Source organism: Perna viridis, chromosome 11 (genome assembly GCF_037379345.1).
Source record: "Perna viridis isolate PV_CMFRI_1.1 ecotype Kerala chromosome 11, ASM3737934v1, whole genome shotgun sequence".
Classification (NCBI taxonomy): domain Eukaryota; kingdom Metazoa; phylum Mollusca; class Bivalvia; order Mytilida; family Mytilidae; genus Perna; species Perna viridis.
The window spans coordinates 12,300,593-12,365,872 of NC_142455.1; the positions used below are offsets into that span (position 1 = coordinate 12,300,593).

The following is a 65,280-nucleotide window of genomic DNA, read 5'->3' on the forward strand; positions in this document are numbered from 1 at the left end:
TACAACAAGGCTTCCTGTTGTAGACTTCAACACGTCTGACTTTATAGGTCCCTTCAAGATCTACATACCACCATGGGGACCGCTCAGATTGTGTGTGTTGAAACGAAACGAAATCGCCATCAAGTGCCGTTTCTGCTTGTAGGTTAAAAGCCGTCGAACTCTGTACTGCTATCTTCTGATTAGCAACTTCTATGAATTGCCCAGGTAATTCGCCTGTTGATAAATTAAATATCCCATTAAAACAACATTTGTTAACATGCATAACATACACGTGTAAGTTATTTCGTTTACACATAACAAACGAGCAGCCCCATGTGGATCCAGGTGTCAAAAGAACAAGCCAAGCCCGCAGCAGCAACAAGCTGCCCGTAAAAGGACTCTCTACCCACACAGCGCCTGGGTTGTGTGCCCCAGATGATGGAATGGGATAACCCTGGCAAGCTACATGCTGGAGTCGGAATTAAATCCTCACCGAAAACCATGGTGGTGCACTGTGTTTGAACAAAATGCCATGTTCCACTCAAGTTGGAGAACATTGCTGTGGTATCTGAAAGACCTTACCCACTTTTCCCAATTTTCTCGACCCCATTATCCTTGTGTCCCATCCCATATTTCATTTCATTATCATTACATGTTCATTTTATCATCCACTTCATGTTCATTGCCTGAATATAGCTGAAATATTGCTGCTCGGGCGTTAAACCACAACAAAAAAACAAACAAACCTATTGGTACCAGTATCGTATTGCATATCCCTGAGCAGGTGTACGTCAAAACATGGATGCTATAAAAATATAGTGCATTTTCTTTTTGCCTCTCTACAAACTAATATTTTGTCAAAAGATATGAACAATGACTTATAAAATAGAGCAAACATCACACTGTAAGATGAAGAACTTTTTTAACAGAAAATCTAACATAATGTCATAAAAATGTTCCACTGAAAAGGTTGGTTTGGTGAGTGCAAAACGAAAGTGAAAGTAGGGAAAATGGCTATTTATAGTTCGAGACTACTTTTCTGTCCGATCTTCGTGGACTCACCTTATTTTCTTTGCGGGAAATTATTTTTTCACATGTCCTTACAAATGCTACATAAGTGAAAGTATTATTGAATCAATTTACATATTTTTTAAAAAATCCTAAAAATATGCACTTCACTATAGAAGTCTATGGGAAAATTAATACGATACTGAGACCTATTATCAAAGGGTCTCATCACATTTTTCATTTCATTTTATGTTCAATTTATCATCTATTTTATGTTCATCCCCCGGGTATATAGCTGTAATATTGCATCTATGGCATTAAACACCAACAATCAATCAACAATCAAGAAACACATATTTTGCTAGCTTGCTATCAGATCTATATACAGATCATTGCTTTAAATAGATCAGATAGGGAAAATCCTAATTGATATTATGTTTATCTGATTATATAAAGAAAATAATATCTGAAGTCTTAACTTTATAAAACAGGGTTTCTGCTGTCGTGCTATCGGGCTTCATTTTTGCCGCACAAATGTGGCACAATATAAACTCTACCAAATAATGGATCGGATTAGTGTTGTCACCCTTATTTATCCCATTCATATATCATTATCAGTTATTTGCATTTGAACTATGTATTTATGATGCAGACATAATATATTGCTTGTTTGTTTGTTTGTTGGGGTTTAACGTCCGAGCAGCAATATTTCAGCTATATTCAGACAATGAACATGAAATGGATGATAAAATGAACATGAAATGAAAAAAGGATTGGTCACAAGGATAATAGGGTCGACAAATTTTGATTGCCACTGGAAAAAGGGGGGATGGGTAAGGTCGGGCAATTTAGCCTCCTGTGGCTGAGCGCAAAGGTTCCTACTCCTATCGAATACCACAGCAGGGTTCTGTAACGTGCGAGGAACGTGGCATCTTTCCCAACACGGTGCACCACTATGGTTTGCGGTCAGGTTTTCCGTATTATAGCGTGACAACCCCAGCATGCAACACGCCAGGGGTACCCCATTCCACCACCTGTGGCACACATCTCAGTTGCTCTGTGGGCAGAGCGCCTAGCCCCCGGCTAGGTTTCTGAGCACTATTTAGTCGCCTTATACGACAAGCTTAGCGCTGCTGCAGGCCTATTCTTTTAACACCCGGACCTGCACGGGGCCATACTATATTGCAGTTAAGAAAGTTAAGAAACTTTTCGTCATACTTTTGTAATTCATGCTGACCTGCTGACTTACTATCGTAAACAAAATATCGCATGATGGTGTTTTTAATAATACTGATTCGAGGTTTTCCTCCAACAACTTAACTATCTTTCTGTGTAAAAAAAATTCAGGCAATGGGTCACACATCATTTTTCCTAATTTAGTAAGTGTTGCCAGCAAGTATATTCAGTTCATCTAGAAAAAAACGAAAAAAAAAATAAATCTATGCTGAAGCATCTGTGTCATAGATATTCAGTTTTCTTTTTTTAATGACGGTATAACGATATATAATATAGAAAATCTTACTTGTCTACTTGCTTTGTTCTAATGGTAAAATGGTCAATGACATTTCAGAGAGTAATCAAGGGAACCAAGATTCTAGCGGAAATGAATAGAATGTAATCCAACGTAAAATATTTGAGCAACTCGGACTCCATTAACAAACTAGGAGCATAGACCATGTTCACCAGAAGGATAAGCGTTTTCTGCCTCCTTAGAGACACCCGTCGAGTTGCTCATAAAAATTGAAGTCCGGGCTGGACGAAAGAGAAAAGGAAAATTATGACACGTAGACAAATCGGTTCTCATGGTGCAGACGGATACGCCGAAACGATTGACGAATTCATAATGACGACCATAAAACTTAATGTAGAGGGGATCTCAGTCTTGTAGCAACATTAACCTGTTCCAGGAGTCTCGTTGTAGGAAATCTAGCGCGGTAACAAAAAGTCTGCGTATTTACGTTAAGTTCTTGCATAACGTATAAGTTATGATATGAAAACTCCAAACGCGGGTGCTGAAGGGGTGCGTCACACATTGGAAAGTTGACATGTTGTTTATCTATACCATGTTTCACTCACTATCTGATTCCTACCAGGACTGACACTTAATATATTTTATATATTATTCTTAAGTAGATTTGTCCTATTAGTGAAAAAAATATTCTTTATGATTTGGTGATTTTATCTGTATCCTGGATGTTTGTTTTTGTTGATTTTTTTGGCAAAAATACATCTTATTTTATTTCCTGAGCAGGATAAGTGTCTGAATAAAGGTCAAATGAAGGGGTGTGATTAATTACAGTGGCAGTTTACAGTTTAAACAAAAATACAAACGTGAAAGAAAAGAAACAAAAATGCAAAAACTAATTATTGGGATTTAGTTTGAAAAAAAAATGATAATGGAACATTCAGTATAATATAATAAATAACATATACCTTAGGAGGTGATAGAGAGTTCGCTACCCCTTGAAAATACATTGTCATCCTCGGCTCTGCCTCGGGATGACAAACATTTCTCGGGGTAACAAACCCCGAAACTTCTCCATCTCCACATTAGCTTAATGTTATTATATATTATCATATCATGGGCAATGTGTCAACAATAACATGACATTGTGATTGTGACGCAAAGTCAATTAAATCTTATTGGTTGTAAGCGACACTGTGACGTTTCTTACTTAATTCGTCCGTAAACAGGTGACGTTATAGGCGGGCGATCGCTTCAATTTCCGCCAAGGCAGATACCGAATGTCGGCAATCAATTATTCTCGAGGAATCATAGAGAAAAAGAATTTATAACTCTTCAAAATAATATCTTTTATCATCATAACAAACGGGCCTCGGCGAGTTTATTATGATGTAAAAATTAAATAACACAAATTTATATTTTGCAATATTCAAATCTGTAGAAAATCATTGGCCACAAGACGTACCATACCATTTAGCAATCTTTTACGATTAATGAAATTGCTTCATCGAAGATATTTTAAAAATGCAATTAAAGCAGGTTAAAGTCGTTTGATGTCTGCATATGTAGCACCACTGTCAGGGAGGGACAGATCAAGGGATTTTGAAAGAGGTCCAGACTATTATTTCACAATTTTCCAAATGTCCAAACAAAAACGACAGTTTGACCCTCCTTTTCTGTTGCTTATGATTTGCAATAATGGAAAGTGGGATGTGCTGTTGCTGTTCAACGAGTCTTTCCTAAAAATGAAATAATTGTTAAGAACTGAATTGTAAACATATTTATGAGACGCCAACCAACTTGGAATATTAGAATAACCTTATCTGTCCGTCCATCTAAATATCTTCGTGATTATCTGGATTAATACAGAACCTAAAATGATGACTGAAATAGATGGGCAAGAGAGATTGTTGGTTTTTGTCCGAAATCACAGAAACACACAGAAACGCGTGTGTCCTCATGTTTTTTAATTGTTATGCACATTGATTACTTGACAAGTCTCTCGGTGTATCTAATAAAACCATAGTGTTTACTGTCAGTGAATGCAATGTTCTTAAATGTCAGTCTCTGTAAGAACCAGACAGTAGATGAAACATGGTATGAAAAAAACGCAAGTTTAATTTGACTATTTGGACCATTAGAATCAAGGAAAAAGATTTTCCATATTACTTTGGTGAATTGAGTTATAAATTCGTTGAAATGCAATGAAAATGAACATATCAAGGGCACATAACTCTGTCAATAATCTCATTTTTCTTACATTGGATTGAAAAAAATCTTAGCAAATTAATGATGGAGATATCAAACAACGTTTTTTTTTCAATTACAGAAAGCATCTTTGAAGTAGTTGATATTGTCAGATCGGTTGGCTTTTGACCTGTTCCCATTTCGCTTGATTCTTACAAAAAACTGACATTTAAATTATGCACGCTTCTTTGCCATAAGCCATTGTTATTGGTCAGTGAAGGCATTAGCTTGGCGATCTACTCTCTTTATAATTTTCAAATAGTGTATTTTAAGTACCAGTCCATATAAAATTCAAACTATAACAGCGGTGATTCCTGATGTTGAAAACCAAACCAAACCAAACTTTTATTGGCCTATTTATGCTAAAACCACACATTCATTTCCCAGTAAAATCAATCAAATCAATTCAAGTAATCAAAATTATGCCACTTATAGCGCAAATATCAGGTAAATTTCCCATATAAATGTGTTAGTGGTAATGATGAAATGGGGTGTATCGCAACGGGGTCGAAGTCGAAAGACGGGTTGTCTATATAACTAAGGGCAATATCAAGCCAAAAAAAAAAAGAAAAAAAAAAGATTGGACCATCGTTTATTGGTTATCTGGTAAAAGTACCCTTTCAATATAGACACGTTCGTTCAAGAACTAAAAATAAAGTAATGTTTTTTTATACAAAACAGCAGCATCATTAAAGGGAAAAAACATCATTTTGTAAAAAAAAACTCTTGAATACCGAGAATGTTGTAAGGAATGATTAATTTTCGACAAATTTTGGCAAAAACCGTATGTTCTTTGTTAATGCCTAAAAGAACTTTCTTGGACAAAGTCGGGACGAAAGTTGAATGGTCTTTTACATACCTTCTTTAATTGTGAAAAACTTCCATCCTACTCTGTTCTGTGTTGTCGAACGCATGAATACGTCGGAATGAAGGTAAATATTGCCGTTGATAGTATTACGGAAAAAAGATCGACAGGACTGACTCTGGGCACATAGAAAAGTGCTTTCGATTAAAGTCTTAGCCAAGTGGAATTCAATGTTGCCGTCATCTTCGAAGGTATTATCTTTACCACTTTCATTGGTAACATCGTATGTTAGAATACTTTTTGATACCACGACTTCGGAGATGACCCAAACGTAGATGTGGAAGTTATTGTACATGTCTTAGTTCTAAATTAAAAGTGTGCCTAAAACCTGTAATAACTTCCATAAAAGCCACTTCTGCTTTTTCAATTTTAATGGACCACTCAGGAGTTAAACCAATGAAACACTTCATAAATTGTTTCTATTTGCATCTCCTTTTTATTTCAAATGTAAATGTCTCTAATATCCGTATCAAACTATAACCTTTTAACATCGTCTGGTGAATATTTTATGAGAACAAATGTCGTTTTCAAAACAGAATTTTCATATACTATTTTTCCAAACACATATACAATACTGATACGAACTTAATTTAATATATATAATGGTTTTAGCTAAATGATTTCCAAAAATCAATTCGTCTTGTATGATGTTGAGTCTGTGTTTCAGAGTAAAATCTATTCTTATAAATATTAAGGTAAAGCAATAGAGAGTAAAATGCTTTTCTCAATTACTTGTTCAGCAATACACCTTTTTCTGCTGCATATGGTGTATACATTCCATAACTGATTCGCGTCGTTTGAACAAGTCCTAACTACTCTGATTTCCTTGAACGTCATGAATATCTGCGTAACAGACTCCTGAATCAGGGATATGACAAAATGCGTCTCAAAGATCAGTCCAGTTTCTTCTAAAACAATGAGTAATTTTTTTTTTTTTTTTTTTTTTTTTTTTTTTTTTTTTTTTTTTTTTGTAAATTACCCCTTATACTGACATAACCAAGGATTGACCGATTACTCTAGCATACAAATGCTGTTTAATCATCACAGGTGTGTTCACACAGCAACGGAAGAGGGAGGTGTTTAGATCGCTGTTAAACCTAGATTTAGCTCACCATTTCGTTTACAATGCAAGTCCAAGCTAGCTAGTGCTGTGATGTTATATCGATTTTGTCAGATTTATCTTTGACTCCACTTGGTTATTTATCGAATTAGTTTTCGGTAATTTTATTGTTATGTAGAAATTAGCTGGTCTATATATTCGATTAATTATGCCTTGCCTTACCCAACCCGCCAGCAAATGTTTAGAACGCCATACCTAACATAAATAATTTCTACTATCACATTTATACTCTTTTGGCAATTGAATCGCCCATGGTAGATATATTGAGTAATTGAGCGGTTGACGTTTATAGGACGTTATATTTACGATATATTAAACACGCCTGCTATTTAGATGTATTGTTGGATAGGTACGAAAAACAATATTTTATTTATAAGCACAAATGATTGTTTGAAGACGTTGATAATTACCATCAATTAACATTCCACTTTCATTTTCTGATCCAGAACATTTTTAAACCGGTAGATCGATTTGCATTTAGCATAACTCATTTTGGTTTGAGCACATCGGCATGTTATTTGAAATATTCCTAATCTTTTCTTAAGCCAATAAGACCATTTAATTAGAGTTACTATTGTGTACTATTTATTTTAAGAAAACAAGTACTATCTTAAAAGATAGCCGACGCAGTAAAATTTTGTTCATTTTACTAATTTTTTCTACATTTCATTCAAGAAAATAACACGTGGCACGCAATTTCGATACATTTTTTCAAACTCCACTAAGGTATCAGTATTTTACCAATCGAGAAACAGAATTGCGATCAGGTGATTTGTGTTTCCATAGAAGAGCGTCTTTGAGGTCAAAGGTTAAAAAGCGAGTCTATACCGACTGCGTCGGAAAAAATACAGATATAAAGTATATAATACAGTCTTAAACAGCTTCTTGTTCAAAGCATATAAAATATCGACTGCAAAAGCAACTACTAAATGAAAACAACTTCATATTTTCCTTTCCTCTTTCGACTACCCCGGACTTGACTTTTTATGAGCAACTCTGTGGGTGTTTCTAGAAAAGCAGAGGACGCTTACCCTACCGGAGCACCTGCTCCATGCTCCCAGTTTTCAGTTGAGTCCGAGTTGCCAATTTGTTTTTTGTTACTTTGTATGTATCATTTTAGTTACTTCATGTTCTTTGTTGTGTATGGCTGTTTTCCATGTCTGGTCTTTGTCCCTGGATTTTATTCTTTTGATTACCGTTATAACCTTGGTTCCCTTTTGTACTATTGGCAGAAAAATTAACGCATTTGGGGGGAATATCTGCAGTATTTCATTTATTTTAATTTTGTTTTTGAATGCTCGTTGTTTATCATTTATTGTTCTATTAATTAAACGATACATAATAGTTTTATTTCTTTTAATGCTGTCTGTATTTAGTTCAAAGAAACAAATTAATGTGTATGACACTGTTCAATGTTTTGTCACTAGTTGTTTCTTGAAATCCTTTAAATGTTTTGAAAATATGGTTTCTTTCCAACATGTAACCAAATATGTTTTCAATATATGATTAGAAACTGTTAAGAAAAATCAAGAAGTGGGATTAAATTTTGAGTACAAAAGTAAAAAAAAAGTGTATATATTGTATGATTAAAATTAATTGAATTAGGAAAACATCATCCGAAACATTAATTTATGTGTATCAGAATAATGTAGAATGTAGAATGTTTCTATTGTTTTAATGTTTCTAATTAAGTAGCACTCCAGATAAGAATCATGTAAAATGTGATTCAGGGTTCAAAAGCCTGCATATTTTATTTTTGATATTTTGGTTAAAATGTCATAGTAAACAGAAAGTTACATGTATTCCTTGTTCTTAGGAGATCCAATAATGTAGAATATACTGTAGAATTCAAAATTTTTGGAGATAACTTTGTAAGTAATACTGATTTTTTTTTTAGAACTGTTGGATTTTCAAAACAAAAATAAAATTTATGCAGCCTTTTTGAGGTGTATCACATTTTACAGAATTTTACATGATTCTTAGAAAGACTGCTACTTAAATAAGTTATATAAGATACATATTGATAGGGTATCAATACAAAAAATTTGGGAGTGAGTGACATTTTATAATCTTTATAAAAAATGATTTTTTATGCATTCTCAAAGCTGAATGTTGGTTTTGAGTTTTTGCAATGATAAACATGAAATACATCAAAAGAGAAAGCTTTGAAATTCATTAAAAGGGGAGATAACTATTCTATGGATCTTTAAATTCATTTTTGAGCCATCTATTTTACTTTTGTTCTTTTTTTGTCTGTTAAACATGGACAAAGTTTAGACATAGAAACCGACGAACACAAGAAAAAACATAAAATAACCAAAATAATACATACAAAATACAGAAGAAAATGAGCACCACGGCCTCCACAAAAACATTTCACAACTGGTCCATTTTGCTTTGTATCAAAGTATTTGAATGAATGCAATAAATTCACCACAAAAATATGTCGTTCATTAGGGCACATATTGCACAAGCTTCTAAAATATTGATTAAGTGTTTTCATCGTTTCAAAAGTTTGATACAACAAATATCAGCATACGCAGGTTCTTTCCTAAAACAGGTGTTCTTCACCCTATTCTTTTATGGGAATAGTCCATTAAGAACATTCTGAAGCAAAATCCATTGGATTTATCAACCGCCCTTAATAGATTAATTCGTAAATGATACAATTTTCAAATTATTGTCTATTCTTCTTTTCACAAATACAGAAAATGAACTGGAACAACAAACAAACACACCAAGATTCACTCATTATATACCCAATTCTCCTCCATGGCTTCATGAAATGCCTTAACATACAAGATATAGTCAAAATGCGATATCCAATAAAAGAACGCTCAAATGTACGGAAAGCTAGTTAAAAACAAATTAAAGAATGAAAATACAGTCAAAATTTCAAGCATTAAAAATAACTGGTCACTACAATTCCAGTGGACTGGATTTAGAGTAGTAACGACAAGCGCTAAATCGGTACGATTTGATGTAGTGCAGTACGTTTACTACAAAATGACTTAGTTTTTGCGTAGAGTTGCAAATAGGGGACTAATATCTGCATTTGTAAAAACAAGGTTCAAAGAATTCGAAAACCTTGTTATTTGGCTGTGACGTCATCAACCTTTTTCGCTGATTTCCTCCTTAAATGTTGATACTGAAATTACATCATGAAGAGTAACTGCTTTATTTTTTCTTTTTGGTGAATTTAAAATTACTTCAATGCACATGATGTTCACTTAAAACTGAATTACTTTGCAGGTAATTTAATGTGCACCACGTGATTGAGGTTATTTCCCCATAGACTGAAAAAAATACGACAGTCTTTTTTAAATGACACTTTATTACAAATACAATTAAAAACGGACTATTGGAACCGTAGAAGGAATATCACCATATAGGAATGGAAAATCAAGAATAAGGAAATCGAAATCACTTGAGCAATATCGTTGGATTCGGACGTTGAGGAATACATATTGGAGAACACACACGCATGTTTATCTTTTTGTACCAACCTGGTTGAATAGGGAAAACATATAAAGGAATAAGTCAAATAAAACAACAAAAATATCACTTTTGGCTAAAAACATCATCATTTAGTACTTATCATACCTCAATAAATACAAAGGATAGGATCAAATGACCGAAGTTATATACCGATTCATTAAGAATAGTAAATCAGCATCCAGGCACAAGTGAAGTATCTGCAACCTATAATTTATATTTCATTGACTTTGTTTAATCGTGGATCGTTATGGTGTATCAGCACCATGAAAACTGATGTATTCAAGGGGTCATAGTTTTCCTTTCCTCGTTTGTCTACCTCGGACTTGACTTTTTATGAGCAACTTGGCGGGTGTTTCTAGAAAAGCAGAGGACGCTTACCCTGCCGGTGCACCTGGTCCATACTCCCAGTTTTTAGTGGAGTCCGAGTTGCTCATTTACTTTTGTTACTTTGTATGTATGATTTTAGTTACTTTATGTTCTTTGTTGTGAATGTCTGTTTTCCATGTCTGGACTTTGTCCCTGAATTACATTCTTTCGATTACCGCTATAACCTTGGTTCCCTTGATTACTCTTTAAGTTTACTTCAGACCTCATGTATTGGCAATAATAACTAGAAGAATCCTGTATATTAAAAATTAGTTCACGTTTGCTATACACATGTGTTTTAATTGACTCTTGTGCAAATACGAGATGAAATTGTAGATTTTCAATGTTAGGTTCATTCATAGATTTTAAAATGTTAGGTTCATTCATATATTTTAAAATGTTAGGTTCATTCATAGATTTTCAATGTTAGGTTCATTCATAGATTTTAAAATGTTAGGTTCATTCATAGATTTTAAAATGTTAGGTTCATTCATAGATTTTAAAATGTTAAACTTTATAGATGTTTTGATTTATCAAATCATGTAGAGTTAGTCACAATATGGTGATATTATATTTGAACAACTAAATTTGAAAGCATAAACAAGTATCTGTATGTACATGATTAATAAGACATATTGACTAAAATATAATATGAATTCGTAAAATGGAAATAAGAAAAGAAAACCAATATAAGAAATATATCTCTTAAGGACTACTTGAATTTTTCAATATAAAACAAAATTTAATTTTTATATCGAGTCACATTATTGTCCTCATTATCCTTAAGCCAAAACTTTCCCACCTTGGTTAATGACGCTCTACCTTAACGTGATTTATCCACATACAAAATATCAGATATCTTAGTAAAAAGACAAAAAATGTCCCAGACAAAATTTAAGTGGTATTTGGCCAACATTTCATTTGCTATTGATCTTGAAATCAAAGTTCAAGGTCAAAAGTAATCAACTCTTAAAAAATACACATTGAATTTATGTGACATACCCACATACCATGCCAATTATCAGATATCTCGGTAAAAATTTATAATGTTTGTTTGTTTGTTTGTTGGGGTTTAACGTCCGAGCAGCAATATTTCAGCTATATTCAGACAATGAACATGAAACGGATGATAAAATGAACATGAAATGAAAAAAAAAAGAATTGGTCACAAGGATAATAGGGTCGACAAATTGTGATTGCCACTGGAAAAAGGGGGGATGGGTAAGGTCGGGCAATTTAGCCTCCTGTGGCGGAGCGCAAAGGTTCCTACTCCGGGAGAATATCACAGCAGGGTTCTTTAACGTGCGAGGAACGTGGCATCTTTCCCAACACGGTGCACCACTATGGTTTGCGGTCAGGTTTTCCGTATTATAGCCTGACAACCCCAGCATGTAACACGCCAGGGGTACCCCATTCCACCACCTGGGGCACACATCTCAGTTGCTCTGTGGGCAGAGCGCCTAGCCCCCGGCTAGGTTTCTGAGCACTATTTAGTCGCCTTATACGACAAGCTTAGCGCTGCTGCAGGCCTATTCTTTTAACACCCGGACCTCCACGGGGCTAAAAAAATATAAAAGGTTACAACCCAAATAAAAATATATATAGTATTTTGGCAAAAGTCGTATGTTATTTCACCTTGCAGTTGAAGGTCAAGGTCAAATGTCACAATTTTTGAAACACAGCACTTATCTCTGTGAGGGTATAACAAAATACCAAATATTGGCAGTCTAGGTCAAAAGACAAAAAAAAGTTATTGCCCGGACAAATTTTGTATGAAAAGCGTGACGTAAAAGAAAGAGTTTACATAGAGGGTTATTTCGGGTCCAGATGAATAAAAAAAGCAGGTCTGATACTTCAATTTTTGATAAGTTTCCCTGGAGAGTTCCTGCCTCACAAACATGCATATTCAGACGATGAACATGAAACTGATAATAAAATGAACATGAAATGACGATGAAATGAAAAAAGGATGGGACACAAGGACAATGGGGTCGACAAATTGTGATTGCCACTGGAAATAGCGAGAGATGGGTAGGGTCGGGCAATTTAGCCTCCTGTGGCGGAGCCCTAAGTTTCCTACTCCGGAAGAATACCACAGTAGGGTTCTTTAACGTGCGAGGAACGTGACATCTTTCCCAACACGGTGCACCATTATGGTTTGGGGTCAGGTTTTCCGTATTATAGCCTGCCAACCCCAGCATGTAACACGCCAGGGGTACCCCATTCCACCACCTGGGGCACACATCCCAGTTGCTCTGTGGACAGAGCGCCCTAGCCCCCGGCTAGGGTTCTGAGCACTATTTAGTCGCCTTTTACGACAAGCTTAGCGCTGCTGCAGGCTTATTCTTTTAACACCCGGACCAGCACGGGAGAATACTGCACCTGTATAATCAACTCCTTTGACGGAAAACGGCAACGATTTCTCTTCTCGGACTTTCGGTAATGGTGGTGAGTCGGGTACGTTGTACGGGTTCCCAATTACTTTTCTACATGTCATGCACTTCCGATGTATCTTATTTACGTATTGCCGAATAGATGGTATCCAATACGATTGTCTTGGGTGTGTAATGGTAGCGTTGAGTCCAGAATTAAGTAAACGTTCATGTGCGTGTTTCACGGTAAGCTCACTGAGCGGATTATTAGTTCGTACAAGGTACGAAATTTCGTGTTATCTGATACTTGGGCATTTTGAATTCTTCCGTTACATCGGATAAGTCCGTCATCTTCGACAAATAGTTAAGTTGTTTAACCCTCCGTAGAACTTTTCCCTTTCTCGTTCCTCGGTTCTTTAGCATCGCCATCTCCGTTGAGTATGTTGATTCCTGGCAGTCAAAAATCCACGCACGTATAGCACTATTTAACTCGCTAGTCGTTAATGGTCCAGTTCTTTGCTGTGACTTTGTAGGCAATTAAACAAGAATCTCTGTACGTACATAGTCACACGCATTAGTTTACTGAATGATTCGTATTTCGAAATGTCTATTATTCTCTCAATACTCCTTGCCCCGTGCTGTTCCGGGTGTCAAAAGAATAGGCCTGCAGCAGCGCTAAGCTTGTCGTAAAAGGCGACTAAATAGTGCTCAGAAACCTAGCCGGGGGCTAGGGCGCTCTGCCCACAGAGCAACTGGGATGTGTGCCCCAGGTGGTGGAATGGGGTACCCCTGGCGTGTTACATGCTGGGGTTGTCAGGCTATAATACGGAAAACCTGACCCCAAACCATAGTGGTGCACCGTGTTGGGAAAAATTCCACGTTCCTCGCACGTTAAAGAACCCTACTGTGGTATTCTCCCGGAGTAGGAACCATAGGGCTCCGCCACAGGAGGCTAAATTGCCCGACCCTACCCACCTCTCCCTATTTCCAGTGACAATCAAAATTTATCGACCCCATTGTCCTTGCGTCCCATCCTTTTTTTCATTTCATCATCATTTCATGTTCATTTTATCATCAATTTCATGTTCATCGTCTGAATATAGCTGAAATATTGCTGCTCGGACGTTAAACCCCAACAAAGAAACAAAACAAACTCAATACTCCTTAGTTTATCGATTTGTGCCTCATCACTTTCGTAATGTTCGTCGTCCTCTCCCACAACGGTCATTACGGTATTATTTCTCGGTATCGTTTCTGGGAATTCCGTACGATTCCTTATCCATTTCGGTCCTTTTCTTCATGTGTCACTGTCTACAAATTGTTCGGCGGTGAGTCCTCGGGTGATCCGATCAGCAGGATTATCATCTGTAGGACAGTATAGCCATTTGTGTGATTCTGTGATTTCTCTTATTTCTCTGATTGTGTTTGATTTTAGCCAATTCAATACTATGCTGCTATCAGACCAGAAAATATACTTGCTTGCAACTCATTGTTGCTTTAATGTGTGTTGATAGCCTCAATCCGATTACTGCAGCCATAAATTCTAATTGTGGGATGGTTAGTTTCTTCACTGGTGCTGCTCTTGTTTTAGCTATTACTAAGGTGCTCATCTCTCCATAGCATAGGTATGCGATGGCTCCGTAGGCCATGAGGCTTGCATCGTTTTTAGTGTTGTCGACAAGGTAATATCTCGGCAACTTAATCTGTGCAGCCTTATTCAAGTCTGATGCTAAATTGATCCAGGCGTTTCTAAACTTTTCTGGTACTAGTTCATTCCATGTAAGATTTTCTTTCCAAAGCTCCGGAATAAGCGATCATGCTCGTATTGTTACCGAACTTAATATTCCGAGCGGGTCATAAATTCTGGACGAAACTTTCAAAATCTCTCTCTTCGTTACTTTTTTAATGTGTTGTGTTCCAACATCTCTTTTCTGATACATTAGAGTATCTGACTTGCTGTTCCATTAATTCCGAGAATCTTCGTGTTTTTATCAAGTGTAGGACCTCTGTTCCTTCTGTGCGAAGGTTTAGTTTGTTAGCCAATTCTTCAATTGTAAATGATCTCTAGGCTCTCTCATCAAAAAGTATATTCGTATCGAGATATTGCTGGTTGGTCCCGACTGGTGCTACGGCGGTTTTAAGGAGTACGTTTGCTCGTGATTCGGTTGACTGTGTGTAAAGAACGGCGGCATCGTGTTCCGGTTTCTGTTGGTTATCATTCACTAGCTTAACTGATGTCTGTTTGTTGCCATGGTTACCTCGGTGTTGTAAGTATGCATTCGCTGTGTTACTGCCATTTCTGTTGTTTATCTCATTCATGGGTCTAGATTGGTGTACTGCATAAAGACTAGTATGATGTTTCTTGTCGCAGGTTGTACATGTATGCCTGGACTTACATTCATTGATGCGATGATTTCCGAGACCGTTAAAACATAACTTCTCACGTTTTACTATGTTCATGCGGGCTGCTTGCTCTATAACTCTGGTACAACACGTAGGCGAGTGTATCTCTTTGCAAAATATACATGGTTTGGTTTCAATGCTAGTATTCTGATACGATTTGTTTCCACGACGTTGTGATTTTGACTTCGGTTACCTACTTCCAGCATAGAAAGATGATGTACTTGGTAAGCTTGATGTGGATTCGGTCTCTTGTCCTTCGTCCATGATATCTATCTCATCTAATATACTCCGACGTAAATCGCTTAGTACCCACGTTTTTGACCTGTGCTCCGTACGAGATTCTTTCTGATTCCTCCCGGTAATTTGTTGAGTATAATTGGAACTTTCCCGTATGTGCCTTGTGTTTGCCCCAGCGTTTCCAATCCGCGTACATATGCTTCCATTTGATCGTAAAAATTACGTAGGATCAAAGATCAATCGCCCCTAATACACTTTGATAAGTGATTTAAGTGAAATCGTTCATTGTAGGTAACGGAAAACAAGCAACATATTAAGATCATATGTATACAATTTGAAAAATGTAAAAAAAAATATCCCTACAAAAGTTGAATATTAAATCACAGAGCAAAAATGCCCCTAAAATTTATTGCATTTTAGTGCATTTTGAATGCCTAAGAGATAATAAGACACCGTAGAATATTACAATGAATATTTAAGTATTCTTTACTATATAACGAATGAAATAAACACAAAGTTCTCGATTCGATCTGCAACATGGGCTTTGCAAAATGAGTTTGAAGTTGCAAATTTTCACATATTTAAACCATAAATTGCACTAAAATTGTATAACACGGAATCGTTTACGGACAATTTGTCTAGTTTCCGGACTGTTTTATGAAGAGAGACACATGTAAAGTATCTAGTCTACCTTACGTTCTGATGAAAAGATTTACTGTTTCGAGATTTATTTTTGTACGTACAAAAAATAACATATATTTTTGTTGTTGCATTTGTCTTTATATGCTTGGACTTCATATAAAACGTTAAAGGTTAACCACGAATCAGGATTCTCAAACAAACAATGCGACGCGGGGGTTCATGATAAGGCTGGATTTCGTAATAAATTTGACAATACATAAACTGTGAACTTTGAACTTTTCATGGAAGCAGGTGCAAACATGTATATGCATGTTGTCACAACATTAATGTTATGCTGTTTATCTGTGCGTCAGGCTGATGCTTGTAAGGCAATGTCCTCTGCAATGGCGGATTCACACTGTAAAAAGTAGGGTGCCAGCCGGGGTTCCTCAGAAAAAGATGTGTTTGCTAGGATAGTTTTTACTATTTTTGCACATGAAAATGACAAATTTTCCAATAAAAAGGGGGAAGCCAATCCCATCCACCTCCTCTGGATCCGCCGCTGCTCTGAACGGATTATACTAAACTAGATAAAAAAAACAGATTCCTTGTAAAAATTCCAAAGGCAGAAATAGGTAAGAAGTTCAGACGCAATCAAACTTTTAAGATTTTTTTGCCTCTCAACAAGACTCTAGTTTCAGTAGCCGTATGAATAGGACACAATAGTATCATAGTTGTAATAGAATATAAGTTCCAAGAAAACATCATTGTACAGGCCAGGGACGAATCAAGAATATTAAAAAAGAGAGGGGCTCTGATCAAGACGTTTAAAAACAGGGGATACAATCTATCGTTTGCTATATTTACTTTCTATAAGTTGTTATAAACGTCTTTTTTGCGGCGGAAAAATACATGTACATAGCAGTCGTAGTAAGTAGTTTGTGCATTGAATTGTGCGTTACCTATGTTGTCATATTTTGACAAGGTAGAAAAGTTGTATTGAATATTCACAATGTCATAGTTTTAATTTTCGGGCAGCTAATCCTATCTATCTGCTTCGCTACCCAAGAGTTATGGCCTTGCGTAATCGGAATCGTAAATCAGCCACTTATAATTTGGAAACTTTTTATCGGTCTATATGATAGTAAAGGCCGATTTTATTTAAACTAATCCATTGACAAAAAATCTTTGTAGAGTTATCTTTTTCACCGTCACATACTAGATGACTTTTAAGCAATGCCAGAGTTTCCCTCCATCGTTTAAACCTGAATGACATCATTCATATAAGAACAGATCGACGGGCGCTTAAGTAAAAACAGGGGAAAGACGTTAAAATCAATATCCTAGCAATGAACTTAGTCAAAACCCCCAGGTTTTTTTTTATCAAGATTGGCTTGGAAGTTAATTCTTTAAGTTTATATATGTTATTCTTATGACTTTTTTGGTATTTTTTTGTGCTTTGTCTTGACTATATGGTTATCCTATTCTACATTCCAATTTCCTGAAAACGAAAATCGTTGAGCGCTCGATTATTGAATAACAGAACAAATATGTCAAAGTTTTATCAATCTGCTTCAAAAGCACTTAAAATCTTGATCATGTTAAAAAATAAATTACTCCTAAACCGCGAATTCAAGAAACCACGAACTTGTGTTCCTTCCCTGATCAACCGAAATTGGTATCCACGAATTAAAGTACTTTCACAGTATATATGTCATATGATATTTTAGACCTTTTTCCACCGTCGATATGTTATGTATGGACTTTAAATAGTTATCTGACAGGTCCATATAAAACATATTGTCATCGCACATAATAAAAATACCAGAATTGATAAAGATAATTACATCTTCATTATCTAGAAAAGCTATCAGTCAAGTCCATAGATAAAAAATGTCATTTGAATTATTTTTTTTTTAAATTTCCAACCTTTCCGAAATGTTCCGTTTAATCGGAGTGTGCAAATGTTGTAGTGATATTACAATCTTGGATACTAGATTGGTTTTAATCCACTTAATTTTGTTGTTTATATATAATGTATCATTGAGCATTACTATCTTGTTTTGAGATAGTATGCCCACTTTCATGACGTCAACTTTTGTAGTCTTAATATACAATTATAAATCCTTATTAGTCCTTAACATTCAGTTTCACTGGTCCTTCAAATAAACAAATTGTACCAAGATTATATTCTGACAAATGATATAGCCTGAGTAATTGATGAACTTCCATGAAATAATTGATGTTATAAATAATAAAATTATTTTTTTATTCAATTCAAGTGGAATTGTCGGAAACTCTTCTACACAAAAACTAAACTTACTCGCGTTTTTTTTTCCAAATCGTTAAGGGATTGAATAGTTTTTTTAGCAAATATGTTTATGGGTATAATTGTCATTATTCATTCTAAAGTATTATACTCAGGAATCGTTTTAGGTCCAGACAGTAATCAAAGTGTATCGTTTAAACGTTGTTAATAGAAAATTCCAGGACTCTCAAGAATATCATGAATATTTTTAAGAACATTTCTATCAAAGAACAACCACATTTTGACATTACTCGATGATGTAGACATCAGGTGACTGGTTTTTATTCAATAATAATATCATGGCGTTTGGTGAATCGAATTTCAGGACTTATGCAGAAATTTTATTTCTTTATTTGACTAACATTATAAACCTTTTCTCATAGAACGGTTTAATGTGCAAAATTTGGCCGCTTCATCGATAGGTCGGAGTACGTGCTTGCAAATAGTTACCAGGGTTACTGTTCTTGATTAAATGCCTGTATTTGTTTTCTCTTATATATTTTATGGTGATATTTGGAGAGCGTATCAATAAAATATAAAGTAAAAGTAGTTTGATAGTTTGATACAAAAATAAAAATTTACAGTTCTTGTATGGTACAAAATTCTTATTTGCACCATATAATATCCTCCATTTTCCCATCCGCATTCCCCATAGAAAAATCGAAATCACCCCATTGAAGCCCAATTGCCTATTTCTCATCAAAGATTTACATTATCAAAATGAAGTATATATTCAAATTTTTTTTCAACATTTAAACTGTTATTTCAAATTTCATTTAGTACATTTTTATGTCAATAATATTTAAAAACAAATTTCCCCATCCTCCCCATACCCAACAATATCCCCATCCCCATCTCCATTTCCCACCCCCTAATATACAGTAGAATGAGAAGTTTTCCCCATACAATAATGTATGTACATTGAAATATTTTTTTTTTGGTTATACTTCCACGTTATACCAGGATCTTGCCGAAACTACGCAGACTTATTGTATCACGCTAGAATTCTTACAAATAGGCTTCTGGAACAGGGTTATGTTGCTACAAGAAGTCATCACTACAGAAAGTGTGGATCGTTACGGTGTATCCATCTGCGCCGTGAAAACTGATTTGTTCAACGTATCATAGTTTTCGTTTCCTCCTTCGTCTACCCCGGACATGACTTTTATGAGCAACTCGGTGGGTGTCTCTAGAAAAGCAGAGGACGCTTACCCTACCTGGGCACCTGATCCCAGTTTTTAGTGGAGTCCGAGTTGCTCATTTACTTTTGTTACTTTGTATGTATGATTTTAGTTACTTTCTGTTCTTTGTTGTGTATGTCTGTTTTCCATGTCTGGTCTTTGTCCCTTGATTACATTCTTTTGATTACCCCTATAACCTTGGTTCCCTTGATTACTCTTTCAAAAATTTGAAGTGATTACTTTATATAAATGTTTTTTTCTAACTAAGTGAAATGCGACAGACATGATTGAATTTGTCAACAATGCTTAGTCGATGTTTAACATTTTTTATCAGTTTGCTTGTTTTTTTTTTTTTTTTTTTTGGTTTTATTTTGCGAAAAAAAAAACATTGAAAAAAACAGAAAATCAGTCTAAGTCTTACTGTGTTTCGCTTTCAATGACGGAAAACAAGATACACTTCAATAATAACTGTTACATGTAGACAAATAAAATGAATAAGTAGCAGTCCAGCTAAGAAACGTGCTAAAGGCGATTCTTGAATAAAAACGCTACATGTGCTTTATCTTTGCAATCTGTTTAATTTGGTATAAAAAAAAACAACAAATAATTCATTAAATAGGGGCACTTTTGATGGGAAAATTTTCCCATACTTTTTTCCTTTATAAACAGGTAAATTGAATTTTCCATGGCCGGGACAGTTGTATACAGGCTTGCAGTGGCAGTCATGAGTTTATTCTCTTACACAGCTAAATGTGCCACATATGATAATCATATGTTGCTCGATTCATATGATAATCATATGGTAATCATATTAAAATAATATGATATTGAACATATGATTTTGAACAAATGATAGTCTTATGATAATTATATGATTCCCATATAGTAATTTTGGTTTAAAACCATATGACAATCATATGTTTGTTAAAAACATATGATTATCATATTATCATGCGATAATCATATGTATACCGAAACATATGATTATTATATGGTGCTCGATTTATATGATAATCATATGATGCAAACCATATGATTCTCATGTGCGGCACATTTACCTGTGTACTAACCGCTGCAGACGAGCCATTCAAAATTTTCGAAAGTTACTAAAATCATACGTCGTTTGAAAATCGGACAATGTTGCGTGAAATCATTCATTTTTTACCGATTTTGCATTTTTCTGAGAAGGCTGGCTGCAGCGTCTAGAAGTGAGTTTCAGACAGTATTTCAGAGATTGGGTCAATTAAAGCTTTTATCACTGTAATATATGATTAAGGACAAAAAATAAACAAGTTAAGAAGAAAAACACCATCGTACCATTTTTATGTATGAATCACTTACTTTACATGATTCTTACATGAACTGCTACCTAACAAAATAAAAAAGAAATATATATAGAAATATTTATAGATCGAAGAAGCAGTGATAATAAGCATGGAAATGAGAGGCCAATAAAGAAACTTATAAACGTTGTGACAAAAAAAATGCGCAGTAAAAATGTGATGAACGTTAAGGACGTTAAGGATTGGGGATATTGAAAGTGAATGATACATTTCCTGGACCTATCTTTGATGGGAAAAAGCCGAAATTGATTGCGTTTTAATGGCTACACAATGCAGAAATAAGGAAAACTCTAACGATTTGTACTCCAACTCGGAAATATTGCATTCTAGGTTGCGGGTGTAGATAGAGACAGACTCTGGATAGAAAATAAGTTATTTTTAAGAATGACATAAAAACTGCTTTCATTTTTATAGACGACCAAAAGAACTTTGGAAAAAGTAAACTAGCATCGATGTTTTGGGATACGTTGTGCTTCACGGAATTTGCAGATTTCAAGAAATGCAGGAAAATATTAAATCACGAAATATTGCAGATACACAAGTATGGCCTGGTTAAGCAAGAACAATTATTTGTTCTAAAAAGATAGCGCTCCTGCACACATTTCACGACAGAAGATAAGCTGGATAACTGAAAACAAAATTAAAAGTTTAAAGTTATCTCATCAAATTTCAGACTTATCGACACAGAGACGTGCATGAGATATATATTTGATAAAATCTAGTGATGAAAGTTATAAACATCTAGAAATCATTTTGCCTTTATTATATTCAGTTTATATGTCTCCATCACTAAGAAAATACTGCAGATCTTTTTTTTCTCGAAGGGCGACGCAATTAATTGTTTAGAGTTTAAGGTATGCCTGTTTGTTTTTATTGTTCAGTTTTGTTTTTGTTTATTTATTTTTCGGTTGACTCTAAGCTGTCATTCTCCATTTTGATGACTTAATTTTAGCCATGCACTATAGAAATGTTGATAACAAGAAATTGCGTATCAAATGATAATACTAAAACAATGTTGTACACAGATGTAACATCATCATAAATGTGAAATAACTTCATTTTGTAGACATACTCTTATAAAAAGACTGAGCAATTCTTAATTTCACTATTAAAATGTTCAAACTGATAGACAGACTCTAGGCCAGAGTGAAAAGATGGAAACATGAAGGCAAAAAACCGGAAGGTCCTTTGACGAATTTGCATAAACCAATTAAAGGTGGATATTGAATGACTTCTTACCAACCTTCTTTAATTGTGTAAAACTTCCATCCTACTCCATTCTTTGTTGACGTGCGCATGAATACGTCCGAATGAAGAAAAATATTTCCGTTCGCGGTAAAACGGAAAAAAGACCGACAAAGCTGGCTCTGAGCACATAAAACAGTGCTTTCGATCAAAGTCTTGTCTGAGTGGAATCCAATATTCCCGACGTCTTGGTATTTACTTTCCATTTTACTTTGAATGGAAACGTCATATGTTCGAAAAGTTTTTGATACCACTATTCTGTAGATAAACCAAAGGTAGATAGGGTATTTGTTGTACATGTCTTTTAAAGTTCTAATTCAAAGTTGTTGTAAGAGTACATCTAAAACCTAACAAAACCTTTAAAACAAGTTTGGTTTGTTCTGTGAATTTGACGTGTATAATGCAGGAACACCCGTGAATATAAATAATACCTACATTTTTAATGAACTGGTTTTGTTTATTTGTTATCTGATTTTAAAATATAAAAGTCTCGATTATACATATCAAGTATTTTATATTATCAAGTTGCATTTCATAATGCACATTTTTCATTGTATTGAAATTTAGAAAATGTCAAGGCTGAATATATAAATACAATTACGCAACCATATATACAACAATGGTTAAAACTAAAGCGAAAATTACATTTTTCTCTTTAGTTGAATTACATTTCACAATCAATTATTTTGTACTTCTTGATATTGAGAGGTTGTCTTATATTTGTTTAGGGTAAATTTAGCACTGATAAATATTTAAGAATAATTTGAGGTTGTTATGAAGTTGTACTCATTTGCTTGATCATTTTATTCGATTATTTCTACACAGCGTCAGCAGAGTGAAATTAATGGTCTAAAAGGTAAAAGGCAAAATTCATTAAAATATGAAAAACCTTGTCCGGAAAATTAATTACGTGTATAGCTTTCTCGGTTAGATTAAAATAATGAACAAGTCAACGAGTGCATGATATATTAGACAAATTGTCCCTCCGCCCGTATTTTTATATAGAGCAAACCTATTATTCTGAACGTCAATTTTTTTTTATTTGTGCTTTAGTTCATTCATTTAATTGGTATTTCAATTTTAGTTTAATAAAAAAAGTATAAATATCTGTAAATTGTCCATATAACTTCATGGGGATATTCACAGGGTAAAGGTTAGTTCATTAAGGAAAGACCAACTTAATCTACTGTATTTAACCATATTCCTCAGTGAAAAAATGTTGAGGACTTAAATCGACATTAACACTAATCCATAATGTTCTATTACACTATCACCATCCCTCATGCATAATCAAACCTAGCCATTTAAACTAAAACAACACCTTTTAAAATAAAGGTTTTGTTCGGTTTATGCAGGTGTTTCGTTACACAGGTTTAACATGTATTGAAAATGATATGAACAAATTTAATAAGATGTCTGTCCAGTTTACAGAGGTTTAGAGATTTTCTAGAGTTTGGTTCAGAAAGATTTTATTGTACCTTCCTTCTCCTCATCTCACAGAAATAAGTTTAAATCAAAGCATTCCTCATCTACAATAAAAAAAATTCCAAAACAAATATCACTTTCATAAATTTTTAACAATATCATTTAAAAATATTCAAATTATCGCTTTTAAGTGCGTTACATAACTGACCGAGAGATACTAATTATCACAAGAGAATGATGGATTGCTGATTGCTGATCGTGGATCAACATTTCATAGCAGCCTGGCGATAATAGTTATTCAATTAAACAAATATTAGGTTTTCAGATATAATTTTGCATTATAATATAGTTGGTACAATGTGAAAGAGTAATCAATGGAAACAAAATTCTAGCGGAAATCAAAAGAATGTAATCCAGGGACAAAGACCAGACATTGAAAACAGGCATACACAACAAAGAACATAAAGTAACTTAAATAATACATACAAAGTAACAAAAGTAAAATAAAAACTGGTAGCATGGAAGCAATAGGACGTTTCATTTATAAGATAAAATATCAAAATAAATCTTATCTATTTGATTTGTTTCTTTGTTTGCTTGTTGGGGTTTAACGTCCCAGCAGCAATATTTCAGCTATATTCAGACGGTGAACATGAAATAGATGATAAAATGAACATGAAATGATGATGAAATGAGAAAGGGATGGGACACAAGGACAATGGGGTCGAAAACTTTTGATTGCCACTTGAAATAGGGGAGGTGGGTAGGGTCGGGCAATTTAGTCTTCTGTGGCGGAGCCCTGTGGTTCCTACTCCGGGAGAATACCACAGTAGGGTTCTTTAACGTGCGAGGAACGTGGCATCTTTCCCAACACGGTGCACCACTATGGTTTGCGGTCAGGTTTTCCGTATTATAGCCTGACAACCCCAGCATGTAACACGCCTGGAGTACCCCATTCAACCACCTGGGACACACATCCCAGTTGCTCTGTGGGCAGAGCGCCCTAGCTCCCGCCTAGGGTTCTGAGGACTATTTAGTCGCCTTTTACGACAAGCTTAGCGCTGCTACAGGCCTATTCGTTTAACACCCGGACTTGCACGGGGCTTATCTATTTGATCTCTCGTTCACAGAAGCTAATGAAAAATAATTGAAATTGCTAAATGAACATTGTCTGTACAATATAAGTCAGCAAATAGTTTATTAATGCGACGACTTTAACCTTTGAACATTTTACAACCACGACGACTAACAATGAAACTTGTAAACTTTTTTTTTATTTTATTGGGGAAAGTATGTTTTAGAAGGGACCTTCAATCCGACAAGAAGAGCATCTTGTCAATGCTTTGATATCAGCTGAGTTTGTGTTGCTTAAGTAGCACTTCAGCTAAGAATCATGCAAAATGTGATATATAGATCGAAAACCTACATATTTTTATTTTTGATATTTCGTTTAAATTTATTTAGTAAACAGAAATTAACATTTGGTTTTCCATATTACCCGTGCTCTAAGGAGATAAAAATTATATAGAAAGCACTGTAGATTTCAATATTAAGGGAGATAACTCTGTAAATGGCACTCAAATATAATAGAATCTACTGGATTTCCAATGTTGATTATCTCCTAAGAGTAGGCAGATTTGAATGAATAATTACACATTTCATTGTATAGACCCATAAAACAACTTAATTACAAAAATAAAAATTTGTAACCTTTTTTGGGTGTATCACATTTTTCAGATTTTGCATGATTCTTACAAAGACAGCTACTTAATTACTTTGTTTTCTATGTTCGTATTACCATTTTGTTTTGTAGTTTGTTGAATGATTTTTCTTGGTATTATCGTTGTCCTGGGATTGTATTATTTGTACTGTTTTTTAATGGTTTAATCTTGGATTCTTTGCCTTCCTTTTTCTTTTTTAAAATTATAATCCACTCATTGATAATCTAAAATACAAGTTCTAGGAATACTGATACGTCAACTGAATTCATGATAGGGAAATATCAGACAAGATAAAATAGATACATCTTGTAAAGCAATTAAAAATTATAAACTCAGCTGTCATAGATTTCCGATAAATCTTGCTTTGACGCAAATATTAAATTCATTTTATCTCTTGAAACATTTGCAATACGATATTCTTATCAAAATAGGATAGAAATATTGCCTGATTTAAATACAAAGAATTCCACGAAGGCAGACAAATACAAAATTATAATCATTTGCTGTGTTGTAACAGTTACTAAAAGTAGACAACGAATTTAATCATTTTGAATTTCTTTGCATTTTATTGAAGAATCTGGTATTGGCTTGTTACAGTCAAAGTATGTCTTTCAAATTCATGGATTGATTGTTTGCATTTCATAGATATGTTTTTACATATTAGGTATAGTGCTTTTTTTCCACAATTACGCAAGGATCAAATAACTTCAGATTGTTAGCTTTCAAATATCCATGTGCTTATGGGTGTTTGATTGGTATGGTTTTACGTCCATGACATTTCATTACGACAATGCTTGAAAAAAAATACCCTACTTTGTAGAATTCCGGCATGCCAAGTCGGATCTTTATTTTGTTAGCTCATAGAATCAATAACCTGCAGAAAAGCATGCCTACGCGAATTGATTTTTCTGTCTCCAAGTCATTCAGTTGTCATTCTTTCTCCAAGAAGACCATGGCAAAGATGCAATAAATATTGATTTAAAGTCTGATGTGACGCGTCCAGGATTTGAACCCATGGCCATAACTCACGCCCTCGAGCGAGCTTGCTACCCTGATATAATCGAGGCGTTCTGTGTTAATGTAGTTTCATATAATGGCTGAGTTATTGTCTGAAGAGAATATGACACTTAAAAATAAAGTATATTAAATTTATTGATGATCAAATATTGAAAATGATACAGAGTTTTTACGTAAATGTTTCTATGTAAAATAAATGTTAATACACAATTCTATATCATTTACGTAAAATAAACTTTGTTAAATGCGTGTTGAACATTGTCTTCATTATACTTCATTAATAAATTTAAGCTCTATACGTTAAAATTTTAGTGCACATTAACGTCAAGATGTCGACCTTCTATTGATTATTTCGTCGATATTCCACAAATGATACCTGCATGCCCGTATCTCTTTTCAACAAATCAATGAAAATTTTGGACAGTTGCAAAAACAAATATTTCAAAAGTTTTAAAAGCAAAGATATTTGACTTGGGGTATAAAGACATTCTATATTTATAATTCTAGTGCATTATCGAATGATTCCCAGATCACAAATTTTAATAATTCACATGTGAAATACAAATACAAAATGTCACATTGTTTTGAAAAAAAAATATGTAAACTTTACATTACAATATCTAAAATGTGTATTAATTCAAATTTGAATTTTAATATAAACAGACAAACAACAAAGACTTTTTATGATATATTACTTTTATTGTACTGTAAATGTTGGCAAAACTGTTTAAGGTTAAATGTAATAAGTCTGAAACATTCATTTAAGAAACCTAAAGATTTAGCAACATTGTTTCACTCAAGGATGCTTCCTCTACTGGGGAAGACAATTGTTTGATTGCTGCATATCCGATTTGCTCAGAACCTTTTCAATGACATATTGGACGAGTAATCAACGGAACCAAGATTCTAGCGGAAATCAAAAGAATGTAATCCAGGGACAAAGACCGGTACATTGTACATGTATTTATTACTGACGTTCGGATATGTCGACAAAGTATGAAAAATGTAATAAAGTAGAAACTATTGAGGACAAGTACTTTGAATGTGTAAAATTAAAACCTATTGTCGAACATTTTAGAAAAATGGTGGAAAAATGACCATACACTAAAGCTATCATTAGATAAAATGATATTTGTATTATTGTGCAAAACAACATGGAAGTTGTTATTTTATGTATTTTCTTAGCAAAATACTTCATCAGTTGTATGTCTTTGAATAACCCTTCTCAAAACATTTGTTTTCCTTCCTTTTTAAGTTTTCTAAAGAGAATATTGATACCATTTGAATATGTGATGAGGATAAATTGAACCTTATTAGAAAGAAACGAATAATCTATCTAATTATTTTAAATTACTTCTGTATTGCCATCTGTACAATATATTTTATAGCTTAAGAGAAAGATAGACAACAAAAAGTTGTGAACTGCCCTATTTAATGGTCTATCTTTAAAGTCACCAATAGTGTCAGGTGAACCATGTTATAATCATCACAACAAAATCACTTTGTAGAAAATGATACACAACGACTATAAATGTCTATAAAAAGGCGAGTTTTGTATATCATATCGTCAATGGTGTGATATAGCAATTTCTAGCCTTAAACAATTCGATAACACAACAAAATCATGGAGAAAAATTTTACCATCATACTGTAATTCCCTCCTCAAAGAGAAAAATATGAATGTACTTACACACTAGATACAGCATACAAAGTAAAGTAGAAGAATGAACAAAATTAAAAACAACAATAAAAGAGTTTAAACATTTGAGGTTAAACCCACTACTTATGTAACATAAACAGTGGCAAATGGATATATAAGGATTTGGAAACAAAAAAGCTGATTAATGTTATATTCAATTTTAAATGTCGATTTCATGTTTTGTTCATCTCTGGACAATTCAGAAATTTTTCAATAAAATGTTTAAAAAATGAAGTTTTTGTCAGATTTGTCTGTGGTATGGTATGGACAATCTTGTTATTTTCCTGGGTTTTGATGATGTGAACAGTCAAAATTCAACTATCATAAAAGTTTGTTTCATCCACTGCTGATGATTATAAAGGCCGACACTATTCAGTAACCCATAAAAATATATATGTCGTGGACAATTTGCTTTAATCAATATAAAATGCAGTAAACTACAGTATTGTAAAAGTTACCCGATTTATAAGCATTTGGCTATTACCTGAAGGTTTACTATTGTTGGGGCCAGCGGTTGATCACTGATTTTTCCGGTATTAATAGCATAGCAGTCGTCCGTGATCCTTATTTAAACTGTCTTATTATTAAATAGGTGTTCAACTACTGCTTATTCTTTAAAATGTAGACCTTTTGCCTAACATCATTTTCCGCTTGATGTTGAAGAAGGCATGTTACTTCCGGTGTTTAGTTTAAACGGATGTGCACTCAACTACATATGCAAGTTTTTTTTTTTTTTTTTTACTTTTATTACCTGACATAACCTTGTTCTGGAAATGTCATAGAGTATGAATATACCGGAGTTCTAACGAGTTTTAGTTGATATTTTTACATAAAACTACTGTTAAGTTTTATTGAAATAATTTATAGAACATTTATATGTACCATGAAAACATTATTTACAAGAAATAGAGTCATAATTTTAGGTATCAGGGATTTTTTTCGCCTGACGTAGATCCTGGTGTGAAATCCTGCATACCGATAGTTGCCAGATGTTACTCTGATAGTTTTTAGAGGTATAAAAACCTATCCCCGAAGATTTACTTGGTCTGCTAATTTTGATTCTTCGGTGAACAAAATGGTTTAATTTTTCCAGAGCTGAATTTTGAGTTTGCCTGAAGTAGTTATGATTTAATGAAACGTCATTCTCAAAATGCATTGATAGTGCATATTTTGAAGTTACTTCTTCATAGTTTTATTACTTACCAAAGCTTGTTGCTAAATATTGTAGATATTTTGGCACAAAATGCCTTACAATTTTAACAATGTATACCTGGTTCTATGTCAAGTTTAAACTCCTTTATATTTATTTATTTATCTGAATTGTTAAGACGTCACCCTTCTCCTTACCGGATTATTTATTTATTTGTGTTTAGAACCACAGAGATTCTGAATAAGATTTACATTTGCCTATCCAAATTATTTTAAAGGAGACCATTGTTGAGTTGGACTAGGGATATTTCTGAAATCAGAGACAGTTTTAAAACTATAAAACTCTTTCGAAGAATATCTCACACTATTTATGGCCTGTCTATGACATTGGGAAGTAATAAAACACCTTCATCTTTGCTAGATAGTGATAAGTTAGGGGATTAGGAGTTACAATTTATTTTTAGTTTAAAATTTAGTCTAGCTTCTTGAAGCATCTCAGAAATCTGGGATTTGTAGAAATCCTATGATTTATTCAATTTATAATTTGATTTGTTGTACATGTAAATGTTCATTTTTTCTATAATACATTACTTTCTCACTACAAACTATCATTTTTTCTTCTTCCTTATCAGTGCATTAGTATGGGGTAGGCATTGCCGAAATAAGCGAGCACCGTGAGCTTTACCATACATGTACCGTCTGTGCGAGTCTCGTAAAAATAATAAAGAACATTACAAAGTGGAGGGGTCGGGGTTTTTTGTTTATATTTTAGCAGCAAGCAAAATCAATACTTCTATTCAAAAATCTGTCTTGTTAATTAATGGGGGTTGTTTTCAATAAACTTTGCAATACTTTTTTTTATTCCTTAAGGGTATCTCTAGCAACATCCATTTCAGTTTTGGCCTGTCAGATCAATCTACGGATACCGGAAATATTACAGTTCTCCACGGATGGTGGTAATATTTTACACTTTACACATACCAAAATTCAAACGACAACTGCAAATTCCAAACAAAGATTGCCTTTCCTATTTTAGAAAAGCTATACTTCGATTTTGATAATATAATTGGAGATAATTTTTTTTCGAGACGGGTTAGGTTCTTGACAACAGCAACAATGGAACAGCGGAGATACACGTACGCACATCCACGTGTCTCCCAAAGTTTTTAAACATTACATTCACTTCTTAAAATAAGTAAAACAAATTAGAAAAAGACTTGAAAACTATCAGAAAAGATGAATTTATTTTTACTGAAACGTAATCTAAACCTATAGTTTTTTATTTGTTTGATTGGAGGAAATGATGAATTTTCTCCGTAAGGACAGTCACTTTTTATTACTTCCTGGACATAGCTGTCTCGTGAGATTCTAGACCATCTTGTGCAGCCAACACAAAAGACTAGTAGATTGCTAGAAATAGACGGTCTGTTTGCATCCTTCCAATCTTGGATTTGGTTTTTGTCTAATTCTACCTTTTAATGGAGATTTCACGCACCAATGGTTTTGTTTGTTTGTTTGTTGGGGTTTAACACCCGAGCAGCAATATTTCAGCTATATTCAGGCGATGAACATGAAGTGGATGATAAAATGAAAATGAAATGATGATAAAATGAAAAATGGGATTGGACACAAGGACAATTGGGTCGAGAAATTTTGATAGCCACTGGAAATAGGGAGAAGTGGGTAGGGTCGGGCAATTTAGCCTCCTGTGGCGGAGCCCTATGGTTCCTACTCCGGGAGAATACCACAGTAGGGTTTTTTAACGTGCGAGGAACGTGGCATCTTTCCAAACATGGTGCACCACTATGCTTTGTGGTCAGGTTTTCCGCATTATAGCCCGGAGTAGGAACCTTAGGGCTCCGCCACAGGAGGCTAAATTGCCCGACCCTACCCACCTCTCCCTATTTCCACTGGCAATCAAAATTTCTCGACCCCATTGTTCTTGTGTCCCATCCCTTTTTCATTTCATCATCATTTCATGTTTATTTTATCATCAATTTCATGTTTCATCATCTGAATATAGCTGAAATATTGCTGCTCGGACGTTAAACCCCAACAAACAAACTAACAAACAAAAGTATTAATAAATCAAATACCACGCTATTGGAAATATTCATTTATATTAATTTCATCATGGTTTATCGAGGTTCAGAATGGTGCACACTCATAATAAGACTGCTGATTGTTCCATTCATTCACTACACATAGAATCCAAAAGTGCTTCATTCTACTTTCTGTACAGATAATCTTAATTTTCGGGTATTTCCCTTTTGAATAATGAAATTTAAAATCAGATTGTTTACTGACGAAGATCATTTTGAACAGAAATTAGTATTATATGTTGTCATACACTACATAAGGGAACTACATGAATGAGAAGAAATTCTTTTATTTTGATTAGGCCAAAAATACCTAAAATATGCCCAACCATGAAGATAATGTGAAATGTATAAAATTCTGAAAGAGTACTAAACTACCGACCATATCGATATCAACTGGGGCTAATTATCTGTGCATCATTTTAAAAAAAAATATGTTTGTTGCCTATGTCTATGATGGACTGAGCTCATTAAAGTTGCTAGGATGGGTAGAAATAAAGTCAAAAAATACTTTAAAACGTGCATTTTTCCCTATTTTGTCTTCTGGTCTTTATTTCCACCCACCGCATATGGCTATGGGCGAAGTCCTACCCGGTAAGGAGAATTTGAGAATTTTTTTACTGGGAAAGCATAATACATTTCTTCTACACAGCCAGTAATGTTTAAATTATTATTGAATGAATAAATATATAGATAGAAATCTTATCAGTCGACGTATTAAAGGATAAAATAGCGCCTCCACACTTGCGCAGGCAGCTACATGTACATCCGTGTCGACAAATTTCAGCTTCCGCCGGAATATTTTTAGCCATTCATAGTTCTGGTCTCTCATTCTACATATATATGACGTCACAGAAGATCTGTTCATAATACATTCCTGACAGACACATTGTTACATGATGACACACATTAACAATTATTGTAAAGAATAACCACTATTGCTATCTTAAAGTAAAAAAAATATTACGAATTAGTGATATTTCACTTTTCAACGATTTGAGTTTTATACGCAATGGACTAAGTCCAGATTAATTGTGTCCGACCATTTACAACGAAATGAGAAAAATAGTTCTGGTCGCCATCTGTTTGAGGATTGTTAATAAAAGCTGTTGAAGTAAATAATGGAGACTGTATTAATCATAACAAATATCAATAAATCAAATACCACTTGTAGAAATATAAAATCAATATTTTTGTTGTGAAATAAATTATGTATTTTCCCATGAGTGTAGTAAATCGTTGTTTAGCATAAATTCAAAATCCATGTCTAAATACTAACATCAGACCCGGTTTGGTTTATCGAATTTCTCAACATCTTTTTTAAATATATTGTTTAAGTTCATCCCTTTCTTATTAAACAGCAGATTTGAACATCCGTTAATATTTACACTCCCTACGTCATGATTTTATGTCACGGTTATACCTGTTTCTACCTATATAGTGTTATATTCTGATACTTTGATTAGTATCTTCCGTTTTATTTCTTTTGGACATATATCGAGAGCAACTAGCTTATTTCAATTGTGTATCTGTAGTTGTTCCTTGCTTTAAAATAGTTTAAGATTTCAGAATACAAGTATGGAATTGGTTTAGACTTATGAAGTTGACATAGTCCAACGACTTCATATATTACACTTTTACTTACTTCAAAAACGATAATGTTATTATGCGGCAAAGGTGCGAGTATACATTATAAGGCATGTCCTACTAGAAAGAAAAAATAATTATCTATTACAAAAATTTGAACTATTGTTCCGTTTCATAGATAGAGCAAACAAATATGCGGCGAATATAATTGAAAGTAGGCATTTTATTTTGAGCAGAGGAAATGATTTTATGTTACTTAAACTTTTCTAGTACTCAATTTATCAAAAAAATGATTTATCCCACAATATCGTGAGATTTGAATATAAATGAGAATATGGCCCCGTGAGGCATTAATATATATAACAAAATATTAGATAAGGAAAATAAAGCAACATTCATTAAGAAAACAAAACCACATTCAATAAAACCAAAACATTCCAAATTCAAACCAAATGCCATAAAACCTTCACAGAGTGATGTGCATGCTGTAACGGAACCGTTTCCTTTCACACAAACAAATAATTTTGTAGACTATACTTTGTTTAAATGAAAGTTTAACTTATTGTCTCGTTCAAACTAGATGACTGAATGATTTTTTTATAAAACAATACGATTAAGCCATGGTCATGAGTTACGTACACTGTAGAAATCGTTCATTGGTTGGTTTATTTTCAACGGGTAATTTTATCATATCTTCGTAAGCCAAAATGGCAATGGAATTCATTTGATTTGTAACTCGATTTTGTCAATGGAATGAATTTCAACAGCTTATTTTCATCAGCAAGCATATGTCACCGTAATCAATATCCCTATTACGGTCAAATTAGCGTTTTCAATGGCCGGTCCCAATGTCGCTGATAAGGTGCGTTGTGTAAACAACCTCATGCTTAATGCAGCGTGTCCCTATTATCTCTTTGGTTATGTTTGTTATTTATTCTGATTTGTCATACCTTAACTTTTATCACTGCACTTCATTTGAACTACTTTTGACTCTGACTGCTACGGTGGAGGATTGAACATTACAAAATGATCCAGAAAACTACAATGAATTTAGTTTGTATCGTTCTGATTGTTTTGCATGGCAGTTCAAAATTAGTGAACGGATTCGGTTCGTATTCTGTGTTCTTTGAAAAAATTAGTATCATGTTTACTGTCCGATAAATATTGTCTCATAATTTTTGTTTTATTGTTATATACTTGAAAGTGAAAACGAAGTGTTTTTTCATAAAGGATTAAGCATTCATTTAATGTTTTCAATTATTTTTGTAGGGCATAATAAATTCTTTTGTATGACTAATTTATGGTGGACTATGTGGTAAATTGTATATGATCATGATAATGGTAATATTTTATGTCTTATTTACACAAACCATTGCTCCGCCATGTTATACTTTTATTGCATTATTTTCCTCACTGGATACTTATAAAAAATGGTCATCATCTCAATTCTTTTTGTGTTAATAAGTTAAGGATATTGCCTGTTTGTTTTTCGTTGTGTATGTTTGTTTGTTTGCTTGTTTGTTTTGTTTGGTATTTTAGTAATTATTGTTGTTACAAAAAATTCGTTAGCGTCTTTAATAACAAAACATTTTAAATCTAGTTTTGTAGCTCTTAACTTAATGATAAGACTTTCAGATAATCAAAAGTGCGTATATACATTTCAGGTCTGTGTCGTAAAAAAAGTCTTTATGAATAGCTATGTTTCTTCTAAGGAAAATAGATGCCCAATACTAAATTTGAATGGCAATGAATCATTCGTACATATTTTAGACATACACAGAGTACGTGCTAAATATTTGGAAGGATCTTTGTCAGATACAATTTACAAGTTAGAAGAAATAATTCATCGTTCAGAAAGGGCAGAGTTAGTACAGTGTCCAGATCCACTTGTTTGGGACGGATCAAAGTGTGTTAATCCCACTCCAGGTAAATAAATACATGATGATACAATACAAACTCAACATTATCTATCTCAGAACACTACTGATCCCTTTGGTAATGGGGTAGAGATATTGTGGGAATTTATCTGATGATTGTAAACATTTTTTTCTTTTTAGACTGTATATGCAAATATACTTCAGAGGTCCGTCAACTGTATATTAGCAAGTAAATCCAAAATGTAAAGTCAAACGCTTTCTGTGTGCACTAAACATTGATTTTAAATACGTGATGCACGATGATAAAAATGTGTAAATACAGTCAATATATTGGATGTCTGGTTACATTATTAATATGACCTGGAAAACCAGCGCGTACTGTTAGAGAATAATGTAAAAAACGTGTTTACAATTTAATTTTGTACGTCGAATTGTTGTTTAAAAATGCAATTGAAATGTCTCAGATATTTATTAAATCTTGAACAAAAAATGCAGTTCTATTTCTAATTTATATTTCAGATGGTACAGATGAATCAAGTATCGGATGTTGCATTCCTGGCGCACCTGGGAAATGAACAAGACGTTTGAAATATATTCAGAAGTTTATATCAAATTACAATTATTTTGCTCTATGCTATTTATTGGGTTTTCGTTTCAACAAAATTGTAAAAACATATCATATTTGGAAAAAAATTAATACTCTTTTAATGTCTGAAAATCCAAAATATTTCTTTTTAGTCTGCAAAAATGTCAATTTTTACTGCATACACAACATTGCGAACAGTATTTTCTGATTGAAAGATATTAATACATCGAAATTTCTCCATTTTTTTGTACAAACATACCATATTTGGAAAAATGTATTTTAAAACACTATACATGTAATACATGTATCTTTAAAAATCAAAAAATATGTTTTCAGTCTGATTAATTTCAATTTAGACTACATACAGTACATCACTAACTGTTTTTTTTTCAATTGAAAGTAATGAAAACAAAAAAAATTCGCAAAATTTGTGTAAAAAGTTAACTTATCATATTTGAAAAAAAATAGTACTTCAGGTGGATGTGATAACTCTCAATATGTCTGAAAATAAAAAAGTATACGTTTTAGTTAGAAAAATGTCAATTTTCACTATTAACGGGAAAACACATACCGCTTTTTTGTTTAACGTTATCAAAACAACAAAATTTCTCAAAATTTTTGTAAAATCATTTCATATATGGAAAATACAGTATTTTAGGTGGATGCGATAAATCTTAATATGTCTGAAAATCCATAATATATAATCTAAACAATGTCAATTTTCACTTCACACTCGATATTGCAAACAGTTTTTCTCAATTGAAAGTTACCAAAACAACAAAATTTCTCAAAGCTTTTGTAAAATATGTCATATTTGGTAATACCTAGTATTCAGGTGGATGTCATAACACCTTGGATATATCTATAATTGGTGATTAAAATATCTAGTAAACAAATGGTCATTTTCAATATATGTAGGACACTGCAAATTATATTGATCTATTAGAAGTCAGCAAGACAACAAATTTTCTTAAAATTTAGGTAAAATAGAACCATTTCCCTTAATTATAATTTTGCATTTGGATGCATCTTGATTTCTCTCAAATCAAGTATTTAAAATAAATAGTGAGGAGTCAATATATATGATATTTGGATGTACTGAAAAGTTTTATTTTTTCAGTATTGAGGCAGACGAAATAAGATTGTACATGAATTAATTGTGGTTAAATTGGACTTATGATAATGAAACAAAATTCATGCGACGTAAACTGTCCATTTCGGCCCGTTGAACGTTTCGGTACATGCATATACATAATTGCGAAGACATTTCTATATATATATACAATGTTTAGATGTTGTACAGGAGGTATAGACAATTATATTAAAACTACAACCATATTTGAGTTTCACTAGTAGTAATTATCAATTTAAAATATAAACAATCTGAAAATAAACTTACCGGTACGAAATTATTTATTGACCAATCAAAAACGTTCGTTATTTTTAGCATTTTCTGTGTAAAATTTTCGATAGTGGATACACGGTTTACGTTATACAATGTGTGACACACAATGTGAGAGATATGATACACGATCAAACATAGAACGGCAAGTTTATACGTTTCGAGTACTGTAGGCGGGAAGTTGACATTTGAAGGTATACAAAGTTTAACAAAAATATGACATTATCATACCTGTTGTAAATGCTGTATACCAAATTTTAGTCAGCTCCAGCATAGGACTAGGGAGTTTAATTTTTAAAAAACATGTGTGGAACAGTCGGTAAAGAGTAATCAAGGAAACGAAACCAAGATTGGAGCGAAAATCTAAATGAAACATTCTAAGGATAGAGACTAGCAAGAAAAAAAAGACACACAAAACAAAGAATATAAAAAAAGCAACCTTGACTCCAAAACAAACTGGAAATATGGACCAGAAAAACTTGAAGAGAAGGCGGGCTCGGCTTTTCTAGAAACACCAACTGAGTTGCTCGCAAAAAGAAAAAGAAAACAATGACATGGCGAACAAGACGTTTTACATGGTACTGATTGATACAGCATAACGATCCAGTAGTTCATTATAACAACCATGTATAGCTACTGTGGTGGTGACTTTTTATCTTGAATCAACATTACCCTGTTCCAGAAGCAATATTGTGAAAAGTCTAGCACGATATAAAAAGTCCGCGTATTTTGGCAAGCTCTGGTATAACGTATGAGTTGTGATATGAAAACTCCATACGCAGGTGCTGAGGGGATGTCGTCACATATGAGTTATTGCGTTTTTAATATGGTTTGGTCATGAATTTTTCCTTTCCATCAAACGATGAGCGAACGTAAAGATATGAAGCTGATTTTAAAGTGTCTGTAGTGCCCTTCTCAGGTTTTTTGGTAGATGCTGTGTATAAAATCTGCTTGTATAAAAGTTTTAAGGCCAATACTCCAATTATATAGCGGATACTGAGATCAAATGAGATAGCTGAAAACGATGTTACGAAGACAGTCTCATGATAATAAAGGAATTAGCCTATTACATTTCAATAATAATGTAACATTAAGTGTTTCCCAATCTTTCCAGTATTTCAGAATCCATATCCAGAATAGATACCGCTTCGTGAATAACAAATGTTGTGGTAGGACTGAGGACTCTCTTTGACAGCTGAAAGTAAAGAAGTAAAAGAAGTTACGAAAGAGGCTTTGTCGTACATTTTGCAGATCCAAGTATGGATTTTTGTGGAGTTTTGCAATCCAATACTTGGACGGAAATCAGAATCATCGTCTTCAGTAGAAGATCGAACTGATTTATGTTTTTTTACTATTTCGTCTTTGGAGAGAGTAATCATGGTAACCAAAGTTATAGCGGTAATCAAAATAATGTAATCCAGGGACAAAGACCAGACATGGAAAACAGATATACACAACAAAGAACATAAAGTAACTAAAATAATACATACAAAGTAACAAAAGCAAATGAGCAACTCGGAATCCACTAAAAAGTGGGACCATGGACCAGGTGCACCGGTAGGGTAAGCGTCCTCTGTTTTTCTAGAAACACCAGCCAAGTTGCTCATAAAAAGTCAAGTTTGGGGTAGATAAACGAGGAAAGGAAAACTATGACCCGTTGAATAAATCAGTTTTCATGGTGCAGATGGATACACCATAACGATCCACGAGTTCATGATGACGACCATAAAACTTCTGTAGTGATGACTTCAATCTTGTAGCAACATTACCCTGTTCCAAAAGCCTATTTGTTAGAGTTCTAGCGCGATACAAAGTCTGCGTTGTTTCGGCAAGCTCTGGCATAACGTATGAGTTTTGATATGAACACTCCCTACGCAGGTGCCGAAGGGATGTTGCCACAGATGAAAGGAAAGTTGACAATTCTGAATGAAAAGTCATCACGTTCGTCGTAAAGTTTGGTCAATAGTTTTCCTTTACCATCGATTTCTAAGTGTAGGTCAAAATATGAGGCTGCCTTCACAGTGTGTGTAGTATCCTTTATCTCAAGTTCTTTTGGATAGATGCGATGTATCAAATCCCCGAAATTAGGATTGTTTAAAGATAATACGTCATCTTTATAGAGTGTGGTAGCAGTATAGGTCTTGCTACTGCTATTATTTTCAACCTCTACCCCTGATAATAAACATTGGATGTAATGTGTCTTGCAGACAAAAAACATACTGTTTGGGCTTTGACTACTGGTATAATAACAAACTTGTCATGTATAGAGGACAATGTTTTGGCTACATCGAGATCTTAAAAAACTGATGTAGCTCTGACACTTGTCATGTATAGTAGCCAGTGTTTGGCTACATCGAGATCTTTAAAACTGATGTAGCACTAACACTCATTGATCTCCTTGTAACTCTCATACGTCCCAAGATTTAAATATTCATTTTCAGTTCATTCCAATGAAGTTATAATTTAATTTATCAAAGTGATATGGGAAATCTAGTCAAATTTCACTTAAAATTTTTTTTTATGCAATGTTTCTCCCACTACCTGATTTTTACAGAGACTGACACTTAATATCAATCGTTTGCTCTTTATATATTTGTATCATTCAGAACCAACAAACAAAGAATAAGTAATGCATTTTTAAAAACAAAAATATTTTGCAATGTCTGTATAATAAATATATTAGTTCTTAAAGATGATTCTAATAATAGATGTTTAAAGTTATTTTGTACACAGCCGTAGTAAAATGATGATAATGATATGACCAACGTCACAGGTAAGTTTTATTGACGTCAAAGTTGCGAAAGGTCGACATTTCATGAAACACATAAACTGCGTTTTTAATGACATACAGAAACCTGTGCAAAACAATTGCACATTACACTGACATTAAGTTATTTATCTATTTTAGTGTAGTTTAATTTATAATAACAAGATCCCTCTTCCTTAACAAACAACCAGGTACCAATCAAGATATGTCATACACGTAACCTAGGTCATATATTTTGACCTGCTGTGATATCATTTTAGAATGATATGAATGACAATTCGCACAGAATACAACATGTGCAGTAAAGTAAAAATAGGGACCTAACTATACTACAAACGTATTAACTTTCGAGGTTGCTAGTTTTCGCGGATTCTGTCAAGTAAACATATACACGGGTGTCCGAGTTGCTCATTTACGTTTGTTACTTTGTATGTATTATTTAAGTTACTTTGTGTTCTTTGTTGGGTGTATCTCTTTTCTCTGTCTGGTCTTCGCCCTGGATTACATTTTTTTTTATTTCTGCTAGAATCTTGATTCTCTTGAATACTTTTCCAAAAACATGATTAGCGTTGTATAGTGTTAAAAAATTAATTCGCGGGAACTGTTGTTCGAGGTTTTCTGCCCACCGCAAAAAAAACCCGAATATTAGTACATCAATTTTCAGCAAGCAGCATTTGTAGGTGTTTACGTGTGTTTTCTAAGACACCAAATCGCCTTTTATTTTTTTAAATTATTAATAAGTTTTTTTGGTAACAAGAAGATGTTTTGCCTAAGTAAGTATAATCCGTGGTAAAATCATGGTATTTTGATAATTTTGTTGTATATAATATATCAAGATATTGCAAAAATTATGCAAATGAAAATCAGTACAGTTCATAATTGCACCCTGTATGTTGATATTATATATATATGAAAGTATGTAGACGCCTTTTAATTTTTCGACTCTTTGCAGTTGTAAAAACTAAGATAAAATAAGTCGAACATAAAGTCAGAAATGTTTTGCCTGTGGTCCATAAGTTTACGCGTGTTAACATTCTTTGAAGCACTTAGTTATCATTACAAAGCAAGTTTGTTCGGGTTTAATAGAAGGGGGTTTGTTTGTTTGTTTGTATGTTTTTCTTTTTGTCATTTTTTGTCCACCCGTGCAGGTCCGGGTGTTAAAAGAATAGTCCTGCAGCAGCGCTAAGCTTGTCGTAAAAGGCGACTAAATAGTGCTCAGAACCCTAGCCGGGGGCTAGGGCGCTCTGCCAACAGAGTAACTGGGATGTGTTACATGCTGGGGTTGTCAGGCTATAATACGGAAAACCTGACCGCAAACCATAGTGGTGCACCGTGTTGGGAAAGATGCCACGTTCCTCGCACGTTAAAGAACCCTGCTGTGGTATTCGATAGGAGTAGGAACCTTTGCGCTCCGCCACAGGAGGCTAAATTGCCCTACCTTACCCATCCCCCTTTTTCCAGTGGCAATCAAAATTTGTCGACCCTATTGTCCTTGTGAACCATCCTTTTGTTTTCATTTCATATTCCTTTTATCATCCATTTCATGTTCATTGTCTGAATATAGCTCAAATATTGCTGCTCGGACGTTAAACCCCAACAAACAAACATCAAAAGAAAATGATTAAATAAAAACCTTCAGCTTGTCTCTATGGACAGATGATATATGTAGGTATTCTGATATTCACAGCGTTTTAAAACCTAAAAGACAACGCTTTTTCTCAAGCTTGTTTTATGGATCTGATATGCCACTGGTTACTTAAGCAATATTGTTTTCTTTTAGGTCTCTAGTACGATTGCTCTATAATTCTGTTTATCTATGTTAAACGTGTTTCTTTTTGTTTGTTTGTTTGTTTGTTTGTTTTTGGTTATTTTTATTTTGTTTTGTTTTGTTTTTTTGAATTTTTCTATTCACTCTTTTACCTTTTCAAGTAGCCATTACTTTCTTTAAAAGATATTGTCGGAAGAAATATTCTTACCTCTGAGGACTGGCATGACACTTGACTTTTCGACTTGAGGTCGATGAACTGTGGTTTCACCTTCAAATACTTCCTTGGAAGGTGGCAATCACAAATCAAAAAACAGATTTAGTACACATGAGAATAGATTTCAGAAATGATAACTCTTTCACTTGAATGACTTGACTTTTTCGGACCGTATCGACACCAGATTTGAAGTATTCGATTTCAATTTGCTGGTTGAACAAAATTTGATTCAAGTTACCGATTTCATCGTTTTGAAAAGATATAATATTTTTAAAACATACGATAGATTCTTCTAATAGGTCAATCCGGTTGGCATTTGTTTCGATCTTTGAATCAGCAAAAGACAAGTTCAACAAGCCGAAAAAGAAGCAAACCGACTCGAGCCACATTGTGTTATTAATTTGTGAAACAATTAATGCCACTGTTTTTATACCAAATTTCAATTATAAATATTGACCTAACCTTCCGGGTATGGTGCATCTGTGATTATGAATGTCATGCGTGCTATGATTTAACATAACATTTCTTATCAGACAACTATGCACCAGTCAAGATAGGACATGCATGTACAGTGTCCCTTACTACGAAATATCTATTATTCTCCGTGACAAACCTGCATAGTAGATTTTACGTAGACCACGTGGTGACCTGTAGAAGTTTAATTGTTCGCTGCTTTTCATTTAGTGGATGATTATCTCATTCGCAATCATACCACATTTCCTTTTTTTATATGAATAGGACAATCTAAAACATTGACGTCATAACTAAAGCATTGTTGAACACTTGTCCATCGTAAGTGATGTTCTCTGCTTTTTATATTATGATTAAACTTTCTTTTTTTTTCTAAATAAATTTGCATTATAATTCATCTATACAGGAAGTCAAGATTAAACACGATGAAAAGTAAGAAAAAATAAAATACATTTTTCTTCCTTTCTAATCCTGTTTTTTGTTTTTTTTGTTTCAAGGACAACCCTACCTTTAAACCAGGCAGAAGCTTATGAGTAATTATGCATGTATTTCTTAATCCCAAATATATTTTGATGTTTAATTGATATTCCCTCATGGGGCCATTCCCGCTAGAAATATAAGCAGTTAATAGTATTTCACAATATATAGCAGATCCATGACATGAAAAAGGGAAATGTTGTACTTGAACGTAACAAATGTATTTGAACAATTGCATTGATTATATTGAGATATGACGAATGACCCCTGCCTGTTTTAAAGACATAACTATACATAAATATGTATTTGGCTTTTAGCCACTATTCAAAAATTTAATTTTAACATAAGGTTTAAATCGTTTTACATTTTACAAATTTTCTAAATATTCCATTAGGGAAACAAACTCTCCATCAGGCTTTTACTCCAACCTTTATGCATAGTAACACTGATGGTAGGTTGAATACTTATATGTTATATTATATTACATATAAATATTAAAATTTTATCATCTCGATTGGGGAAATAATTCAAACCACTCAATAATGAAATGGGAAAAATCAAGGAAGAAGGTGAGTCCACTTTGTCTTTCTTTTTTTCAATGACTAAATTAAAAAAGTATTTTCATGGGGCATTATAACTTTAGCATTTAGAACATGGGTGGGTTATCATAAGTAGCAACCTTGTTGATAACTTCTACTCCCATAGTTAAATACAATACTTGATTAAAGAATTAAATATCTTAGGATTTCTACCTATTTATTGTTACACTGACTGTATATAGTCAAATATTTAAGTATATGGATATAATTATATTCAACGTGTTGCTAAAAATCACGAAACCGTTTTTCGACTCTTAGTGTAAAACACCGCTCATGTTGAAAAAGGTGACCTAATTTAATGTTATCTTGCCAATAACAGAAAATATGTCAACATAGTACACCTTAAACATAACCTAAGAATTGTAACTTTCTGCTATGAGATTGAATGATATCTTAATCAATTATTCCAATGTTATGCTACTCATCGTATTAATTCAAAATACAATTCCTATCTATCAAAATGGCATTGCCAGGTACATCGGGTAATCATATTATTTTGGAAAGTTTTGGTATGATATACCGGTCCACATATTTTATCTGAATAATTATTATCAGCAGTACTGGGAAAAATACTATAAAAAAAAGCATTCAGAACCATAAAGTATCGAATGAGGGACAAAATACTGCACAGTTAAAGAGGACAGATATACAAATGCCGTTTAAACTATTAATTATCAAGAACGTAGCTGATGGAATGGACACCACCTCTTTCAAATGACATTTAATGTAGTAGCATTTGCCTGAGCTGAGCCGGGAAAACAAAACGTTTTATTATACCGTCCATTTCAGTTGCAAATAAGTACCTCTCATAAACTTTTTTTTATCATAAGGGGCTGTCTTTGAGAAAACCATGCAAAAACTCATTTTTTGTCCAAAAGTCATTTTCGCATGGACTGAAAATTTATGTTTGGTTTGGAAGGTAGTAAGTTAAGATTCCCAAAAATGCTAATTATTCTTGTCATACATTGTTTAATCTATGGTAACAGTCATTTTTAAATATTAACATATATTGTTTTTTTTTTATTTTACTCGATTTTTCATCATTAAATTTGGACTATTTTCTTTGTTGAAGAATTAGTGTTAGAATGTTAAATACAAAACAATTTTGAAAAAGTGTAAGAACAACTCTCCTTTAAGTTTAAGAAAGAAAGTTTTGTAGTTTATTTTTAAAAATTGGCACGCTGCCAAGTAAATGAATATGTAGGTTTTTTTTCCTTCTGTTTTGACATGGGTAACTCGGAAGCATGTCATAGCCGAAGTAACTCTTAAAATTAACTATAGTTACTTTTAAAATATCAGCGTTGCTTTAAATTACCTATTTGTAAGATGTCGAGCTGGGATATTTACATTTTCATAACTTTTTATGCACTTGAAAAAAAAAGTATTTTTCGTTAAAATTCGAAAATTGTTGAGCAGTTTTTTTATATGTTATATATGCCATGTGCCAATTGTCATACAATTTATACATTGAAGGCTGTCAACTACAAGACTAAAATCGGAAAAAACTCTAAATACCACTGAAATTCAAATTAAAAAACAATATTTTATATAAAAGCAATATTTGGGACGAGATTACTTTGGTCCGCTTTGGCCAATTAAAAATTTTGATATTTCAATCCCCCGAATTCTTTTCCTTCATTTTTTGTTTGGAAAACGATCATATTCTACGCTATAATGAAACGTAAACAGCTGATGATTAACTCTTACTTGAGTATATTTTTATCGGATGGGTCTGTATCTAACTTTTTCAAGAAAAAAGATTGACGTAATTATGGGTAATAAAGCTGGACTAGTGGAGATCGTGGATTGTTATGAAACACTGCTTAACCATTCAAAAATTTGGCTACGAGCCTAATGCAGACTGTCATTTAGCATGAATTATAGCGGTTCTTTAAAGGCCTTGGAATAACACAGAACAACATTTTTTTAGTGTTGCGATATATGTGTGTGAAGGATAGACCAAAATGATGTATTGATAAATGTTGGACAGAATCACGAAAACTCTATCGCAAGTAATCATGGATTCAATAAAGACAGGTAAGACAAATGTACGGATATAATTAATATCTTGGAAAATAAGAAATCAAAAGGCCTAAAACATTCCGATTACTACTGAATAAAGTACAAATGCACATTATGTAGTTGCACATGTACAAAAATTTACAATGTATGGTTCACTGTACTGAATTGGCATTGAAAAGTCCTTTTAAATATTCCAGACTTTGGCTTCATTTTTAAATATTTTTAGGAAAGGGGAGTAACTTTTTACAACTTTGTCATCTGACCGACTGGTTTACTGTCAAATTGGAGCAATGGATAGCAGTAGACTTCAAAATCAGATATTCAAGAGCCGCGATAGGTACTTCGATTCTTTTGAATAACTTACTTCAAACCATTCATGTATTTACCGAAGTGATAATAGTTTAAGTTTCCACTAAAAATGTTTACTGCTTTCCCTTTCTCCAATGAGACCGCAAACCAGGTTGTCATGGGCGTTGGGGTACATCCCTTTGGAAAACTTGCCAGAGAGGCTTGCATTTCGTAAAAATGAAAAACGACTATAAGCCTGATTCCCAATGTGGTGAATATTTTTTGTACTGGCTTTATACCGTACAACCTAGTCCCTTTTAGGATTCACTGTCTGGGATTGTTTTCTGATTTGGCGGCCAAATGACCTAAAGGAATTAAGTACAACCTACAGGAAACACTGATAAATATTGATCATATTTTTTTTTCATTGGTAAATGTAATTTTAAATTTTATTCATAAAAGATAATTTTCCTTTAGGGGTCCAATACAACTTTCAGTAGTACTGGCTGCCAGGCCCTTGGAAAGCTTGTTCCCTGCTTTGGTACCTTGAAAATAGTCCTCAAACCACTTTGTCTGTCAAAAAGCTAAATAACTATAATATTTGTGTTTGGAGTATTTAAAATGTAACAGTGCATGTATGTTTTTTTGTGTAGAATATACCAGTATACACATTCAAATGTTTTTCTGGGTTTTGTTTACTTGTTTTTGATGGGGGTGGGGTTTGTTTTTGTTTGTTTGTTTTGTTTGTTTATGTTTTTGTTTTTTTTTGTGTGTGTTTTGTTTTTCGCAAGGAAATGAGTCTTAATTACAAGTGTGAAAGAATGCAAAGTGATTGAAACTTTGCTGTTCCCCATCTATCATTTCCTGTATCAAATAATAAATGTTCATGAGGTTTTCCACTTATTATACTTGTACATGAACATACATTTAATGGTGATTCCTAGTGTTCATTGAAATCCTGGATAATACAATTTATTCATTAAAGGGTATTGTTTGAAAATTATTAAAAGATTTCGATTAAAAGAGAAACAGATTTTTTTAAACTATCATGAAAATAAAGAGCTTGTCCATGCATGTCATGTTATGGAAATTAAAAGTGAATCTGTTTTCTCAGAGAGATATTGGCATGATATTTTAATTCTAAAGAAGTTAAATAGGTTGTCAGTGGCAGACACACGTTGTACAGCATCTACATGTAAATCCAAAACTGCTTTATTTCTATAATCTATTCTTAAGGAATTATTTCCACTTAAAGGATACAAATACTATTGTTAAAGATTCATTGTCAGTTTTATGGATGTGCCATATATGATATTAGTGCTTTGGTGTGGAAAATTTTCTTAATGATGATGAATGCTTTTGGCCTTGTGGTTGATATATACATTGATGAATAATTACTTCTTTTCTGGTGAACATCCTGGCAGAATACCTAAATGTTGTATTCAGTGTTTCACCCCCTCCCCAACTTCATTATGTTTTGCTATTATGTCAGTACATAGCAGTTACTTGTGTTATTAATATAGGGTGTAAAGTTGCAAATTTTTTTCTAGATTTTTCTTTCTTGTAAATACGTTTTAAATGAAGTAAAGGATCAATGATGAACACTAGAATGATTTTGATTTCTAGCAATTTTTCGCCCCACAATGCCAACTTCCTCATGCTATAAAATTGTCATTTGATAAATTCCAAGCCGCAGTCCATGTTTCTCTATACTACCAGGGTGCATCATCTATAGTCTCCATAAAAAATAAATTTTAAAGTGTTACGTCGGCAATTAGAAGAAGTTAAAATGTAGTTGTTCTTGTTGTGATAAGAAAATGTCATATGTCACATGGCTAAAATAGTAATATCCTTGTCTGTTTTGTGAGAAAATGAGATACTTGTCCACTTTCGAAACAGAGAATGAAATCTTTGAAAACAAATACCCATAAGAGTCGTATATAAGGTTAGGATATAAATCAAGGTAGACAAATCTGTGTAGTTGAATTCTATTAAAAATATTTCCCGCCGATATTTTAATTTTAGTTTATATCAAATTCATTTTTCCCTATTTATTAGGCTTTGCATTTAATGTACTTTTATTACTTTTAATTGGTAAAAGAGTCTACGGGATGAATTTACAATAATATTGAAATATTATTCTCTGCATGATTCTTGGGCAATAATTGTCATTCCATTTTCATTAAGGTTTATGACATCGGTTTATCATTGACTCATATATATATCATATACATATCATATATATTTCATATACTCAATATTTTGAATCATCCATCATTATATTACACTTACATACATAATCGTAATGCCATGGCCAGTAATTGAAAGAGTAATCAAGGGAACCAAGGTTATATCAGTAATCAAACGAATGCTTTCCAGGGACAAGGACCAGATATGGAAAACAGACAAACACTGCAAAGAACACAAAGCAACCAAAATCATACACACAAAGCAACAAAAGCAACTGAACAACTCGGACTGCACTAAAACTGGGAATATGGACCAGATGCACCGGTAGGGTAAGTGTCCTCTGCTTTTCTGGAAACATCCGCCGAGTTGCTCATAAAAAGTTGTCCGGGGTAAACGAAAGAGGAAAGGAAAACTATGACACGTTGAACAAATCAGTTTTCATGGCGCAGATGAATACACAGTAACGACCCACGAGTTCTTGACGAAGATTGTCAATTTGTCAAATTGTCAATTAGATTGATATGTTTTTGTTGTTGTTGTTGCTGTTTTGTTTTTGGTTTTTGTTTTCTTTTTCAGTCTCAAGGTCATATATAGAAAAAGGTAAACAGAAGCATAAACATATAACCCAAAGTTTTGAAATGTTTGAATGACAAACGCATTGTCGTAAATTAATTTATGTTAGAAAAAAAGCATTGACCTGACCTGCAGCCATTATGTACTCTAAGCTTTGTTTCGTTCTGAAAGATTATTGGTTCTTATCATTAAACAATGCAAAATTCAAGGTATGTCATTTCACTTGTTGGGTTTACTAAGTGTGAATATGATAAGTTATAAAACAAATTGGCATTTGGACTACGTCATTTTACGCAAAAGACATTTGCAAAATGAAAAATTTGTTCTTTTTCCTTGTGCTTTGCAATTTGGAATTTTAAACTGCTGACCACTTGACGGAAACCCATGAAGCTCGAATAGGAGATTTAGAAAAATCCATAGCTAAGTTCGCTGGAGTAATAATTGCTCAAAATATTCAAATAAGTGAAATGAAACAAATTTTATCTTTTCAACGACAGGGTATAGTTAACTTGAAGTCAACTGTGGACACCCTCCGAAAGAACCAGATTAACCAAAAGAAGGAATTATCCCTTTTGAAATCATTTCTTGTGAAATCGAAATCAGTATCGAGTTTGAATGCTTCCGCAATGGATTTTCATAAATCAGTAACAGATCAATTAGGACCATCAGTAGACATTTCCTCTCCATGGCCACAACAAAGAGGTTTATAATGTATTTTGCTCTTTGAGTGCTTTGAGACATACTATATCAATTTGTCAAGAAACCAATTCAATTTAACTTTGAGATAAAACTTTTTGAAAAGTTTAACTATCATGCAATCTATATTTTTTCTACATTTGAAACATTTTATAATTTTGAATGTTGTCCGTTTTTGGTTTCGTTTGTTTTTTTCCTTTCAATTTGGTTTGTTTGTTCTTTAATCTGCAGTATTTGACTTGATTATTGTTCTTATTCTTTATTATTTATTATTTTACAAACGGATTTTCAGTTTTATTACTTATCGATCCGACATTTGATTTTGCTAGTTTGAATATAAAAAATCACTTAAAACAAAAAATGTTTCAAACAGTTTGAAGGTTAGATTTAATGCAGGTATCGCATACGGAGAATAAACCTTTTTGACTATATTTAACAAAGCTTAATAAATAATAAATGCGTTTTTCATCAATGAATCTTGTTTATTGTCTACAGCAAAAACGTTGCTAAGTCCTGCAACTTCAATACCATCAACACAAGTCACTATAGTTACATTTGATGCTCATTTAACTCACGACGAACCTAATCCAGGACCTCATCATGTTATAATGTTCGATGGTGTGACAGTTAACTTCGGGAATAGTTACAATAAACATACCGGTGCATTTACTTGCCCAGTGAAGGGATTATATAAATTTACTTACACAATAAGAGTGGGGTATAATGGATATGGAACATTTTAGCTTTTAAAAAAATCAGACGTCATAAGAATTATTAAGGCAAATACAATGAGTACTTATAGCGGTCAATTTGTCTCCGGCAGTGATATTGTAAATCTCAAGATAGGCGATGCCGTGTACGTAAGGACCAGTACTATTCTCCTGTTTTTGTAGTTAACATAAAATATTACATTATTGTATATGATAAATATGTTAAATATGACTTGAGCCCTGGGTACAACTCTGAATAGAGTAGATTTTATGGATATTTTATGCAATTACTTGTTTAGGAGTAACTGGAAAAAAAACGGACACATGACGTGTCTATAACCGCAAACAATTGTAATATACAGTCTGTTGAAAAGCAGCATTTCTATTATTTTAGCATTCTGATAAGTAAAAACATATTTGTGAACTGAACAAATATTTAACATTGGTTTTACTTTGGAGTACAAAAAATACCTGACGATAACCTTTGACTCTAAACTAAAAAACACTGCCCAACAGAAGTAGGGGTTTTGCGTATTCATCTGAATTAGTTAGCAAGTTTTTTATTGGTAACCTAGATTATTATGCTTTTTTTAATATTTTTTTCTCTCTCTTCTATTTAATTCTTTGTTCATTTTATCATCAATTTCATGTTCATCGTCTGAATATAGCTAAAATATTGCTGCTCGGACGTTAAACCCCAACACACAACAAACAAACAAACAACAAACAAACATAAAATCATTTTCTTGTTTAAGTTTCTAGTAGGAAACGTTTGTTCATATTATCTAACAAACAGTGCTAATTATGAGCAATGCTGTGTTGTAAAAATGACCGTTTTAGAGTTTCAAAATAAAGTTGAATTAATTAAAAAATGCTAGTTGACGAATGTTAGGATAGCAGTTGCAAAAAGTCACAAGCAGTAAAAACTAGAAACAATCTAAGAAAATTCACAATGAAAATAAGCCTCTCCTTCAACTAAAGGTAAATGCTCAATGTAAAAATCTGATATTGAACTATCTCCACTGAGAGTAATCCGACAAAAGTTATATTCATTTACACTTATCTAACTACAATACCTACACAACTTGATAAAAATTCCTTGACTGCTTATTAGTTGCGCATAGATTTGACGATTTTTCTCATGTGCTATCTTTTAGTTCACTAATTTGCAGACCATATTTTTTATCCTCCATGTACATTTTCTTCTAACACCTAACCGACCTACATAAAATCATCAAAATACATTTAGCGGTTATAGTTGAGTTGCTCTTATGATTCTTTGACATGGAAAGCACTTCTTCCTTAATGCATATCTACATATGATGAACAACCTTCCTTTAAAATGCATTTCCATTTAGCAGTTTATGGGAAGTGTCGACTGACGAACAGACGTTAATACAGGAATGCAGGGCGAGTCCTATATGTCCTACCCACACTTTGTTTGAAAGGGTACACAAACGTTAAACAAAATCTGTTTATAAGTAATACTTCATTGTATTACAATTGCGCAATGGGTCATCCACTGAAGTGCGGTCAACCCCAACTGGAACCTGAAATAGTATATGTGTTCTTACGTATACACCATCAGCAATTTAAAGACTTGTTACAGCTTGATACAAGCCTCATTTCTTGTGTTTGCTTGTACAATAGAATACATCTATTATAGCGGTGTTTCTCATGGGAATAGCCTTGACCTTTCGTTCTTAGTTCAATAAAGTTGTCTGCTCAAAATTGTTATTTTTATGCATGCCGACCTTTCCGTACAGGACAAACAAACATCAGTCAAGAAAAGTAACACATGACGCCTAATTACCATATTTAGATCTTCTCCGTGCAATCGTAAAGCAAAACTGAACTATTCTTACTTATCAAAATACGTTAAACAAAACAATAACATAATATCTACAACCAGCCACTTTATCGCCTTTTAACTAAATTGTTCAAATGAGAAGTAGCTTTGCATGTCATTCATCTTATTTGCATGTTACACAAACGAATATCTAGGGATAATATAAGCGATTCAATGTTTGTTTGTGTTTTTCCACCAGATACAATAGTGCTAGTCTTTATAATTGAAAGTTGTGTTAAAATATAAATTTTAATGATGCAAGTTATCATTAAAATACCTGCATCTCTTAATACATAATTACAGGAATGGAACTCTGATGTCAAAGCTCTTAGAGTTGTACAACTTAAGATCAAACATAGTTGTTTCTTATGAGTGTTCAAATTTCATAGTTCACTTCATATAGCATTTGAATCGCTTACGTTCATACAAATTATCTTTTTTTTCCTCCAATACTTTATGAAACTAAGGGAAAAACTCAAATTCTGCACCGACACATGTTCCCTGCTATTTGATAAAAAAATCATGCTAACCATTGGTCATCAATACTTTCATCATTTACTTTTGTTTCTATGCAAGTGTTATATTTGTTATTTCATGTCCTTTGTTGTGTGTGTCTGTCTTCTCTTTGTATTCTTTATCCTTGAATCGTATTCCTTGATTTCCGCTAGAATCTTGTTTTTTTTATTACCCCTTCTATTGGTCTAATTGTTATTCCGTTAGAAGTACAAAAACATGCATGAAAAGCGTCCGTCCGCGATGTGGCATTAGGTGTCTTTGACAGATAACAAGCGTGCTTGACCTTTTTGCCACAATTCGATCTCCTTCGTGGTGAATATATGATAGCTGTCTGAATAGAAATTGATAAGAAATCAAAAGAGATGAAGTTTATACCTATACTTGTTTGAACCTATTATGCAGTGTTTCATTTTTAGGAGATACAAAAGTTGTAGTTTATTTGTCTAAATATGAAATAAAAAAAGAATAGTATACTGACTTGCAAGATTTGCTAAAGCGAAATTAACATGTTCATGAAGTATTTTCTATTTCCATAAATTATAATATATGTGTTTGGTTTTCTATTAGAATGAATGTCACCGCTAGCAGTGCATGTACAATTTCATAACTATCGGATGGAAAAAATGAACGTATAATTGAAAATCACAAGAGAAAACATTTAAACAACTGTGAACACACCTTTTAGCAACTCTCGAAATCCCCGACAATAGAACCCTGACAATTCCCCATTACCAACTAGAAAGTAAAATAACGGCACATAAAACATTAATGACCATGTCTTGTGACTGCCAATTGACGCATTAAACCTATGGTGGTTTTAAAAATAAAATAAATTTATGTTAAGCGTACAAAAATTAACCTCAGTGTGGTTTAAGTGCTCTTTTTCTATGTAATTATTGATGATATTAGGTATTCTGTACCAGTTTTGGGAAGATGGTAGTAAAGTTCTCATTATCTTAAGAATTATATAAATACATTGACGATCGCAAACGGTTAATGTTTTTATTGCGTTCATTGATTCTTTTTTATATATTTTATATTTGTGCTATTCTCTTTAAACTTTAAAACTAAACTAAAATAAGGACATTATTATTCTGTTTTCGCTGGATTTTCGTCGTTGGTGGTTTTTGCTTTTGGTTGTTAGTATTTTTTTTGCGCTTTGCGTTTATACTTAAATCATCCTTTTTATGGTTGACGAAAACACAATTAAAAGTCGGTAATGAAGAAATTAAAGCAAAAAAACACAGAAACAAATAGAATAAATGTATTTAGTGATCAGATTTTGTAATTTTTGTTTTCTTATATGTTCATAAGGGTGCGATGAGCCATCCGTTGAAGTGTGGCCATCCCAAACTACTGCTAGATATCGTTCCGTTTGCTCCATGCACTGCACTAGTTCTCACATATACTATATCACCAATGTGAAGGTTGACTATAACACTTCCGGTAGCAAACAAACCGATATGTGTTTGCAAGGTATTAACATTTGTAATACAAAGAACTTTTTTTCACCAACTCAAAAACACCGTAATTATTGCTAAGCATTTTAATTGCATATGTAAATCTATATACTCCGTTAATAGGGCAAGTAAAAGCACCGTTATTATTGTTATAAGCATTTCCAATATTCGTTGTAACGACATCGAAGGCAACGATAAGGTGAGGTCCTGGATCTGGTTCATCGTGACTGAGATGGGCATCAAAGGCTACTACTGTCACAGGAGCTGATAGTGTTGATGTTACAGGAGTCAAAAGCCTTTTTGCTAAAATTACACAAATTATTTTAACAAGATAAAAATAAACGGAAGTTGTATTTTAACAGCTTCTCTTGGTCATAATGTAACTGCAATCTTTGATTTTGTTTCATATATAGTTTATTATTTAACCAAGCAAGAGTATTCAAAATCCCTTTTTTTTCATAAAATTGAAAAAAAGTTTAACTGCTTTCATCTGCAGTTTTGTATAATCCTTCATGTTAATATTACTGTAAACACTGAGAAAGATAACTCAAGGGAACCAAGATTTTGACGGTAATCAATAGAATGCAATCCTGGGACAAAGACCTGACATGGAAAACAGACACACACAACAAAGAACACAAAACAACCAAAACCATACACAGAAAGTAACAAAAGCAAATGAGCAACTCGGACTCCACTAAAAACTGGGAGCATGGATCTGGTGTAACGGTAGGGTAAGTATCCTCTGCTTTTCCAGAAATACTCGGCGAGTTGCTCATAAAAGTTAAGTACGGGGTAGGCGAAAGAGGAAAGGAAAACTATAACACGTTGAACAAAGCAGTTTTCATGGCGCAAATGGATACACTATAACGATCCATGAGTTTATGATGACGACCATAAAAACTTCTGTAGTGATGATTTCAATCTTGTGACAAGTATGTGTAGTTTTGGCAAGCTCTGGCTTAACGTATGAGGTGTGATACGCAGGTGTTGAAGGAATGTTGCCACAGATGAAAGGAAAATTGATAATTCTGAATAAAAGTCATCACGTTTGCCGTAAAGTTTGGTCAATAGTTACCGTTTGTTGAAAATGCGTTTACCACACTAGAAAGCATCACAAAAATGACAAGGTTTTGTAGATTTGTCTGTTCCAATATTACAGGATGCATATTTAATTTGAAAAAGTAGTCAATAAGTGTACAAATGTTTTAGGCTTACATTTGATTTTAGGTGCCAATCTATAAATAATGTTCATACCATAAAAACTCTTCTTACCACTGTTTGATGGCAACAGAGCAGAAATATCCACTAGCAGTCGAACGTTTTCTTCAATACTTGTCGGAAACGTTTGATTGGTCATTCTTATTAACAACAGGATTTGATTTCACAAGAAGCGATCTTAAAAGTAATAAATCCTTTCCTTGGTTCACTTGGCATTGTTTCAAGATAGTGACAGTTGATTTCAAATGCACTATTTCCTGCTGTTGACTAGCTACCACTTGTTGCAAATCATTTATTTCGATACCTTGGGCAGTTGTAATTTCAAAGAATCGAGAGACCATTTTTTCTATTTTTTCTATTCGATCTTCATGGGTTCCCATCAAATTGGTAGCGAAGCAAATATCCAAAACACAAGGAAAAAATAATAAGAACAGATTTCTCATATTTGCAACTTGGGTAAGTGCATCAGCATGGACTTTTAAGAAATGTCACAAGAAAAAAAAACTGTTCTTATCAAGAAATTCTTCTTACCAGTTATCTGACTTATAGATATATATAACATGAATTAGCCTTGCATGTGCATGTACTTAACACCAATCTTGATAAAGTAGATTTGACCTTAACGCCCCAGATAAGAATTGACGTGAAAAATAAATGCAAAAAAATATTTTTTTTTCGAGGTCGTGAAAAAAAAGAACATAGGTAACATTTAAGTGGCTAAAAGAACAATTAAGGAAAAAAGATATAAGAGATAGACACCGAAAAAAAAAACAGCAACGCGAATTTCTGTAAAAAGATGGTTTAACAGTTCAGTCGTATAAATGACTATCAAATGCAATCAAGACAATTCCGGACAATTTATACACAAGTACATGTTATTTATGAGTAGAGCCTTCGAACATGTTAACATTTCATTTGTGCTTTGTATATACACAAACATAAAGTTTGATAGAAAAGCATGTACATTATCGGGAGTCAAAATACTTTATATCTCCTACAATTTGCCGCGATCGTGAAAATATGAAACATAGCTTCTAATTATTTCACTGCTGTATACGAAAAATACGTACAAAGTTTCAAGAGCTTTTTTTTTGGTAGATATATAATGGATACTAGCAAATGTTCTTTGTCAGAGTTATAGCCATGAATATTTTCAATGTATTATATCATAATCGTAGATACAGCGGTTTTAAAACGTAGTTGAGAACTAAAATTTACAACGAATTTCTGATCTTGTTTTCTGAATTACTCTGTGATCCATAAGATTCTACGGAATCATAGTCTGATTATATCAAGTCAAAACATCAATTAAGAGTAGACATTTAAATGAAGCTGATTTTTTTTTCAGACTTTCTTTGCTTATTGAAGTTTTATTTCTGACAATAAATTCATCACTAACTATATTGACAGAATGAATATGAAGGGACAGTATCTTATTTTCCTGTTAAGCACGAACTGCAATTTTTGTATCATTCTTCCGCCATTAGACAATGAAAACACCGTGTAATGCCAACGTCTTGCATAAGGGTTCATCAAATATGTGATTGTTAAAATATAGAAAAAAAGAGCCGTTTTAAACTTGAATTGTGCGTTGTATATGTTATGCTTAGACTGAATGACTACTTAAAAGTAGTCCCTGTAAGAATCAGGCAGTACGGGTAACATGGTATAAAAAAACTATCATTTTGATGGCGTATTTTTTTTTACACCATCAGATTCAAGGAAAACAGACACGATGTTCCATATCATGCTGGACTATTGAGTTACAATTTCATTGAAATGCTCTGAAAATGACAATATCAAGGGCAGATAAATCTGTCAAAAACCTCTTTTTTCTAAATTTCTGTTGAAAAATTCCTGAGCAATGCCAGTGATGGAGAGAGTAAAAAAGGTTTTTTAAATAAAAAAAAAAGGTATTCTTGAGTTATACTACTTTGTCAGATCAGGCGTGTAGTATGTGTAAGGGATAGCCATCCAAAGTGTTTTTGATTTTTCCCATTTTGCATGATTCTTACAAATATTTACATTAACTGACACTTTCATTGGTAGAAATACACAGTGAAGCCCAAAGACAAAGGAATAATGACATACAATTCAATGCTAATAGACTATTGAGTAAAATTTTGGGAAACATGGAGTTATTGTAATTGGAAATTTGTCCTCCTCTGTTTGGAGAATGGTCTGCATTATGAGTAACATGGTCAGTATAATAGCAGTTTAGAAGTTTATCCAGATAGCAATAAGACAGGCAGAGTGTACATAACCATTCATCGAAAAATACAATGCAGTTTTAAGAGACCGTCCATTTAATAACCAGGCAGTTCCTATGATATTGATGGCACATGGTGAAATTAATCACACGGAATGTTTTTTTTTACCAAAGAAATGTTTGTATCATATACAAATATATCCAATAGTACAAACAGTTTTTTAATCGCCAATTGATGGGTCATAAAATAATTTAACAGTTCCCTAAGAAAGCAACCACATTTGACAGAAAATGAAAGAGTTTTCTTTTCTCTTTAACCATTGTAAAAAATTATTATTTAACTTATAAGCATATCATATGCAAAAATTCGTAAAAAATATTATTACCATACAAGTATAATATCTATCAAAAAAAAACTTTGGATGGCTATCCCTTACACACACTACATCATGGCTACCACACACAGGACTGCAATAATCACCCCCTATTTTTAAGCTCATGAATTCCATTTAAAGCAGTATTGAAAATCGCTTCAGCGATTTAAGCTTTCAGTTGATTATCGTCACTACACTGCATTGAACAGTTAGCGTACTGCTTTCATAAGAACAAAAACTTTTATCTTGGCCCCATCTGGCTTAAGAAGGTGATTATACATAAAATCTAAAATTATATATACAATCCTTAAAAAGTAGGATAAAATATACTTTTTTAAACATAAATATGATATAATGTTATAATAATTTGAAAAACTGCACTTCTCACGTGCACCCTCAAAACATCACGCTTTGATACATTTTCATGCACAATTCAATACAGAACCGAATCCTTATAATGAATTCAGTCTGACAGGTAGTTAACTTACAATACCAAGTGTAATATGAAGAAGCATCTTTTGCTCTGGTGGATTATATATATTTTACCAGATTTATTTTCGACTTGGCTTGATCATGGATCGGATAAGTGTTTGGCACGCTGTATTTGAAGGGATAATGTAATAAATTGTTAGTTCTAGGTCAGAAAAACGTCTCCGATTTGGTCACCATGCCTGCAATAAAGGTCGACTTAGCATATAGCACCAGCATAAATCTGGTTATGCTCAAGTGGTCAACTTTTCTCATCCTGGAATTTATGAAATATCTGTTATAGGACGATTAATCATAGACAATCGATCAATCAATATAATGGGACATATAGCCCTTCAAATATATGTAAAACAATATTTTCCTGGCAATACAACGTTCAACGCGATAATAATATTAAGTTCTTTGCTTTAACCATAACGGCAGCGGAAACTTAGCGTACTACTAAACATATTCTAACCCACCAATTCTATATGAAATGCCTTTTCCAGGGCAGAACATATGAAGTTCAGGGAAGAATTATTTTTTTTTTATAAAAATAGACTTGTCTCAAATCAATAGAAATATGTGATATTGAAAAGAAATATTAAAAACATTTTGTGTTTTGAATGATATAAATTTGAGGATTTTTTTTCCATTATGGTAAATGAATCACTTAGATATGTGACTTTTGTGTCCTCCACTTAATGAAAAAAATAACTTTTGTAGAGCTACAACATTGAACATGCATGTATATACGCTTAAGCCATTTTTATGTGGAAGGTTTTCACATTTGTACTGATAAAGATAACGAGTAAAGACCTCGTATAATTTTCCCTTGGAATAAACCTTATCCTCAACTCACACAAAATTTTCAAATCACACTCCATTTTGCTTTAAAAAAAAAAAAGAACCCACCTAATGAGATGAACCTATTAAAAAATGCCAACATACTCGGTGACATACCGGGCATTATATTAAATATGAAAAAGGAAGGGTTATTGCGGTTTTTATAAATATCCTTTTCGTCTTGATGTTTATCTTTTTTATATAAACTTTACTTTTTTCTCTTGCCTATAGTGCCCTGTCTCTTTTTCAGTAATTCTTGTGTTTTTCTCACGTTTTAATTCAATACCATTGAAACTAAATATAGTGAAAACTCCATCAAGTCTTTGCATTAGATCAAATTGTAACATTTTTCCTCCTATTATTAGCACTTTAAAAGTTTCATTCTTAACAAGACACTAAAGAAAATACAGAAGCAGCAGCCATTAGATGACTAAAATATGTCAAAATAAAAAAAATATGGCCTGAACGTGAAAATAGTAAGCAGAGATAATTTGCATTCACAGTGTAGTAAACCGAATTCAATGGATAACACATCAAAACTTAAGATAAAGGAAACAAGACGTCACACAGAAATTAAAGCACAAACAATATAAACTCCAACAACAATTCGGGAAGAACATCATGTGATCTGGAAGGATGAGTATGTCCTGCTCCACCTGCAGCACCCGCCATGAGTAAGTGAGGATAATAAAGTACCAATAATGCAGCTTTGTGACACGTGTCAAACGCTGTTTACGCTAGTGCGAAACCTAAGTGGTTCTCTCGAAGAAGCATCGTTCCATCTAGTCATGAAAATGTGTGTTTTTTATTGGCTTCCTGAAGGCTACTGTCACCATGTACTACTTTCATACAAGATGTTGAGTTGAACTACAGGTCCAGTTATACACATTTAATGTAATAGAGGGTCACCCTGGCGACAACCTCTTTCTAATTCAAATATAAAATTATCGTCTATAGTGTATTACACAACTCTTTGCATTTTTTGTAAAATATTGACCAGTTGCAGTCTCCAAAATTAACATTTAAAAAAGCACACTCAATTGATGCGAAAGACTTTCAAAAATCAAGCAATAAAAGAAAATTCGCATCATTTTTTGATTAGATGTTACATTATAGCATTTGGTATTCTCTCCAATGAAAGTTGTGTTTTTTTCATTAAAAACTTTTAACCACTGATAATGGAATATAGAACTAACGAATTAGTCAAATGATGCTATTTTCAAATCGATGATCTATAGAATAATTAGTCAGCATTGCCATGTAAATCTTGTACTTTTTTAGCCTTGGGGATATTAAAAATATTGTTATTTTATAAAAGTACTTATACTCCTGTATTTAAGGCTTAAAAATGTTTGATTGTACAAATACTTCAGTGACCTAAATATGAAATGTAAAATATTATGAAATTTATCTGAAATGCTATCCGAGCAAATCTTTGTGCAAAATGATTTAAAGCAAAAAGACGATTATGGGTTTCAGGGTAAAAATATTTTATTACATTAAATATGTTTTCCTTCAGAAAATAACTTATTTTGACCTGACACACATATACCATCATCATATCTTATAGAAGTGATGATTCTATTTGTACACAGCTTTTTTTTTCTTCCAAACGAAATTCAGTTCATTCCATACAAATTTGCATGAAGGCAGAGAGATATGCCTTCAAAAAAAATTTTGTCTTTGAAGTTCAAAAGTCAAGAGTATTTAAGTCAAAGACCATAGAAAATGTTATGAGAAATATTCGTTGATATATATTTTTAATCACTCTTTTTCTTACTCTTATTTACTGATTTCATTTATTTATCTATTAAATTTTTCATTTACGTCGGTTGTTACTATTATTTTTCGTATGTCAGTCGTTATAAGGAAATTATATCTTACACTTCAATTTTAATACTAGTTTTGCATTTAATATTTTAAATGTGTTAAATGTCAACAATGAAACTAAATGAATCGTTTCTGATTATTATTGATGGTCATATGCATGAAAAACCCTTAAACTGCAGTATAAGGGCTCTCTTTCTATGGGATGCCATGCATCATAAACAATATTCAAGACATTCCGAATAATAATCGGCTGTACTTACATTCGTGTTTATACAATTACAAGTCAAAAGATAATTATGAAATCCAACAGTAGTTGGGGAACATTGTGATTTGCTTTGACACTTATACTATTTTTGTTGCCAACTCTTTGTCCACTCAAATCTTCGGAAAAGACAGAATAGAATGACACAGAGGGGTTTTTTCGGTTTAAATTTTATATAATATTTTTTGGGGTATAATTTTTTTTTTTTTTTACATTTTTTTTTATTTATATATTTGTTTATTTTTTTTTTTTTTTTTTTTGTTGTTTTTATTCTGTTTAATTTTATTTGTTACTTGCTTCTATCTTTGCCACATTGACGCAGTTGTAGTGAGTACCAATGAGAGAGTCTTTAAGTTTGACTTGGCTGGGGATGGACATATGCCCTCCTGTAGTCAAGCGGAGGAAGCAGACTACCAAGGCAATGTCTGTTTAAAAATTTGATGCCTGTAGGTTCATATTTTGTTTACACATTTATTATTTTTTTATTATTTATCCGAAATTTGTATACGTTTTAATTCATATGTGAAATTTATATCTACTTCTTTTAAGAAAAAAAGAAGAACAATATATACATTAAAACTCATTAAAAATCATTTATGAAATCAAAGGTTCAATTAACCATCCATTGAAATGAGGCCAACCCTAACTGTTGCTATGAATTATTCCGCTTGCACCGTGTTGTGTACTAGTTCTTACGTACACAATATCACCCGTTTGAAGGATAACTATAGCATTTCCGGCGGCGAATTGACCACCGTGGGTATTCAGGGTATCGACATTTATTATGTAAAAGGAGAGACGAAATATGTACCGGAAGTCGTAGTTGCTCTTTGACTAACATTTCGGAAACAACTGAAGTGGCAGTAGAATCTGAAATACGTTTCGATTTAATAAGAAGCGATCTTAAAAGTGATAGTGTTTTTCCTTGGTTCATCTGTCGTTGTTGCAGGATTGTGAAAGTCGATTTCAAATGAGCTGTCTCCTTTTGTTAACTAGCTACTATTTGCTTCAAGTCTTTTATTTCATCACCTTGGGAAGTTGTTTTTTTAACGATTCGATCAATGGATGTTTCTAATTTATCTATTCAATCTTCATTGGTTCCCTTCAATTGGTTAGCAAATTGAATATCCAAAACACTAAAAAAAATAATATGAACAAATTCCTCATCTTTGCAACTTGTATCACAACCTAATCGTGTAATTTGGTGTTAAAAGGTAGATGTTGATCTTAAATAGAATTTTTCTCGGTTATCTAACTTGTATGCAAAGTACATGAGATTTATCATGAATTTACATGTACTAAGCAAATGTCGCAATAAGATAAACTTGTCCTTCACGCCACAAATAAACAAGTATCGTGATCAGACCATAAGTGAAATATGAACCATAATTGTCTTTCGAGTAATTAAAACTTTACATTGAAGTATCTAAAATCAAACAACAAATGGGAAACAGAAAATCAAAAACATCATCTTTAGTACAGAGACTAAACGAGGATAGAACGGATTTATTGTTTTCCTCTATTTCTGTTTATGAGCGTGTTGTAGCAGTACATGTTTTATTACTTCTTTAAGCTTCATAGTCCACCTCCTATGATAAAAATTGAATAAAATATGTCTTGCAGACAAAAATTATATAAACTTGATATACAAACAGGTCCAACGATTGATTCTAATCTTGAAGCTTTAAGTTAAATGTTTCAAACTGCAAACATTGTAGATGATCTATTAAGGATCAGTGAAGAAGTTTCAGAAAAATCTATTGACGTTCTTGACATTACTAGCTTGAAAGGAGACAAATTTAAAACATCACGTATAAACAAATCAGGAACATACAAGTATTTACATCATCCTTTAAGCGTTTTTAAATGATTTAAAAAGGGGAAAGTTTGCGGCTCTTCTAACTCAATCGTGCTCCCTATACTTTTGATTCCATACTCAAGCTATTTGAGATAAAACTTATTGACGGAGGTTATTCCAATAAGAAAATGCGAATAGCGATTGATAATGCAAAGAAAATTCTAAAAGCTATGAAAATTCTTTCCTTTTATTTAAGTTACATCATAGTTTCTATCTGTTATCAAATTATCCTCTGTAATGCAGAAACACTGGTCACTTATAATGAATGACCAAGTCGCCAATCAATTTTTAACAGGACCACCTACTGTGGCCTTCAGACAAAGAAAAAGCATATCGAAAATCGTTACCTCATAAACTGTTAAACCAATCTTAGATTAATTCTTAACTCGAACCACGACGGTCCTGATGCTTTCTGATAGCAATATCAATATTTCAAGACAGATTTTGATTATCTTGATAAAACTAATGAAATTCGTACATATTTCATACACTATATTCGTTATACAACGATGGTTTGGAGGCCAAAGATATAATATCCATGAAATATTCATGTTCAATGCCAATTTACGGATCTCAAAAAGGTCAAATATTAGCTTTAAATAGGTAGCTATTAATTAACTGAAAAGCTTCTCTAGCATTTATGCCAAAACATACACTGTTACTACAATTTATATAAAGGAGACTTATACTAGTGATTCCTATCATATCAATTGATAATTTGTGGTGAATTGACCTATTGAACTCTAATGAGTTTCAAGATTAAAGACCTCACAGCTTTCACCCACGCTGACACTGGAGCAAGGTTTTTATTGTTCTCACTTTATACATAGTCGACTACAGATTTCATAAGAATTTAAAAAAAAATACAATTTCAAGTAAGGAATGTGGTTTACGGTATTTGGCAACTTAAACAATGACTTTACGGAGAGATTTGTTTTCTATGATGTCCATATCTCCCGTAAAAACTTATTGGAAAGATCATATTTAAATGGAGAGTTTAAGCAAGTCAGGCTGTTAAACCTTGAGGTTCTGCATAACCTTTTGTAGTCAGAAATTTTGGATGCAGCAATTTTTTCTGACTGCCTTTCTTACTTATTTATGTTATATTTTCTTTTAAAAAAAGACATCACTTATACAGGCATATATTGTTTTACATTTAATTCCTTTGAATCAAGTCTAACTTGAAATTAGTTTAACTTCACATGAAATTTATGTGGAAAATTAACAGTAAATTCATATGAAGGCTAAATTCACATGAATTTCAGGAGAAATCTGTCACAAATTTTTTTTTTGCACAATTTGGTTAAAAATCATATGAAATTCATGTGAAAATCATTAAAATCAATTTGCATGTCCACTATATTTAGATGTTGGCCTTAATTATGAGCAGGTTCATATTTCCCTGTTACAGTACCTGAACCGATCCGTGCAACAGAAATTGCGATTGGTCATCGATCACCAATCAGTTTCCGGTCAGTCATCGATCCGTCAAATCGGTCTAATAAACTGGTGATCGCATCACGTGGCCACAGATCGGTCAATGTATTTTACGGTTTTCTTTGTAACTTTTACACATATTTACATAAAGTAATAGATTTAAACATCAATTTATACTTTTATTTTACATTTCTTTTATTGTCATACATTTCATTTTATACAACAAAACTGCAATCAGATCACCGGTCATCCGTAATCGATCCGTCAGCGATCAATCAGTCAACGGTCATAGATCCGTCAAATCGTTGCGCGGATCGGTTCAATGACTGTATGCACAAAGTACAACTAATAGCACATTGGTGCCATGATGTGAAGATGAGGTTACACTTTATTTATAATGCATATATCTTGCATTAAGATTCATTTGATTGTTTTATAAGTGAAACAGAGAGCATATGAAACATAAAAATATTTTGAGTTTTACTTGTATTTTTGTTTTAACAATATATGGTATTAAAGCAATTATCGAATTATAAGGTATATGCTGGTTATCACCGATTATGCATGGTTAATTTCATGCTTAAGAATGAAACCAATTTCAGAGAAATGAAACTGTGTTATCCATGGCTTATCACGCGAAATAATGTACAAGTCAATAAACTTTTTTAGAATGAAAGAAAAACATGAACTGATTGGTAACTGTCATTTTGATAAAAAAAAAAAATACTTGAACGTTACTCTTGTTTGTATCACACAGTATTTAAAACATATTTCCTGCTTATAAACGATTAACCAACACAAAACTAGGACTTAAAGAAAGTTGGACAACAAATTCTTGTAAATAAGAGGAAATCATTGTATTTCGAAGAAAAAACTGGTTACTGGAACATTACAATTCTAATGTACAGAAGCAAAAGTCTGATAAAGAGCAAAATCTAAAATTGAAAACAGACTCTAATTATTTGTTTATAATTTTTAAAAACATAAATACAACAAAAAAAAAACATTATATTTCTCGAGTTTTAAAATCAAACACCGCAGAAAAGAAGACTGGAAATTTTTACTTAGGGTGGTTCATCGTAAGAGTACAGAATTCAACATTTTCAGTGCATTCATGCGACACAATTTATGCGACAATGTGGGTGTGTAATTGGATAACATATAGTGTCTTTAGCACAGAGTAGGTATACGGACAACAGAGTTAGTCAGAAAATAACAAATACTTCAGGAAAGGAGTACCAGAACAAAGCCGTACCCTTACATACAAAACATACACAAATCCACTTCAATATCAATCAGAACAGAGGAACGGAAGTCTTTATATCTTGATCATTCCCTGCAATAATTCCAAGAAA

At 33.0% G+C, this 65,280-nt stretch overlaps 2 protein-coding genes and 2 long non-coding RNA genes across 7 annotated transcripts in view; 1 reads left to right on the top strand and 3 right to left on the bottom strand.

Annotated features, from left to right (window-relative positions):
• Positions 1 to 5,859, bottom strand: part of LOC148603006 (pentraxin fusion protein-like) — an 8,631-nt gene extending 2,772 nt beyond the window's left edge. The window contains exons 1-2 of the mRNA XM_088553354.1: positions 5,559 to 5,859; positions 1 to 213 (exon numbers count right to left, since the gene is read on the bottom strand). The exon at positions 1 to 213 is cut by the window's left edge and continues 3 nt beyond it. Coding sequence (XP_088409480.1) covers positions 1 to 213; positions 5,559 to 5,859 — 514 coding nt within the window. The remainder of the gene's footprint in view (positions 214 to 5,558) is intronic.
• Positions 5,860 to 33,916: 28,057 nt separating this feature from the next.
• Positions 33,917 to 35,668, top strand: LOC148603007 (uncharacterized). Its single transcript, XR_015916723.1, has 3 exons — positions 33,917 to 34,063; positions 34,726 to 34,881; positions 35,352 to 35,668. It is a non-coding gene; the product is annotated as an uncharacterized LOC148603007 (long non-coding RNA).
• A 2,179-nt stretch (positions 35,669 to 37,847) lies between these two features.
• Positions 37,848 to 42,259, bottom strand: LOC148603008 (uncharacterized). Of its 3 annotated transcripts, none has more exons than XR_015916726.1 (3): positions 42,183 to 42,259; positions 41,564 to 41,636; positions 37,848 to 38,015 (listed from the first exon to the last, which is right to left on the bottom strand). It is a non-coding gene; the product is annotated as an uncharacterized LOC148603008 (long non-coding RNA). The 3 variants fall into 3 exon arrangements; XR_015916725.1 differs by lacking the exon at positions 42,183 to 42,259 and adding an exon at positions 42,032 to 42,127; XR_015916724.1 differs by lacking the exon at positions 42,183 to 42,259 and adding an exon at positions 41,851 to 42,025.
• A 10,981-nt stretch (positions 42,260 to 53,240) lies between these two features.
• Positions 53,241 to 55,163, bottom strand: LOC148603009 (complement C1q-like protein 2). 2 transcript variants are annotated; one of them, XM_088552428.1, is made up of 2 exons: positions 54,696 to 55,163; positions 53,241 to 53,723 (listed from the first exon to the last, which is right to left on the bottom strand). In XM_088552428.1, the coding sequence occupies exons 1-2, from the start codon at positions 54,778 to 54,780 to the stop codon at positions 53,440 to 53,442; spliced, it is 369 nt and encodes a 122-aa protein (XP_088408554.1). In that variant the 5' UTR covers positions 54,781 to 55,163; the 3' UTR covers positions 53,241 to 53,439. The 2 variants fall into 2 exon arrangements, with proteins under 2 accessions (XP_088408554.1, XP_088408553.1); XM_088552427.1 differs by having other exon boundaries at positions 54,678 to 55,163.
• Between the last annotated feature and the right edge of the window lie 10,117 nt (positions 55,164 to 65,280).

Coding starts and splice junctions, on each gene's coding strand:
- LOC148603009 (XM_088552427.1), bottom strand. CDS start 54,780: ATGACCAATCAAACGTTTCCGACAAGTATTGAAGAAAACGTTCGACTG. Junction 53,724..54,677: donor TGGTAAGAAGAGTTTTTATG/GTATGAACATTA, acceptor GTGTAATTTTAG/CAAAAAGGCTTTTGACTCCT.